We start from the raw sequence: 72089 nt of genomic DNA, 5'->3' as shown, positions 1-72089 counted from the left end.
AAAATGAGCTACTATTGACAACTTGGGAAATTGGTATGTGTACCTGCTATAAGTAGCTTTAAACATACTATTTAAACTGCTACCTTTAAAGGTCTTAGCTATCATTCTCACAAGGTAAGCACTTGTAATGCTTAAAAAGTGAGTAGGAGTCGGTCAGTGTGAGTAGTCAAGAGTTCTATCATACTACCCAGAGGCAGTTTCTCGCTCTAAAGACCTGCAAGTCTTGTGGTGTAAATCCCATATAAAGTGTATGATTTAAAAGTATGAATTTAATGTACTATATCTACTTATTCTTAAGAGAGAGAGAGAGATGAAATAAAAAGAATATAAAGGTTTCCAGGATGTCCATCAGCTCCAAGGTACTTGCAATGTTTTTAGGGTGAGTGATTTCTGTTTCAAGAAGGAAGTTGACCTATTCTTAACATTTAGTAAGTGCCAGATATTCTCATTATTTCTGCCAAGAAAGCTGCTGCAGTGTATGAACTCTTATAACAATTTTCCAGCCAACAGTAGATTGGTAGCACTTAACTTTTTTGTAGGCATTAACCTTTTCTGATTTGGTTCTGCACACTACTGCAAAAAAATAAAAAGGCAAATCAGAGGGAACAGGGTGGGGAGAATCAACCCTCAGACCTCTGTAGCAGCTTTGAAAAAAAATACTTTTTTTCTGGCTACTGTAGTACACAGAGAATGTGGCTTGTTATTTCTGAGTTGCAGCTCTTACAGAAATAGCCTATTTGTAATGTAATGTGTAACAGCATAGCAACTTGAAATGTAATGTGTAATAGCATAGACATCAAAAAAATCCCCTAAATGCTTTATTAAACCCATTCTCAATTAAATATCCATATTTTAAAATTTCTATTAACACCTCACTATTCATTTTCATTTCAGATCCATCCTTTATCTGTACAAGTTCAGAGATAGTTTATCTCTCTTTTGAGGCTGTGCTAGTATAACAGACAATGGAGTGCAGAAGCAAGGCAAACATTTGGCTCTGCAGACCTTTCTATCTTTTATTAGCTGAGGCTGACTTTTAAAAGCATATGCCTAAAACAAATAGTGTGCTAAGTATTCACTTGGATTGGTGTGAGTGAATTCCTGACTGAATTCCTGAATGCAGAAGAAGACCTAAGAGGGGATTAATTAAAAGAAAATGTTATGAATTTGATATTTAAGTCACTGAGTCACTGTAAAAATCAAAATTCAGAATATTATTTCTGTAGAGTCAGTTTTGTAGAGTTCAACTCTGATCAAGCTGTTATAAAAAGAAGCAAATAATAGAAGAGACTCAAACCTTTTTTTTGTTTTCATGGGATTCAGTAAGTGGTTTCTTTCTTGTTTACTTCACTCTGCATATTTAGTCATAAATTAATTTTAAAAAGATCTAAATTTAATTAGGATCAGAGATTTTATGTGACTAAATTAAGTAAATTGAACTGTGTTCTACTGTAAAAAAGAAAGGAAGTTTAATTAATTGTGTTTGAGTTGTATTTGGTTTATATTATCAGTGTTGATTCTATGTTGTTAAATTTTTTATAGTTCAGAATCATGTATTATTAACCACGTTGCAATCACTGTGAAGAGAAGAGTTACTGAAATGAAGATGCTGACTTTGGTGTCATAATTTTCATGTCTAGAAACACTAGTGCAAGCTTCAGTAGTATTTATAAATATAAATAGGTTGCAAACAAATGTAAGGCATCCTTTCAATGAATAATTCCCCTCTATTCTGTGCCTTGTAAGTGAAACTGTGTAGGTTATAGTCAGCAGAAGGTATAGCCTGATTATAACACAGATTTTCTGGGAATGACTGATATACAGCGTGACTTTGTTTTCAAGAATTGCACTTCTCTGTCCTCATCAATATTTTGGAGAGAAAAGAAGAAGTGAAGAACAAATTTTAAAGAGTTGTCCTTTCATATAGTGTGCAGGGGAGCTCTGTTTTGCCTAGCAGAACAAGATACATGTTTAAGTTATACCATAGTGTCTTCTAGAGTGTTTATTTCTTTTTGAAAGTTGCAGGCTTTTGACCTGACATCCTGATGCTGAGCTCATTGTTTTATATCAGACATGGAAAAGTCAAAACCAAAAAAAGGCTTGCTGGCTATTTTCTCTATCATTACAATTACTTGTATAATTTTTATTTTGTTATTTAAAGACAGTGACTATAGCAATTTCACATTATTTTTAATTAACGTGAATTTAGAGTTCTAAGTTAAACAATTCTATGTTACCTACGGGTTGAGGCCCTGCAAAATTAATGAGTGAAACTTGTGCTTTTGTTTTCTGCTCTGCAACAATAGTCCTGACTGTGAAGTGTACAGTATGTATCCCTTTTCAAATAGGTTCTCTTGGGGGACACTTTTCCTTGAAAACAGATAAATGCCATGGCTTGTCCTTCATGTGATCACCTTGCCTTCTGGAATACTGAGTGCATGCATGATTGAATATTAAAGTTTTCTAAGACTGTTTTATAAGATGCTTCCTTATTGCTGTCCCTTGTTATGAGACTCATGAGGAGATGCTTATGTGTCACAGTGCCAAAAGGTAGAGGGATCTGTTACCCAGCTGCTCTATTTTTGAACACCTGATTAGAAAATATTCATCCTCTTCTAATTATGTCTTTTATATTAGTACTGGACCATTTATAATTTTTTTTCATACTTCATCATAATATTTTGTCACTCATCGAAGAAGAAAATCATTAGGCAATACGCAGTACATGCTTTTGAGATGTCAGATATGGTAAAGTGTTAATTCAAAGAAGTGGCTTATTTCTTTATCTTTTATGATTGAAGTGTCTAATGTGAGGCTACCGTCCATGCAATTTGTTCCACTCTTGCCTTGCGAAAGTCTGTGGGTACAAAAAATGTAACAAATGTTAATTGCAATGCTTAAGACTGCTGACAGGTGTATGGATACTACAAAAAAGAGTACAGTATAAGGACTTCAGATTGGGACAGTTTTTTCAGGAGAAGATTTAACAAAACTGTTACAGGAAACTGACCCATGAGAATAAGAAAAATATGTAATTCATCATCAGAACAACTTTTTCCTTTAATTCTTCAAATGAGGAATCCCTGAAGGCAAGAGAAGAGTTTGGGATAAACTCTCCTGAATGATACCATGAGTTCTGTCAGCTGTGAAGAATTTTAAGGATGGATATCGCCTGTGGAACAGGATAATAAGTTGATTTAATAGTTCTGTTAATTTATTAATTACTATTTTCCCAATTTCTCCATGTTTCTCAGAAAATAATAACTTGTAATAGTGAATACTCAATAGAAGTATTCAGCAAAAGAAGGTACATTAATGCAATCAGATGGTGCTAGTGTAAATATTACTTTTAAATATTTTCAGAAATGTGTTGAAATTATAAAGCTGATCAAAATGAGAAAATCAGCTTTGCATTTTAGTAGCTGTTACTTTACAATACGGAATCACAGAGTTGTTTATGTTGGAAAGGAACCTTTAAGATCATCAAGTCCAGCCGTCAACCTGACACTACCTAGTCCAGCACTAAAGCACGTGCTTAAGCACCACATTCATGCATCTTTTGCACACCTCCAGGGATGGTGACTCAACCATTTCCCTGGGTAGCTTGAAAACTATTTTGGTGAAGAAATTTTTCCCAATACCCAGCCTAAACCTCCCCTGGTATCACTTAAACCCTTTTTCTCTTGTCATATTGCTTGTTGCTTTGGAGAAGAGGCTGTCCCCCATCTCACTCCAACATCCTTTCAGGTAGTTGTAGACAGTGAAAGGGTCCACTCTGAGCCTCCTTTTCTCCAGGCTAAACAACTCCAACTCCTTCAGCCACTCCTCATTACACTTGTGTTCCAGACCCTTCACCAGCTTCATTGCTCTTCTTTGATCAGAAAGTACTCAAACTGAAACCAACTGAAACTACTCATGAATGATGATGAGTTCTATACCAGCCATTACGTACATGAAAGAGATGCACAGATCACCCTGTAAAGCTTTCTAAATATTAATTCAAAATGTCAGTGATTAATCTGAAGTTATTGGAAGACTGAAATTATCAGAAAAATTGATTGGAAACATTGAATGGTTTAATCACATGGACAGGTTAGAAAGATTATATAGACTTAGGTATTTAAATCTGGGAAAGGAAAAAAAAGCAAATGAGTGCATGGAGAATATATGAATTGTAAGTGGCAAGGAGAAGGTAGCAAGGGAGTGATTAGTGACTCTGATAGCTCAAAGATTTTGAACAAGTGACTTCAAAATCAGATTATTATGTATCAGGCTTAAAACAGTAATAAGATGAAGTATTTTTTAACCTGATGTGTCATTTAAATTTTTTTGCCAAAGAATGTTGTGAAGATCAAAAATATATCCTGAAAAAGGGATTAAACAAGTCCATGGGCAGGATCCATCAGGCATTAAACAGCTATGAAATGTGATGCTTTGAATGAAGCCTTCAGCTCATGTCAGAAACTGAGGAAAAACATACCCTAGGAACACTCTACTTGCTGTTTCCTGCTCGTTCCTTATCAAGTGCTTAAAGATTTCTGGTACATAAGGAGAACATTTCTGTTAAAACTTCACATATAGGCAGTTGCTGAGTTGACTATACCTGCAGAGAAAAAGATAACTGAAAAGAGTGGCATGATGAGGAATAGAAGTGACAAGAATTTTGCCAATTTGATCCCATTCTGCAGGAGGTGGAACACAAAGTCACAGCTTTTATTCTGGGGCTTGCTGTTTACGACCTCTAAATGTATGTGCTAGACTCTTTTTCTGCTGATCAGGAGTACATAGAGCTACCTGAACAGATAGCATGGATTTTAGAAATTCTTTATTGAGATAGTATTTAAATAGATTAACATTATTTCCTTTATTGTAAGGGTGGTACTGCTTACAAGGCCTCTCACATCTTCCTAAGAACATTGGCTGTTGAGTGGCAAGCCCATGCCTCTTCTTCCAATTCATGTGACAATTTCATAGCAATCTATTTCATGGCTATGTCCATCAGTTTTGTCAAGCCAATCTAATTATCTGCTCTGCTAATGACTTTCTTTGTGGCAGCTAGGAAGAATAATACTGCATAATACCACTAAACTGGCTTTTGTCCATGAAAAATAACACCTTTTGAGGTAATTTCCAAGAAAATATGTAAGATTCTGGACAAATAATGAATAACTAGTTGCATTTCTTGGGTTTGCTATTCCCCTCAAGTCAATCATGATTTAGATATGACTCTGAGTTGAGCTCTGTGATTTTTTAGGGATCAAAGTATCACCTACTTGCAGCAAACCAATCATTTTAGCCTTATTCTTCTACAGAGCATGCCTTCTGAACGACTGTTTTACTCCAACCAGGTGTGAGAAAGCTTTTCTTCACCTATGAGAATCCAGCTACTGCATTTGAAAGGTTTTGGATGCATGCATTTTCTTGAGTCTCTTATGTGGTCTCTTGCTCATGTCTTTTTCAATAGATCCCTTCCCATTTATCTGGAAATTTATACGCTTGTGGATATACAGTGTTTGCAAAGGCATTGCTTCAAGTAATGGAATGATAGTCACAGGAATTTTAAAAGCTTGGTATTACAATTATGCCTGCAACTCAGAAGTTGAATTTTTCAGAATAACAGGCATTAAATATACAACAGGGGTTATAAACCGTTTCGTGGCTTTAATAACATGGTATCTCAGGCATTTGTTTTGTTCCACACACCTGCCCCACACTGCCTCGGTTTTACTATATAGGACTTCCCATTTCACATTTTGACAAAGATAAAATTAGCAGGAATTTACATTAAATTGAAAAATGAAGTGAAACTCACTCTCTTCTGATTGAGCATGTGTATCTGTGTTAACTTCCTTTGCTCCTCAAAATATCGGGCACAGGCAGGATCCTGGGATTGTTCTTTTAGGAAAGTCGAGAAATATTCCAGAGTTACAATTTTGCCTGGCTTCAAGGACCCAAAGTTACAAGAGGAAACATTTTCATGCCAAAGTCACTATATAGCTGCTTTTCAATTGATGTACAAAGTGAAAATTTGTTTTAGATCTCAGTCCTAAGAAGGCATATGCATTTAACTTTGAACTTGTGAACAGTATCCTTAGGTTCAGGCGAAGTAATTTTCATGTATTCCTTTCTGACAGCCACTGTGATATTAATAAATGTTCCTGTGCGTAGACTTAGAAGGAAGACATCAAAGAACTTGGACAACACAGTATGAATAGGCGAAGTATTTTTGGCAACCGTGTTGCCAGTATTCATTTCCAAAGCAGTAAAAATAGAGGTACGAATATGTTTAGAATCCTTGGCTTTGTATAATGTCTCTAAATCCAAGTATAGTGCCAAAATTAATTAATTTTGTTAAATCAAAAGGGGTTTTTTTCATTTAAACAAAATGAAAATTGCAATTATCTCATTATCAATAACACAAATTTTAAATACATCTAGCAATTGATTTCAGCTATCTGGTTTAGCAAATTAAAAGACTACCTCTGTGACACTTGTCCTTTTTTATCTGTGTATTAAAGGTGATCTGAGACTATGAAATGTAGTTTGACAAGAAATGATATTATGCTGACTATCCTGGGGCTCCAAAGGCAAATAAAGCAAACAGAAAGAAGTATATTTGCCGTATAAGTATAGCAGTAGATTTAGTTTAACGTTCCATTATTTCTCTAGCAGTTGGAGAAAGTCATCAGTCTGTGATGCATTGTGATGTAAAGCTACTGTGTTTCAGGGACTAATTTTAATTCATACTGAAATCTGTTAATTGCTTTCAAATTGGTAATCTAGTAATCAGTAGAGGGAAATCCTATATGGTTCATTGTAATTTCAAATCCCCTATAAGAAGATGGATTGTTCCTCTCTTGAAGACAGGATGCTTCAGCCAAATGAATCAGTTTGTACATAGGTTAATCAGATATTATGTGCTATACTTTACCCATTTAATATAAGATTTTTGGCATGCTGCTTATGTTCAAGATAAGGAAATGATTTATGGAGCTCTGTTTAGAGTTGTCATCATTTAAACCTGTAAGGCAGCTCAGTCCCATGTAGCCGCTCACTCGATACCCTCAGCCCAATGTGTGAGAGGTTAGCAAGGATAAAGTGAGAAAATGTGGAGGTTGAGGTAAAGACAGTTTGACAGGTAAAGCAAAAGCCACCCATACAAGCAAAGAAAAATTAGGAAATTTGTTCACTTCTTTCTATTGGCAGGCAGATGTTTAGCCATTTCCAGGAAGGCAGAGCTTCTTCACATGTAATGGTTACTCGGGAAGACAAATGACAAAACTCCAAACGACTCCCCGTCTTCCCCTGGTATTTTATTGTTAAGAACAATGACATATATTATGGCATTTAGGGTCAGCTGTCATGTCTGTGTTTCCTTCTAACTTCTTGTACACCCCCAGTCTGCTCACTCTCAGGGAAGAACGAAAAAACAAAAAGACTTCGATACTGTGTAAGCACTGTTCAGCGACAGGTAAAACACCCCTGTGTTATCAACACTGGTTTGGTAACAAATCCAAAATATAGCACCATATCAGCTGTTATCATAAAAATTAACTTCACCCCAGACCAAAACCAGTATTGAATTCAGTGGTTAGTGGTATATTCTCTTGCTGAAGGCACTGCAGTCCTTAGTAAGGGCTTACCATTCAATTATCATATAATCATAATGCTTGGTGCTAGGGGACATGGGTTAGTGGTGGACTTGGCAGTGCTAAGTTAGGACTTGGACTCAGAGATCTTTTCCAACCTAAAGGATCCCATGATTCTACAGCTCTATGTTTTGTTTTTAATTGTTTTTTACACCACACCTATGACAGCAATGAATGTAAATCTCTGTCCATGTGATTTTCAGGCAGGCAGCTACTTGCTTCTCAATAAACTATACCAGGAAGACCTACAAGTAACTCTGCATGAAAAATTGCACCCAGTACAGTATTTTTTCTCCTAGAGCTGTGTGTTTGTATGAGAAGAAATATTTAAAAAATTATCCTCATATACCCATAGAGAAGATAGTAAATGATCAAAAAGCTTAGAGCAGAAAACAGAAAAAAGTGAATAATTCTATTTCTCCTTGCTAAACAGTTAAAAAAAAGCCAGTAAGTATTATCTAAAGTCGACAGTGTTTAATAATAACCAGAGGTGTCCGAGAAAGAGACCAATAATTTTAATAAAAGGAGTTTGGAGGCTACTTTGCCTGCTATAGGTTTTGATTATTTTACAAGAAACACATTTTGTTAGGGCCACCTTAATCAAAATACACACTTCTAAAATGTGTGCAAAATACGTGTATGTGGATAATTACGCACATAAATATATATTTACATATTTAATTACATCTGTCAGTAACCATAATAGTTTTGGGTTAATGCTAATACTTGTATGAAACTTGTCTTTGACTCCATTTTAATATGGTTTGATGTTCCTCTAACTTTGAAGAGCTGCTGTTTCTGAGGGTTTTTTAACTTTAAAATACTTATCTAATATAGATAGAGTAGGTGAGAGGCTGAAAATCACATTTCTATAATTTTACTCTTTCCCATATCAAATTGTGAAAGCAGAGTGGGTTGCCTGCCAAAAAAAATATTTTATTTTTAAAATTTGAGAATTTTCTCCACTAAATAAAAAATTATGAGAAGACTTACAGTTTCTTATTTGGTTTATTCTTACAATAAGAAAGTGTAAGAGGACTACTTTGCCTTGTATTTGATAAATGAAAACTGTAGGTTTCTAGACTTGACTTACAATTAGCTCGTGCCAATTAACTTCATTCTGATCTCAGTCTCCCATTGTCTGGTCTTACATACCATGAGGGATGAACCCAGTCTATTCAGGCCCTGCTAAATATAAATGTGTATACAAGCACATTTGTTAACTTAAGTATGATGTGTGAATGCTAAGTGTGTTTGTGGAAATGTCAAAAATATTTTTAATTAGCAAATGTCATAAATGTTCGTACATTAGCAACATGTCCACATAGCCCAGCAGAAATAAAAGTATATGTGACCCTATAAGATAAAATACATGTGTATATCCAGTATAAGTCACACATATATATATGATATCTATTGATTGTTGGACAAGAATAAGTGGAAAGAGAAACCAGGATTTTATGGGGGTTAGTTTTTGCTATACCAAGTGACAAAACCATAACTTCAATATTTGTGTTCTCCACTGTACACTGGAGATAGTAGCAAAAAGTAAAAATACATTTTTATAAAGATACTTACAGAAACCTCACAATAGCACCTCACAGTCTCAGATGAGTTTGTCTTCTGATATTATTGTGAAGCAGGGAAGTCAATTTATCTTCTTTTCACAGACAGGGACCTGAGGCACAGAGAGGCTAAAGCCCAGATTCAGACAATCTGAATGCCAGTTAAATCTCAAAGTCTTCTTTTTCCAATTGGCTAGGTGCCTCTGGCACAGTGTCCAAGGTCATATAGGATGTCTGTAGCAAAACTGAAAACTGAATCTAATTTTTTCTCATCCCAAAGTCGGGCTCTAAATCACAGGATGACTGTTTTTTGGGGATGTCTTCATATCACCTAGAATCAAGGGATAGCCTCCATCTGTCTGGTCTACCTCTGTTACTCAGAATTACTTTCACATGTTGAAAGGTCCCAAATATGCAGGTATAGTTTAGTTTAGAAATTTTTAAGTCACGCAATTCAAGTGATATACACTCAGTACATGTGCAGTGAATTGATCGCAACTAACAGAATACAGTGACATTTACATTCCAATTACATGGAAAACTATGCTGTTTGCACTGAATATGCATTTTCCAAATGCTCCCCTCTATAGCATGCAGTGGATCAGTCTGAAGGAACCTTTAAATTAAACCTTACAAGCAGGAAAAATCTAAATAATATTTGAAGAAAATATTCATATCCATATTCTTCTTCCAATAAAAAATATCTTATCTGTATACAACTTGCATAATTTAATCCCCACAATAGCAGATTTTTGGGGACAAAGGAACAGCTAAGCAAAATGCCAGGATCCGGGTTAACCAACAACATGAGAAAAATTCCAGTGGTTTTTGGTTTTAATCAGAACAGGCTTGCTTGATTAGCCCCTCTGAAATCCACTCTGCTCATTCCTGAAAGTAAGACAAAGAAATGCAAGTAGAAACAATGACATTCACATCATATAGAAAAGAATGTAAACACCAGGTGAGGAGGGAATTTGAAGTCTTTAATGAACATATACTGTGACTGGATAAAATCTACTTTAAATTTTTTTTATTTTTTTTATTTCTTGTAAGTTCATGTTGCTGGGGTTACAGCTGTGCATAAAGAAACTTGTTTTCAAATAGCTATGCTTTACTTACAGTTACTAACAGATGTATGTAAGAGTGAACAGCGATTGATTGTCTGACTGTCAGGGTATATGAGATTATGAGAATCTCCATTATTGTAACTCAGAAATGGATCCAAGTGCTTCGTTCAGATCGTGTGATCCAGGTCTGATCCCAATGCAAAATGAAATATAGCCTGGATGCTGGAGGTGGGAAATTCTCTCTCTTGGAGCAAGCCTAGGAAAAATTGGGTTTGGGGTCCACTCCTCTCCATAATAGTTTTCCACTTAATTGACAGTCCCCTATATTGTGCTCCTCAATATCTCTGCCCTCTGAGAAGCTTTGTTAATGATCAGAATCTCAATATTTTATTTCAAGAGGTGTCAGAGGATTCAGTGTAGAGATTTATGAACCCTCTCCAAATTTACCTATGAAGTCTCAATTCTTGAAGATACTCTCCTCAGAGGTGGGGTTGTCATATATGTGTATCTTATAGCTGGATTTCACTGATGACTTTTCAGGCAGTAATTCTTACTATCAAAATTCATGGTGGCTAAGAACTTACTGTTAGCTAACTTTCTTTTCATCTGTAATGTAGTTATGGGTTTAGTTATTACAGATGTCACCAACAAATTATTCCTGCCTTGAATTTCTTTCAAAGAATCCCAGTCTGTGTGGTACTGGCTGCCTGTGGTTTATTTTCATGCAAGCAAGCATATGTCTCTCAGAAATTTTATGCACTTATAATAAATATAACAAATATTTTATAACAAGAAGCACATGCATATTTTAAACTATTAAAAAATCTGGTTTCGTTTATCATTAACAGCTATAGCTCAAGCAATGTCTGTGATGATATTGTAACAAGCAACAAGTTATCAGTCAAGCAAGGCAGACAACTAGAAGAATTTCTCTTGCAGTTCACTGCCCCAAGTTGAAGAACACAGCACAATAAAGCTTTTCTTAACTGTCTCCTACCTCAACACTAATCCTCCAGGCTACCTATCATCCTTATAGTCTTAGCTATAGTTCCCACAAATTTCTTTTACTTAGCTGAACATGAGTCCCTCACCTCTAAAACTGGCTTACATAAAGAGTAGAGAACTAGGTTAGATGTCTAACTTTGGAGCTATTCAAGTATACATTTCTTCACTTCAAATCTTAAGTTGATTCATATTCAGAAACATATTCAGAAACATCTAAAAAACTTCCTGGGATGTGTAAGTTGTTAGGGTTCTTTCTGTTTGCTTTGAAGTAGAAATGTTTTTAATGGGTTGGCTCATTCAAAGGACAGAAAGCAAAACCATTTGACTGATTTCTATTTCGTATGCTCCCAAACTTAGAATCTTGTCCTACACTACGCTTCTGATGATCATTTCAGATAAACTTGCTTTATTCTGTATATCCATGTCATCAAAGGAGAGGGTGCCTGCTTGAACGCTGAAGCAGGGAATGCCACTATGAGTATCAGGCTAAATTCAAAAGGTAAATATGGAGACATGGGTAAAAGAACAACTGGATGACATTTTAATATATACAATTAATAACCACATATAATATGTGCTTATATTTATCTTTTTTTTTCCTTTGGATAGTGGTTAGAAGAAGAGGGCTCTTCTTGCTGTTGTATCCTCTCGATCTTCACACAGATTTCCTATGGTCAACAATTAAAATTCCTTTTCCTATAGCCTTTCCAGTAAAAAAGGGAGTTGATTTTTTTTAATCTTTATTTATCTTAAGAAAAGACTAGATTTACTTGATAGATAGTCTTTCATGTCATATAGGAATTGTAAAAAAATCTAGATTTATTCATTTTACTAATAGTTTTAATATTGTATAATATACTATATACTATATACTATATACTATATACTATATACTATATACCATATACTATATAATATATAATTTTCATTTTATTATATCCCACTCTCCCATACATACATAGGAAAATCTGTTATGGGAGACCCAGGACCCCATCTCATCTATTCCCCATAGCCTAGCTGACTATGTAATTCTTCTCACTATTTTTATATATGTTTTATTTTTCTTAAAAAATAATTTGTCACCTTGCATAGAATTTCCATCCTGATCTCAATCAAACTTCTGAACTGAAATATTTTTATCCCAAAACTTTAATTTTATTAAAGTGGTGGGTTGGATAAAATACTTTTGCACAAAACTGTCTTATGTGGAGAAAAAAGAAAAACAAAAACTGTTGAAGAGAAAATATTCGGCAACATTTTAGAGCTTTTGAAGACTGATTTTCCAGTTTGTCATGCATTAATTTCTGTACTATAGTAGCTATATAGATAATATAATACAATATAATGTAAAATATATAAATACTGATAAAATGGAAAGTGCTGACCACATATTTGAGTTCTGGCCAGTACCTGCTTCTTTTAATATGAGACCTGAGGAAGCAATGGTCTCCTCAATATCAGGATACAAAGCCTTGTTACTGTTCTGGGAGGCCCTGTTCTGTTATATATCCCTGTGAAACTGGCGTAAAGTAAAAAGCCAAAGTAATTGTGAGATCATTCTCTTTCCTATCAAAAAACAATTGATAGGGATGACTTTTCTTCAATTCTTTTTACTCCCTAACCTGACATTTCTATACTGTGTAACTGTAGTCGCTCTTATGCCTAGCAGGCAATGACAATTAGCTGATAAAGCCAAAAATCTGGTAAATCCTGCTCCTTGCAAGTGGTGCTATGGATAATAAAAATATGATGCTGTTCTTTAATAAATAATGGTGATTTTTGACACATAAGCATGGCTCAAAATTTAATGTAGCACAAACCTGTGCAACTAGAAGCTAGAGTATGACTAATACTCTAAAGTGCCATTGATTTAATTAAAGTGGTTATCCAGAGAAAATTTCAACTAATTACAAACCATCAATCACAATAAAATATAATCTTTAACTTTTTAAAAGTTAGTAGATGATTCAACTTCTGCCTTTATTGCACTTACATAGACCAAATACAGCAGGAAATACCACTGTTAGCATTAAGAAATTTACTGAGTGATTGTTTTCCGAAGTGCTATGTATTTCACAGGTCTTTCAAAGGAACATCTTGCTTTTCAAAACTTGTTCTTCTCACAACTCTACATTACATCATCCAAAAGCTCAGGATCATCCAAATAGCTCCGGTAATACAAGGTAATTCATTGACTAATTGATATTCCCAAGAGATAAAATTAGATCATGTGTAACTGTGGTCTGCTACAGCTACCAGAATTACCTTATCTAATGTTACTATGTCACTCCCTCTGATGTATTTCTGTTTGTGATGCAGCCATAGCTAATGGCAGGATTTTTCCAGTTCAGCAAGAGGGAAAATGCCTTATGTCTTACAGCTTTTGCCATTTGAGTTTCTTGTTTATAGAGGATGGCAATACATGGAAACTGCTATTTGCTACAGTGATTGTCAGATGTATTCAGTTATCCCTTTGTATTTTCTGAGTTATATTGCCCTCTTTCTCACGTATTCCTTCCACTTCAACAGCCAAAATATGATCTGAATTACAAGAGACACCTCAGATAAGAATATACCAAATTTATATAATTTGACTCCTGGATCTTGCTCTTTTTATAATTCAAGTATTTATGGTCTAAGGGCAGCTATATACACCTTTAGGAACCTGAAAGATAAATGGTGGATACATAAATAAAACAAAATACGCTTAATGGGACAGAGTTATAAAATTGAATACTCAGTGAATCCGAAGTCCATTTCATAGGTTTTAGAAAGATGGGCATCTTACAATGGAAAATTTACATCTTGTAGATCTTTGATAATGGAGTCACACATCAATGACAGTGTATTAATGAACTGTGCTTTAAATGTTAATAGGTGACAACTCTATTCAAAGGGAAAAAAAAATCCTGAAGTCATTCTTTCTATTTTTATTGCTGTGTGCAATGACTGCTTATAATGTTGAAGACATGAACACTCAACTCCATTTTTAGCTATTAACCACATTTATTAAGAATCATTAACTTTGACTGATGGAATTTTATTTCAAGAACACGACAGTGCAGATAGTTTGGTTTGTCTTTAGCTTTTTTTAGCAGACTTTTGATAGATTTTCTTTTTTCCTCTCACCCTATTGCATCCTCTTGGAAACTCATAATGACAATGGTTTAAACTAATGTGAAAAGGGTTTCAGAAGAATTCCTTTGACTAAGTCTAGAAAGTAAGTTGTAGTATTTTCAGTGACTTTTAAAGGTACTTGGCACGTCGGCAACATGAAAGAATGTCTTTATTGGTGTTGTGGGGTTGACCTTGGCTAAAGGTACAAACTCCCATCCAGTCATTCATTCATTCAGGATGTGGTAGAAACTATGGTGAAAAAGCTCTTGGGCTAAGACAAAGAAAGGGAGTCAAAATTAATTTAATTTATTACCAGTTAAAATAGATTTGGGTAGTGAGAAATCAAGGCAAAACAAAAAAACACAAAACCAAAACAAAAAAACCCCAAACAAACAAAAAACCAAAAAAAACCCCCAAAAACTGAACCAAACCAAACCCAAAAACCCCAAACAAAAAAAAACAAACCCAAAAAATCCCCCAAAACAACATTAACAACAGCAACAACAACAAAAAAACCAACCCCCCCCCCAAAAAAGGCAAAAAAACCCCAAGACATATCTTTTCCCAGCCTCAACTCCAATTCACTCTGACTCCTCTTCCTTCTACTCCCACCAAGAAGTGTGGAAAGGACAGGGAATGGGAGTTACAATCAGTCAGTATATAACATTTCCTCTGTTCATCTTCTTCCTCACACTTATCCTATACTCCTGTGTGGGCCGCAGTTCCTTCAGAAACACCTCACTGCCCCCTCCATTGGCTGCAGAGGAATCTCTGCACCAGAGCCTGAAACATTGCTGTCCCATTCTTCTTCATCAATTTTGGTGTTCCCTCTGCTGTTTCTCACTCTTTCCTGCTCTCTCCACCCCTTTCCCCATAATTTTATGTCCTTTCTTACTTTCTGACTGACATCACTGCCTTGGCTGAGGGGCTCATCTGGGTGTGTTGGCACAGGCTGGAACTGATGTGTTGGCATGGCGAAGCTGCAGCTTCTTCTCACTGAGACAGCCCTGAAGACTCCGCTGCCAGCCACTTGCCATGTACTCCCAATATAATTTCTCTTTATATATTTTTGCTAAAAAAATGAATGCAGTTATTTAAGATGTTATTATTTCAACACATCAGAGAAGAGGCAGTCTAGGAGGTTCCTAGAGTGTGTGGAAAATAAATTCCTGACACAGCTGGTAAATTACCCTACCAAGAAGGAGGAGGTTTTAATCTCCTAAACTGGGCACTTCTTCCTCCACTAAGACTATAGGTGTATGAGGTATCTCCAGAGTGCCTCCATCTGCTTTAGTTAGGATGCAAATTCATCTCCGCTGACTTTAGTTGCCCAAAACCAGGGTTCATTTCTCTATGTTTCTACCTGCCTACTATACAATATATTATATGTGCAAAAAGTGTTTCTGGAGGATGGGACAGGATCATAAAATGAGATGGATCACTGTCTGGAGGTATTTCTCTCTTGCTTTATTAACTGTAGAAGATAAAGATGATGAATCTATCTACCACTGAATGTATATAGAATTAATAGGAAATAATGGATGCCTCTATTACATTAAGTTCCAGTTCACCTAGTTCCCTTTGGAAATACTCACGTTCTGTCTAGGGGGTCAATTGTTGGAGAACTCACACAAAAAGACAGGGAAGTGGAGTCCAAACACTCCTCAGCATGAGTGAAAAAAAGTTCGAATCCATCATTCTCTTATTTCAGGAAACACAATTAGGTAACCTAGGTACTTGTGTACTCCATCAGGCTGATTATTGCCTAGGAATGAAAGACTAAAAATTAATTTTAAATGTTTGAAAAGCACACACATGTATTATTCAGTTCTAGATCAAAACACATCTTTAAATGGATTTAAATGCTAAAAAACCATACCTCAAAACTGCCTTACATCGGACAGAATGTAGCTTGTATGTATGGGCTTTTTAAAATCATAGTTAAAATGCACTTAAGTTACATATGAAAACAGTCACAAATTAGTAAAGGGATGTTTTCTATACAAAGTATGTTGTAAACATACCTTTCTGTTTTGGATATCAGTCTGAAAGATACTACTGAAAATGCAGACTTACAAAGAATAAACATTCGTTTTACCCAATCCACAGGCTGTACAAAAGAATCATGAATTATTTTGCTATTGATGTGTTTCTAGTCTTTGATTTTCTGACTGAGCTATTGCAAATGACTTGTGTCATTATGTTCTTCCATCACATCATGTTAGGAGTCAGCATAACAGAACATGACTGATTCAATTGAAAACTTCAAAAAGATAATGTAGGCAAAAAATATGGTAAAAGCCACTGTGGTTTGGTTTAGAAACCTCTTCAGTCACAGAAGCTTCATACTATCTTTTGTTTTCTCGATCCATGTAACAACTCCATGGTGGATGATGATAAATTTTGTTTTCATCTATTGCATTTTTAGGCTCATGATTTTACCAAACTAGAAAAGGAAATCCTGGAAAATTGAATTTCTGTACTAAAATCTGTACCACTTTTTCTATTATCCTGTATGTGCTATTTATTTTTTGATACAAAATATATATAGACACACAGAGAAGAAGTAATGCTCTAGTCACATATAAATATTACTGTTAAGAAATGTTTAATTATGCAATTCAGTTATTTATCATAAATTCTGTAGATAAGTGGTTTGAATTGGGAAAAGAATCCTATTGACACAAATAGTTTTTCTAATAATTTCATATAGATTGAATATATTCTAAAACCGTTATGCCAGATTTTTGTAGCTGAGGGATGAAAAAATTATATATCAGAACTACAAAGACATTTCTGTCATTGTAGCAATTGGAAACACAGTGACAAAGTTAATTTGTTATGTACATTGCAATACATGATCAGATCCTCATTGTTGAATCACTTGGCAGAAATAAAATTTTTCCTAGGAAGCAGAGGCAGAAGTGATAACACCTAAAAGTCTTTTTACCTACTGAAGCCCCGTATTCCATGGCACTGACACCCATAATTCCCAGTTCATCTGCTGTTTAGCCTTGTAGCTGTCTAAAGACTTCTGCTGTTTAAAGACATGACAATTTTATTTAAGAGTACATTCAGGCGTACTGCTTAGATCAAATTGTCTTGACATCCACATTTTAAGTCTAATTGCATTTGTTGCAGTGTGTTTCAGTGTTGATCAAAGACAAAGTGAGAATTGTTCTATAGGTAGGTTGTACTTGCACCACCTGACAGGATATAGTGATTTTCTATAGGGTGCTATTATGTTTTCCATGATTTTTATCTCACAGGCAACAAGCATTCTTCATGCCTAATGTATACACTAACATAAACAGTTCCATAACCAAGGATTCCCAATCCTCTCCAAGAATTTAGGCCCATATTTACAAAGTATTCCAGGCTTTATCATTTCGAGTGTTGTAGCACTGTCCCCAGGAAGGGAATTCACAAGCCTGAACTAGTTACTTTCCTTTCCTATGCAACACAGAGGAAAATTCCCCATCTATAAAGCTTCATTCCCTAGGATTGAACAGTCTGTGTGTGGCAATGCTTAGACCAGCCAAGAGTGCCTGATAAACTTTCTTTACCTCTTGTAACTGTGACAAATGGTTGTACAAATCTGAGATTTCAGTACCAGCTCCCTTCCTGAGTGGAGGTTCTTGAGATAGACTGGGAAAGCATCTGGCTGTAGCACTGCCCTTTACACTTGCCCCCCCAAAGTCAGATAAATTCCTTCCTCACCAGGCGGGAGTTCAAACCCATATTTCTCTATCTTCCAGGATAGTGTGATGGTCTCCATCTAAGCTATTGAACTATCCGTGCTTATGGCCATTTTCTGAGATGCAAAAAGCAGCGAATTTTTATACTAAGGAAGATGTGTCCATGTCTTTTATTTTCTTGGCGGGATCTCAAATCAATATGAAACTACTGAAAAAAACAAAGTATTTCCTATTATATCAAACAGATACCTAAGCTTGGGCTGTGGGCATTCAGGTTGTTCAGCATCTAACTACTACAGTGATTATTTCTCACACAACATAGATACTTAAATTGTACTGAAGTGAAATGCTTTAAGCCTTTCCGGTTACAAACATTTCAATACCAGTTACAAACACTTCAATACTATTATTAGCACTGTTTGCCAGCACTAAGGACAGCTGAGAGTATTAAAATTTTTTCGCTTCCAAAACAACCAAACTGAATAAAAGTGCCACACAGTGAATGGAACTCCTAATGCCCTGGCCTGTGATAACCTTCAAGCCACACCAAGAAATTATTTGGAAAAATACCTGACATAGAACAACACCAAGCATTGGACTTTGGTGTAAATTTAAGAGTACCATCAATCCAAGTTTGAACTTTTAGGTATGCTCTCAGGTACCAGTGAACCTGGTCCCTGATTCAGTGCTTAATATGGGCATTGTCTTGTAAATTTGAGATAGGTTTTAGAGCCAGAAGCAAGCAAGATAGAGGAGTAACAAAAAGTGACACCAGAGCAGCATGAGAGAAAGAATAAAATCAGAGCTCCTGAGTTACCAGATGTGCCCTGAAACAAGTAGTACACTCTTTCTGATTAGTTGTCAGTGCCCGAGTGAAATTACCATGGTTACACAGCAACTTGAGGTATTTCATTGGGATTTTGGAGTAGCCAAAAACTTGCATGTTAGTGATACATGACATGACTGTAAAGTTAAATCCTTTTAAAACGTCAAATCTATTTTAGCTTGTGATGGAAGAAGTATTATATACTGCTTATAAATTATGTCTGATTTTCTTAGTGGGAAATCTATGTGGTAAGAGACAAATAATAATGGTTATTTATTCAGTGCCTTTAAATATGGAGCTATCTAAAATTAGTTCTTCAAAGAGTGTGAGCAAAATTAGATATTCTTTTTCTTTATACAAGTATAAATATAATAGAAACCGTTAAAGCAGGAATATATATGTATATATTAATATAGTGATCATATTAGTGGTGTTAATGATTGATGTGATCAAAGCTGTAGCTGTTCGAGGGGTTTCTGGGGGGTCACTGCCGGCCGCTCTGTGAAGGTTTTCAGGGCTTGGATCACCCCCCCGTCGCCCGTCCCTTGTGGCAGGGACGGGCGGTGGAGGTACTTAAGCCAGGAGACAGAGACCACGTAGCATGCAAGGAATCCAGCAGTGAAGAGAGCTTTATTCAAATTTCCCGCAGCTTATAAGGGCTGCTGGGCAAAGGAGGGGATTGGCCATTTGGCTAGCCAATGCAAGGAGACAATATAATAACTATGGCAACACAGAAACCAATGGTAGACAAGTGAGTTAACAACTTCAAAACCCCAGCACAAAGCTAAACATTACTTCTGGCAGTTGAAAAGGACTGTACTATAGCTTTCTATAATATTCACAGTTTGTGGAATTGTGGACAACAAATAAATACCCTGTAGTGAAGCCTTGCCTATACAGCAAATATTTAATTAATTTCTCCAGTTAAAGATTTATTTGACATTTCGATAAATCTGGAAATGTGTTGTAGCATTGGAAGAAAGGTGGTAGTAAAAGTGTTTTGAAATAATCTTTCTTCTATGGGACGGTACCCTAGCTGAAGCAGAAGAATAAAAACAAATGGATGTTGAAAAGTAGTTTGGAATGAACAGAAGATAATTTACTTTAGTTAAAATTTCTTGACTAAGATGAAAAAAATAATGAAGAGATCAATTACTGTCAAGTATCTTGACCATTGTAAAGCCTGTGAAATCCAATGTTGATTTTTAACCTTATACCCTTAAATCAATTTAATATTCTAAATGCTAACATGCAGCCTGACCTTCCCATTGACTTCAGCAAGTTTCAGAGACTATAAAACAAATTTACGAGTTTCCACTTGATTGATTCTGTGATATCTTTATGTTGGTTTAAGTATTTTGATGCCACTCATTCAGTAATAGTGCAGCAAGAGAATATAGCGTATAAAGCTTTCTGAGCTCTGAAAAGGTGACTTACTGCTAATCACGCCATACTTGATCTAATTCCTGTTATTTTTTTCTGCTACTGATGTTCATACTGGAGTGAGAATAAATGGGAAACAGTTAGTATTTCATATATTTTTTATGTTTGAGTCTAATTGATTGGTAAAATTATTTCTGGATTTACTTCAGCAGAAAACAGACAGAAAATATTCTGTATTAATAAAATCAAGGAAGCATCTTCACAAAGTAAAAATCTTACCAACTGTATATTTTCTTCATGTTGTTTTGAAGAATATCTGGCAGATATAACAGATGCTGTCTTGAAAGACATTACAAAAAACTGTCTCGACTGCTTTCACAACCAAACCTCAAAAAACTGATTTACATACTAAATAAATAAGCTATTTAACAATGTGTTATTTCAATATTAAAACAATCAATTAGTAAACACACGTCTTCAGGTTACAGTCCCTAAACCAATATCATGTAAAAGAATTTTTAAAAATGCTTTTCCAGAATACTGTCATTAGAGAGTCCAAAAAAAATTCAGTCCAACAAACTGAAAATCTCTCAGGACTTTATTGGTTGTTAAACACTGGAAGAAGTTGCCCAGATTTCCATCCTTGGAGGCATTCAAGTCTTTACTAGAAATGACCTTGGGCAACTTGACATAGTCACACCTGTTTTGAGCAAGGAGTAGGATCAGATGATCTCTGTTCCTTTCTAATTAAATTGTGGGTTATTTTATGTTTCTGGCATGACCTTAAAGATCTAGAATAGGATTGCAAAGTGTGAAGTACAAGAAGTTTTGTAGGAGAAGGGAAGGATACGAGAGGAAACACATGCCTTGAAGGGCCAAGAAAGTCTTAGGAACATTGCATATTCAAGGCAGTCCAGAAAGCCAAATAAAAAAAAAAAACCCTTGTGGGTTTGAGTCAAACATTGGCTTAGTTTATTTTAGTCTGTTATGTAGGCATTATTCTATAGCATTTGTCTTTGAAAGAGACTTTTTCTGTTTTAGTGTAAATGGTTGTTGTAGAATAGCAACATTGAGGTATTTATTGATTACAGCTTACAGAAACAAAAATTGTTGACATAGATTTCTGAACATGTTGTTGATATTAGTGTCACTGGTATATGGTTTTTAATATCTTTAGGTCTTTATTTATTAAATGGGATTCAACTTACATGTAACAGAAAAAAAAAGACTTTTTTTCTGTGATACTGAGGTAAAGAATTCCTTAAAATTGTAGTCTAGCAGATCCTGTAATGGCTCACTTCAAGTTATCAGTTGAGCAATATGAAGAATATTCAGGAATGTAATCTTAGATTTCATTATTAATGTTTGACACTGCATTCAAATTTACCTTTACTATTCCTAATATATTATTCCATTTGGGAATATACACATTTTTCTATGGTATTAATATCTCTTTTTTTGCATTTCTTCCTAACAGCATGGTTGATCACTAAGTAACAGAATGACTTGCCAGAAGTAAGTAATTGATAAAGAAACCCTTAATTTATGCCTTTCGCTTCCTTACAGATTTTTTAAAATTTAATTGGTTTGGTGGATGTCACACTCTTACACTTGCAATACTGCTAGTAACATTTATTAATGAAATAATGCTGAGCAAGAAATAGTTTAATGAACAGAGTTAAAAATATAAAAAAATGGTTACTTAAACTGAGAAATATTTCTTTGAGTTGGTTCATCCAAAGTAGTGACCTGTGGTGAGTCATTCAGTGTGGTTTTTTAGCTATTGGCACCACAGAATGATGAGCAATATCAGAGGAACCAGTATGCTGGCATGTGAGCACTGGTGGGATTCCTGAACCAAATGCTACTCCTAGTTTTTTCCTTCCTGCTACTCATAGAACCACAGAATGCCCTGAGTTGTAAGGAACCTTAGAGATCATCTTGTTCCAACCCCTCTGCCATGAACAGGGACACCTTCCACTAGGCCAGGTTGCTCAGAACCCCATCCAACCTGGCCTTGAACACCTCCAGAGGTGGGACATCCACTTCTCTGAACAACTTACTCCAGTGCCTCACCACTGTCACAGTAAAGAATTTCTTCCTAATATCTAATCAAAACCTACTCTCTTTAAATTTCCCCCATTTCAAATCATTCCCCTAGTCCTTTCACCACATGCCCTTGTAAAAATCCCTCTCCATTTTCTTGTAGGCTCCCTTCATGTACTGGAAGGCCAGTCTTAGGTAACCCCAAAGCCTTCTCTTCTCCAGGGTGATCAATCCCAATTCTCTCAGCCTTTCCTCCTAGGAGAGGTGTTCTATTCTCTAATCATCTTGGTGGCCCTCCTCTGCACTCACTCCACCAGGTCCGTGTCCTTCCTGTTTTGGATATCCCAGAGCTGAACGCAGTACTCTAGGTGAGGTCTCACCAGAGCAGAGTAGAGGAACAGAATGGTTTTGACTGCTGTGTAACTATATGACATGACTCACTAAGCCATTTCTGATGAATTGGAAAGTGGTCACTTTCTGAAGCCTTAAAAACAAAGCCAAGCAAAGACAACTACTTTTACATCTTAAAACCAGCCAGTCTTTTCTTATGCTTTCTAGTTAATTAAAAAGACTGATTAATCATAACACAGGAATGCCTATAATTATGACTTTAAAAGTTCTGACTTTCTAATAAAGTATTGAAGTAAGAAAACACTTTTCTGAGCTTTTCTTGCTTCTCTTTGCCTTAAACTTTTCTCATATATATAGAAGGAAGCTGTATCAATTCCAGGTGTCAGACAGCGCAAAAGGAACAAGGCATAATTTCTTGACCAAAGTATCTATTATTCTGAAATTCCTAGAGGAATCATAAGGAAAACTGAGACTACAGACTTCTAAACAAAAATACCTTCTTTCAGGGAGCAGGATCAATTGTTCTTCACATTGGCTGAAGACATCAATGCAGTGTCTCAGTTTAGTAATTTCACAGAAAATTTTGGAAGAGAGAGATTCCTGGATCTTAGTTATGGTCCCATGAAATTACCAAACATATCATTACGGTTTCAAACAGCATATCTTTAGGAACTTTCCTGGCAAGACAATCTTTAACCTTCATCAGTACAGGCCCTCTGCATTTCTATCTTTCTTTCACAGGCTTTTCATCTCTAATGAAGTTGAACACTTTCAATATGGGGAAAAATGACCTGTGAAACACTGAATTATACAGTGTTTGTAGCATTACAGAACAGTTTTTTTGTAGAAAGGAGGGGGATGTTGAGGTAATCCTCTGTTCGGTTCTATTAAACTTCTATTTTTCATGCACCTTAGCTTACCAAAGACTTTGTTGCTAAAAATATAGCTAATGCCAATCACCATGGTTTCACAAAAGAGAGGTCTTTAAGAAAAAATGTGTGAACTTTTTTAAACAAAATTGTAGGTCCACTTTGTAGACGCTGCTAGGATGATAGTGCATACTTCAGCTCTTTGTCGCATGGTATTTTGATTTGAGAGCTTGCATTGTAAGGAATGAAGTAATTACACATAAAAGAGAAAAATTATAAAGTAATAGTAAATGGCTAGACATTCTCTAGTGGGACACATTTCTAGCAGATCTTCCTTGGTTTGATTCTGTTTAAAATCCATGTCAAAACTCTTGCAGGGCCCCAAAAATAAAACAAAGGTTGGAAGACAAGTCTCATCATTTAAGGAGTTCAGTCTACCCAATTTATTAAAACAAAAGCTGAGATATGACTTGGCTGATATGTATACTCACAGTTAGAAGAAAGACCTGAGAGAGGGTAGCTTTTCAACTTTGAAGGGAATGAATAATAAGATTCAGTGAATGAATACCGAAGTTAGACAGATTCAGCATTGGAAGTAAATAGTGTGGTGTAATTAAAAAAATCTGCAAGCCTACGCACAAAGGAGGTGTGATGAGATGATCACAAATGGCACATTATGGTCTTGAAATCTATGCAAGTGTAGACTTCCTGATTAAACACAACATAAAAATTGGTATTTTCAGAATATATTGCATATGGTGTATTGATTTTTTATATAAAAACTACAATGTATTTCTTAATAGCAACTTTTATTTGAGATTAAAGAGAGGCAGTTATATAATGTCCTAGGATTGACTACACATATCAAATGTTCTATTTGTAATACTTACAAATATTTCTTAAATGCTTCCTCTCCACTTCCTTTTACCTGTTCCATAATAGTGGTGTTGACATTTCTGTGCTTCAGGTTACATATTGTCTTCTGACTTTATTTCTGAGATGATGCAGCTTTGCTACATGATATGGTTTGCATTATAGTAGTTGTCAAAGCTTAGGAAATACCACAGAACTTCAACTCTTTCTTAAATAGGAAGCGAGATGCAAGACGCAAGCCATGGGATATAGCCTTGTCTGCCACTCCACAAAATACTGTTAGTGTATTAATTTAAATAGCATAGTCACTCCACTCTGCTGTACTCTTTCTCAGGGGAATTTGTCTCCTAGTTAAATTTCCTGTTGTGTAAGTAGATGTCTTCCAATGGGAAGTGTGTGAGCGAGAGACACTCCATCAGACTTTCCTGAAACTCTCCCCAGAACACATTATAGTGGACTAGCTATTTTTAATTTGTGGCCTTTCCATTAACTAACATAGATTCCAGAGGAGAATCTATCATCTGAGCAGATCATCTACTGATCACAGACTTATTTTTGTCTTTTTCTGATCCCCTCCAGAATCAAGAAACCTCTCCTGTGTATATGTTTTTTAAACTCCACTGAATTTTGACTGCTTTGGCTCTGAACCATCTAATGCATGCCATGTGCAAGAATTTGTTTGGTTTTTCAATTAGTTTTTGAAAACTTGTAAGGTTTCTAATAAATTTAGAATACACAATAGAAAGCAAACGGCATTTCCAAAACTAGTGGATACCACTAGTTTCTCTGCTGTGTGTACTGCATGTACGCTGAATGACATATGATGCATTCAGGGAACTTTCTATAAGGGCACTAGGACTGGTATGTCAGGTTCATGAGCTTTGCAGAAAACACAGTAGTGCAAAGAGCTGTTCATTTTGATCTGAATTTACAGTGACAAACAAGCATTAAGTTAGACAGCCTGCTTTCATAGTGGCAGCATTACTTTTCTCAAAGATGGTAACCCTTCCTTTGGGGATAAAAGCATCAATTGCTGATGTATTTGATGTTTCCTGAGTGTTTCCTAACTACCGGAAAAGCAGCTTTCATTCTCATATATTCTAAGCCCATGCCCCACATCAACACACATTGCAATGTGTTACTGTTTTCACAAAAGTGCAGGATTTACAAAGGTACAGGAAGCACCATATTTGGAAGAACAGAGCATTTCTCTACCCTGTTGCTCAGAAAAACATCTGCCCTTCTCCACATCCTCCCTGAACTGCTGCAAATCTGACTCCCTGGTGCTAGGTTTTATGACTGGACCCTTGGACAAATGCCAGAGGTCCCTTCATACAACTGCAGTAGGCCAAGATCATCGTTCATTCCAGAGAAGAATTGAGTGTAGCCAGAACTAGGAGCCTGTAAGTAGGGAAAGAACATCAGGCAGCAGCACTTCTTGACTGGCAATTACAACCTGGACAACAGAGTTCCTGTACTAGAGTTGATGTGGCTATGAGTGTGCAACCATGAAACCACAAAAAAAGGTTCTGTAGTGAGCTGGTAACGTCCATGAAACCACATAAACATCTGTGATTTGACTTTAAAAATTTGTCAAGAAAAATTATGTTTCCTACAGAACTATAAACTCTTTTTCATACAAATGAGAAACAGAGTACCGTTGGAATATCATATGCAAATATTTTATTAACTTGGAAACATTTAAGTATAGTTCTTTCCTGGATGTTATATTTCAGTTCAACTCCATGTTTAGTACTCCAAGAGGGTTTGATTATGCAAGAAGACAGACATTCTCTCTTCCTGACTTTTTTCATCAGGAGTTAAAAGTACTTAGAACTTTTCACAACTGAGTGATTTAGAAACACTCAAGATTACCTAATATTGTTTCACTGTGCGTGGCATTAATTTTTATAGCCATAGAATTGAGTATTCTAAAATTTACTGATTCTCTTCACAGTGTGTACTAGAAACACCAGGAAGATAAGCACTACAGAGAGACAATATATTCTTAAACAAAAATTGTAGTATCACAGAAAGAAATGAATATAAATTCCCTTAATAGATGTAGATTGGAAATTAAGACAGTCATTAAACCATAGAGGTTATGGTGCAATTAAGTATGATCTGATGTACTAAAAAAAGTAACATATTTTTAGATTAAACCTTCATCTTTATAAAACTTATTATAATGTATAGGTACTTACAATAAATGAAATTGAAGTCAGTGACCCAGAAACCTCCTTGTCTGACTTCTTTTCAGTCCCACAGAAATTTCTGAAACATTCCCAGGAGAAACGTGGTATTGTGTTGCAAGTGATGCTGCTTATGTCAATAAAGAACAAGAAATTTTTATTACAAGAAAATTTTGAATAGTTGCATCCTTATTCAAATCTGTATTACATTTCTTTTGTTCTTTCTGTTTTATGCAATCTACAATAATTCAGTCATAAATATTATGTTTCAGATCATACTTAAAGGAATATGAAATGTTGAAGATCATAGTTTCCTTGTCTTTGTATGATTAGATTTGTTTTCTAATTTATCGAATTATTATGGCATATTGCATGCAAAAAAATATCCATTTTCTATATTTAAATAATTTATTCAAAATATATCATATTTCCATAAAATAAAATGAAAACAATGAATATTTCATAGCCTGGAAATCATAAATGAAGCATTTTGCTATGAGTTTATGCTCCTAAATACTGAAAATCTGATTAATTGCAGCTTAAGCTAGATGATTTGCTTATGTTGAGTAATATTATGTTTAGGTGTACTAAAGCAACTGTTTCTTTTGGTTTTTACTTTTCTGCTTATCTTTCTCCTTTTTGTGTCTTGTTTCAGAAGGAATATGATAGTGAAAACAATGCAGAACATCAAAAAAAAAGCTCTAGCAAAAGAAGTCCCAAGTGTAGGAAGGAATTATACAGCAAAATCAAAAATAGATGCTGACACTGTGAGACGAGGGTCTTTATCAGTCTACCAGTAATATTCTGGCTGGAGTCTTCCCTTAGGAAGGGAGACTTGTGTAGGAGACTTGAGCCTTGGTTTTCAGTGTACAGATGCATAATTTTTATTAGCATCTGATCTCATTAGATCTAGTTTATTGTATAAAACAGTCAAACAGTCATGGATTTGGAAAATGCCAGGCATTATGGCAAGATCTGCAAATTTTTCTGTTGAAGTGGACATAGCAGGGATTTGCTCTTGTGTTCACTACATGAATGTTTTAAAACTACTGGCTGTTTTGGGATGGAGTACTTCTTTTTTTTTACCCATGAAAATTTAAAGAAAAAATATTACTGCTTGGTTAGCAATTCTGGATATCTGAAATATTTTGGATTTAAGGAAAACTGTCACCCGATCAGCTCTAGAAATCCAAATATAAAATGAAAGTAATCTCCCCAAGGGAACTGCTCTGCAGAGTATCCAGCACAAATTTTCAGAACTTTAGGTAATGTAAAGTTGATATGTACATACACAAACCACAAATTTAACATAGATGTAAGTCTAAAACTCCATTTAGTTCTTTGGCCATTAACAAGGAGAAAATTTTTCTTCAGAAAACTGACTGCAAGAGGTCAAAGGTAAATAAGAATAATGATAGACATTAGGGGACTTCACAGTATTTTTTGTGTGGACACTTTCTCACACCATCTTCTTTAATTTCTCTTTAAAAAGCAACACTAAAAGAGGCCATTTTGGCTCCTCCATGTAAGCTACAGGAAGATGACAAAAGACATTACTGCTGGACAAAAAAGATTGATTCTGTTCAATTCAAAGTCTTATATTTCAAAATAAACTTGTTCACTATGGTTAAGAATGAAAACAAAATAATTTTAAGGTTTCTAGCAAATTGGAAAACAGATAAAAATAAGTAAAGTATAAAACCACTGAGAACATGAAAAAATAATTTTGAGAATAATGTTTCGAAGAGAAATTATAAAATTAGTTGAATATTTGAAACAAAATATGATTATCCCTAAAGTAGAAAATAAAAATATTAACTATGAATAATCTGATTTTTTAACTATTTCTAATACAGTAATTTAATATGTGTATGTTGAGAAATCCACCTTTTTCAGTGAATTTTTCTTTCTGGAACAGTTGTTACAGGAAGTTCTTTTATTGTTAGACACAGCAATGTCTGAAATTGCCTTACACAGGTGAATTCTGATATACAGCAACCCTACAAGTACAAAATTAGGTATGTGGTCTGATCACTTTTGTTTTGCAATAGCCAGGGGTGCAGAGTCAGGAATCTGACTTTGCTTTAATTTCTGGATTTCCTGATAAAACCTAAAATTGAAAATGTGTAAGAAATAAATCTGTACCACCAATATTTAAGAGAAATAATTTGTATTAAAAAATCTGAATTGACTGCATAAAATAAATCAGTCTGTGATATTGGAGTGTCCTCAAGCTGCTTGAAACTTAAAACCACTTTAGAAAAAAGGAAATTTTGGTGTGGGGAGGCATACACGTGACTCTTGTAGTATGGAACCTTTTTTGAGGAAAACATTTTACTTTTCAGTGTTATCAACATATTACTTTTAATTAAGACAGAAAAGTATAACTTTCAAATACACTGTTTTTCCTGATAAAGGAGCCTATTTCTTTTGCTTAGGGCTTACAGGCACTCAACATAAGTTGCAGGACTTGGTGATCTTGCAAGAAGACATGGTTACATGACTCAGCTCTTACTTCCAGTTATTGCTCTGTAGGAATGAGGCCTAAAGCTTTCTTTGGATGACTAACATTCAGTAATCCTTTCAGTATGATGCTACCACAACTACTGACAACCTAAAAGACTGAAATGGGATTTTATTAAGACATGAACTTGAAGCATTGCAAAAACATATCTTTCCTGTCAGCTTGGTTTCTGATTCCTGACAAGGAACTACAGAAACAAAAGATCATCTTTTCTACTTCATGATTTTAACATATAGAATTCCACCTATCTGTCCTAATAAAAGGATTATGCTTTCCTTTTTGTCTGGGATGTTGACAGCTGATTATTTGCTTTTAAGTTATGACAGCAAAGAGAAAACTCTAAAATTCTTTCTACTATTTCTTTTGAGAAGATTGTAGTTTTAATGCACTGTTCCTCTTTTCATGATCCAGTGAAGAGAATGCAAAAATTGGAATATATGAATTTAAAAATGTTATTTAAAAGAATAATGGTGTGGTGGGGGAAACAGTTTTCCCCCCTAGAGTTATAAAGTGGTAACCCCCAGGGAGTGGTGACACTTGAGATTTGAACCAATCTGCGCTCCTGCAAAATATAAACATACCACAAGCAGACTGGAAGAGAAGAGTAGTGGTTGTTGTTGAAGAAGAAGTAGCCATGTTGTAGAGTCAAGAGGAGGAGGGGCAGGAGCCCCTGGGGGCTCTACCCCCCTCCAGCCCCTTGGCAGGGGGGCTACAGGGACTTGGAACAGTGTAAGACTGAGCTAAGTGCCTGTAGCTGAGAAGTTGGGAGTTTTTTTCCTTCACTGTGGGCAGCGGCAGGAGAAGTGGCAGAACATCACAGACCGGAGAAAAAGTGGCGGCACAGAGCCAAGAGATAAGAGAAGCAGCAAAACAAACATGCAACAAAGCAGACAGAAAAACTTCTGCGAGCTGAGAGAGAGAGAGAGAGAAAGCAGCAGAGAGAACTAAGTTTTACGGAGAGAAAGTTGGGGTAAGAACTGCAAAACTCCCCCAAACTTTCTTTGAGATCCCTCCAAAAGTGGAGGGGGTGGACTCCTATTAATTGGAAGTCCTAAATGCAGTGGTCCTGAGAGCTCAGCCAGGACGAAATGTGTGAGAGAGGACCTTGGGCCCTCCCTTGCTGCAGCTTCAGAGAAGCTAGCAGCCATCTTGAGGCAGAGCACAGAAGCTCTGCAAGGGACTTGAATCCCCTGAAGATACCAGACCGTCACGAAGGCCTCTGCACTTCGTTGACATGACCGTGGTGGAGCAACCTTTGTCTGGGGTAACGCAGCCCACGGAAAGACCCTTCATTTGCGTCGGGGGGCCGAGAGAGGCTTGGAGGCCTCCCTCGTGTGTATTGGGAAAGATCCAACAACTGCTGCTGCATGAAAGACACAGAGAGCCTACTGCCCTAGTGGACTGCTGCTCAGAGACTGGAAGGGGTCTTTTTCTTCTTCCTTCCTGGACTTTTATTTGGAAGGGAGAAGAGATTTGGTCCATTGTAAATACTGTATGTCATGGTAGAGTTAGTTGAAATTGTATATGATGTATTATACTATTTATTTGTTGTACAGTCTTGTAATATATTCCTTTCCCCCCATTTTGAGTCTCGTGTGGTGTCTGGAAAACCCATCTCACACTGGGTTGAGATGTAGGAGGGGGGCTAGAACTAGGGAATTGGATTTTGGGGCTCTGAAACCATGACAAATGGCTAACAGTATTTTAGTTTAAAAAAGGTGTTCTTTGACCCCTGAAACAGCGCTTACTCACAACATATAAGTCAAAAGAATCATAGTCATGCTTGTGCATAACAATAAGACATGATAGAAATTTGACCATAATCTTTATTACTGCTATGGATTTTTAACTGCACTCTCTCAACATTGGACCAGAACTGAACTGAAATACTTTTAGTTTATCTCTAACTGCAACAAATAACTGATAAACCCAAATGTGGCTGCACATTTTGCGTGATTTTCCTTCCCTTTCCTTACATTTCCCATTTTCCACTTTTTAAATTTATAGAATCAGCTGTTCTTCAATTTGCCTTCTACCTTTCTTATTCAAAAATTGTTAAGCAGGTTTAAATTCATGTAAGAATATATCTTCACAGAATTTCCACCCAGTTTTGCAATGTACGATCACCTGCAATTGTCTTTGGTGACCTGGGACCATCTGGTTTTCTGTCTTTTGAAATTTCTTGTGTAACTATTTGGTGATTTAGTTGCAGTTTTATATTAGCAGTGACAACCTGCTTGTTCTGAGTTGCATTTCTCCACTAGACTGCAAAGGATTTATGGGGAAGTGAAGCATGGTTCTCCTGCCCTTTGGCATGTGTGTTCCTTGCTAGCTGGCACATGGAAAAATGTGCTGAAGTGATCCAGCATGGACAGAATAATTTACCTGTTTAATTTAATTTTTCTGTGGCATTAGTTGACATCGCCTCTATTACCACTTTCCTCTTCTGATTTTGCAGAGAGAAATTCTTGCCCGCATTCCTTCGACTGCTTTAAATCTGTCTCCCATGGTGTACCTTTCAGAAGTTAAAGAAATAATCAACTGCAAGTAAGAGCATAATCTTAAGTAAGTAGAAGCAAACTGTTCTCTTCTGACCCGGACCATGAGTTAAATGTGGAATTTTTGTTGTGTAATCTTCCCTCTGTGTGTCTAAGAGCAGGTGCTGATCATTACATTATCTTCAAGCTTGACTCATCCTCATGTGCCCTCCATGGGCCTGCTTCTATAGGCAGATGTGATAAATACAGCACTTCAGGCTTCTGAGACTTCTGTCTGATCCCATATAAACAATTTAGCTAACTGTCATACACAGCTTATCTCTGGTTCAGCATGTGGGAAACCTTTTTTGACTGTCTTGTTTTGAGACCTGGCAAAAACTAGAGTAAGAACTGTTTCTTCTAGTTGCGCTTATAAAACTGGTCAGTGCATTACTGTGTTTCCTGGAGCTTTCTGTCAAAGCTGTAAAGCTGTTCATGGTGATGGATTGTGCCTCCTGTTCCACAGATCTTTCTGCGTTGTAGTAAAGTCTTGCTCTACACTAACCTCAAACAACATTGCCAAGTAGTGTTGTCTTCACCCCACACCACTGAATTTCCAGTAGCATTTGCTTTCGTTCCTTGGTATACTCAGCAATGGCTTGTTTTCAGCCTGCTTGTGCCTGCAAGCAAGATTGAGAGTGTTATTTCAAGGATACAGGCATTGACCTTTTTCTTGTGGATGCATTTCCCTCCTGCACATGTAAAAGTTCTATGGCAAACGCAAGGATGCCCAGGCTTTTTCTGGTGCAGTTTCTAACACTAATACAGCACTTATCAATGTAATTTTGGCTTCTCTGTAATCTTGTTCTGGGAAGATGGCTAGGGTTAAAAATTAGAAGAGACTAAAAAATATAGGGTAAAATGCATCTGCATCTCCCTGGATGGAACACAGTAGACACACCCCACAAAGATTCCCAATACAAGGATATGCACCTGCTACTGGGGCTGGAACGGAGGGTGGAGTGGAGATGCCGCAGCCTCCCTCCATAGAAATCCCTGCAGGGAAAGGAACATGTAAGATGCTGCTATTAGGATTAGAGCTTCTGCTTGCTTTATAGTATAGTAGGTTGCTTTAAACACATTTTTGCAGTCAGACACTGTCACTGGCAACCCACAAACCTTATTAGCCTGTCACAATTTCTATCAATAGTGTTATTCCATAAATGGTTAGAGTGAGTCCTTTATAGGTGCTAACAGTTGCTGGCAGCAGATAGCACATTGGGAAGACTCACTGAGGGGTCTCCATGCTGTTGGCTTAGTCCCTCTGGAAAGGGCAGTCAAATCACGCTCCAATCTTGTGAATCTGTTCAGTGAAGAGTCCCCTTTTGGGATGCTGTTAGACCGGTCAGGCATAAGGCTTTCAGCTTCCCTAGGGCATTGACAAATAAATCACTGAGGGTTGAGAAAATCTCCCCACACTAAGGGTCAGGTGAACCACCCCCACTTGTAACACTTGTCATACTTAAGGACCTGGCTCCTAACCGGTAATTTTCTCATTATTTAAAAAATTAATGCTTTGTTTTGACTTTTTCTCTCTGCATAATTCTTTCTTAACCATTACAAAATTTTTGTCTCTATGATGGAAAGATATTGTAGCTTGGACTGATGACTTTAATATTATTTCTCTTAAGTTAAAAATACCATAAGGAAAAAAAAGTGTCTGTTTTTTCCTTATCCTTGTTCAATTTTGTTGGAATATTTCAAGGGGATGACAGCCTCCATAGGGACTCAAACAGTATGATGGCTACTAAAAGATTATGCAGAGACTGGCAACGGGCAGGATGATCCTCTATACAGACATGCAAAAACACAATGAATGATTTATTTCTTGGACAAATCAAGTAATACATCCTTAACATTGGCAATGTTTCCAATGCTTTGATGTTTTTGAGTTGGTAAGTTTTGAGAATCCTTGGTAGGTTTTCTTACTACTGTTGAAGTCCCAGTCTTCTGTGGCAGGTGCAATGGCCAGACAGTTATAACTGCATTAGCAGCAATTCTCGAGTAGGAGTAAGGGAAGTCCATTCTTCACCCCAGGATTCTTGCACATGTCAATTTCTTTGAATAATATTTTGTGTATGTATTTCCAACTGTTTATACTTACCCAACAAAGAAACTACATTCATTGACTTGACTGAACACACAATTATCTTCAAAAACTCCTTTGTTAAAATGTAATTAGTTTCTTAAAAGAGTATTGTGTATTTTGTGAATATATATAAAAGATTGAATTAAAGACTTCATGAGTTCATTAATTTGAGGACCTATCTGATCAGCTTTCATCCTGTAAGAGTCACTGGTAGGTTTGATTTATATCAGGAAAGTTTGAAACTGAAGTTTTCACAATGTGAGAAAACGTGGACAAACTTCATTAGCCTGTGTCATCCTTGTATTATGATAATTAGGCACCTCTGGAAGACAGAGGAGAACAAGCACAGCTTTGTTCTGAATTCTAGTATCAATTTTTGTGCTGTCTTTTGATAATCTGGTTTTAATATTTGCTTTTAGGCTTTTTATTCCAATTTTATTAGCTGTCTGCTTATTCTCTGCTTCCTCACTAAAACCAAGTTTCTGGAATTTTCTCTTGGCATAAGCCAATAGTAGAGACAATGTTGTTTCTACAGTACTGTAGGCTTGTATGACTGGTGACATTTATTCAACATATTAGCCCTTTTCTTTCCTTTTCCTGTAAGTTGCACCAGGAATGGGTTTTCAGTTTTCTGAGATGGGACAACGCAACCTCTGCACAATGTGTATTATTACTGCTTTCATACAGCAATTTACACACCCAAATCCACCTCTCCTTACTCTCAGAGGTGTCATATTAAAGCTTCTCTTCCTATTAAGATTATCAGATTTTGCTTTTCCTCCTCTTTTGAATTCTGTCTAGCTCAAGTGGCTTGCACAAGGGAGGGGAACAGACTCACACTGCAGTCTGGATTAGAAGGAGCTTATAATTCGTATACAACTGTCTCCTGTAATATGTTCCCACTGGCAAGGGGTACAGGATAGCTCTCTACCCTTCCTCCAAAGACTGCAGACAGAAGAAGGTTGCCCATGCCTACACATATCTATTCACGAGATCAAATATGTAGGTAGCCAGTTAAAAAATGTGAAAGATTTAACCCAGGAAAAGGGTAGTTGCTGTCCCAAAATTTCTGTGCACCATCTGAGAACCATCTTCAGTTATTCAGTCTACCATCTGCCATATTGTCATTTTTTTCAAGAGGACTTTGTTTCATTTTTTATAGCAAAATGGCACCAAATATAGAAAGGAATTATGTTTTTCTTGTGAAACAATAACATATATTTAGCACAGCATCTTTGTTTACCCTTATTTTCATTTTGAAAGAAGAGAACAACCATCCCCGCCTCTTGGATGTCAGGATGGAACCAGCTTTCAGAAACCACTCATTTTTTCTCCTTGAAACCTGACCAGGGAAATAGTAGTAGTTGATATCAAGATGTATTTTCACTGCTATTTTGAGCAGCATTTTTGTGCTGGAGATGTAAGTGGTCTCTGTTTGCATGCACAGCAAGCAGATATTTATTAAGAGTACTGTAGTGTTTTAAATACCTCACCTCCTTTTCAGGGCTCCAGCACTGGTTGTCATGGAAACAGAACTGAGAACCAGAAACTGGCAGCTGAAATTGCCTCATCTGCTAGTGGCTGTGTCCATGTCTAGTCCTGCTTCCATGGAAACACAAGTCAGAGCAGCAAATGCAAGGTAGTAGTTTCCAAAAGCTGCCTTAAAAATAACCCTGAGCTTAGTGTTATTTTGTTTGTGATCATCTCCCCACCAGGCTGCTTAAGTAGAGCTCTTCCAGTCTGCAGTATTTGTAAGTTTAACATAGATAAAAGGGAAAAAAGGCATAAAAAACAAAGATAAATGTCCTCTTTGATTTTCTTTATTGACGTAATAGTTTTTGGGAGAGAGACTGGTTAACAAACCTTGACCTGCATAGTTACATTAACAACTGACTGCCAGAATTATCTTTGATTAATTGTGTCCTTTCTTATATTTTTGTTTATACTGAGCATGTCAGAAGCTGAGGAATGGTTGGCATGGCTTAGTTGGTTAACTAGGCCTCATTAATTCTCTCTTCGTACTGTGCCATTCCATCTCACCAAAAGAAAAAAAACAATCAGATTCAGATAATATTTTTAGTTTTCAAAAGAACTAGCTGCAAAAAAGTCCAGATAATTTTCTATGGATTTTATAACTTTTTATTTTTCCTCAAAAGTCAGAATCTATCCTCTTTATGAATTTCTGGACTTTTCATCTGGCTGTAGATCTTCTGTTTTGCAGTTGACTTGATATACTTAGAAGTCAGTGGCTTTCTGAGTAAAGATGCTCAGTTTTGAAAATGTCAATGGGTTGCCACATGTTTAGTTCAAGTACCTGTTACCCTGTTGGCCTTCTTTCCTAGGTGTAATGTTCTGTTTCAGGCAGATGAGGGGCCATTTTTTATCCTCCATTGTCCCAGCAAGTCTTCTGTTTTTTGTGATTCTAGATGGCTGGAGAAAGGGTAGCAGAATGTTAGATTATACTTGAAATGAGTAACTTTGTCAGTGTTACTTTGCTGACATCAATATCTTGTAAGATATTGTGCTCCAGAATTCAGGTGCTGCATCTAATTTGCTATTAATCCTGAGGTAATATTTGTGTTTCAGTAGTTCTTGCTGAAAAAAGAATATCAAAAGATAGTATTTGTGAAAAAAATATGGTTGAGATAGTGAAATAAGTAGCTGTGTATCTGAGCTTAAGACTTTTTAATAAGATTCATACTTTGTATGGAAGGAAAGCCATCACATCCTGAAGTCTGGATGTCAGCTAATAAACAATAAACCTCATTTAAAGGTCTAGTCATTTTATTCTAAAGCTTTCTCTCAAAGGTCACTAACTAAAACTTCTTAGAGGAATATGGTCTACCACTGATTCACTATTTGACTTAATACCTGTTTCCCTATCTTGTAGGTCTCAGATGAATTCCTGAGTGTTTTGAAGCAGAGAAAATAGAAAAGAGAACTCTTTGTCTGTGGATTCCTCCTGGGCTTCTTCTTTCTTTTTTAACTGAAACAGATGTTACTATAATTCTGAAACTCTGAAAATGTAGCTCTGGTTTGCCCAATAGGATCTAAAGAAATTCCATTTCATAAAAAAGACAAAACCTCTTTTTTTCTACTTGATATACCTCTTGTTCCTCATCAGTAGTTTTATTTATTCTGGTCATTAAAATTACTGAGAACTGCCATTTCTATCTCCATTCTTCTTTTTTTTTCCCCAGAAAACTTGCACTGTATTTTTAATTAATTCATTAAATTCTTGAAAGAAATTTCAAAAATGAGTCTGTGGCCTAAACAACTAAATAATATCTGGAACATGAAATATTTGTGCAGTTTAGAATAACTGTCACAATATTAGCAATATCATCTTAATAACATATTAGATCCAGAGCTGATATCCTACTTTCGTTATAATGTCTACCAGTCTTTGGTATTTTTCACTAAACTTACTTTAATTAGTATTTAAAACTTCCCTTATTTATACTTCTATTAATGCAAATGAGCTCTTTTATAATTCTTACCTTTTCTCTCAGTATATTCAAACCACGTATAACTTATGAGATTGGAAAAGATATCAACCTGTTGTTTATGTGTGTGTGTTTCCTTACTTTGCCTCTTTTTCCTCAAACTGTAATTTCTTAGAAGCTCCTCCCAAACTCATCATTTTTTGAGATGCTTTGTTGCAGAGGTCATAGAATCACAGTCCTTTTCAGAAGTCCTTTTCTGTGCTCAGGTGAAAAATGGTGCTGGTCCATTGAAACTCTTCAGTCAGAAAGCTTTCAAATACAATGACTTTTGAGGTTCCTGTTTTCTTTGAGGAAGACATAAAATGAGGTCATCACATAGATGACTCATTTCTTGAAGCAGGTGGAAAACAGATAAGAAAATTGTAGCTCAACTTCTCTTCAAGCATTTTCAAGAATGAGTAAATCAGTGTGTTTCTCCATGCTCTGAAAAAGTTCCATCAGCCTTGGGATAAAGAGAGTATAAACACAATGATAGTTGTGAAAGGATTTGAAAGAAAGAAAATTGGGTTAACAATGCACTTACTAATTTAAATCTACCTTATGTAAATCTACCTTATGTTGGTTACCTCAGCCAAAGCATCTGTGTGCATATCAAAGGTTGGTGACCAGACCACTCTGCCTCATAGAGGCTTAGATTTTTGATAGATTCCCAATTACTGTTATAACTAATGCAAAATACCTTTAGATTTGAAGATAGAATCTGGTTCAACATTTCAATACAGTTGTTGCTGGGCAGGTTAGTTGAAAACTTTTTTTTGAAAGAAAAATATGGTCATATCAGTTTTAAATTTTCAACATGAATACAGCAATAAGGAATCAAGTCATCTGCATGTATTGGAAGCCCATTTCCAAATCTTCCAGTAGAAATTTGTTCCCTATTCAGACTTTGATATTGATGATTTTTCTGACTGCCCATCTTTGCAGTTCAAGGTACTTCTTTTAAGCCCAAAACATCACCAAAGGAATTTCTTGTATTTTATTACTTAATTATATTGACATTAATATAGAAAAACTGGATATTGCATGAATGATATTAACAATAAGAGTAGGTTGCTATTAGGGAAGTTTCTCAGTTTATCCTGCTCCAAGCCATCTGGAGTCATCTGAATGTGCCATTGGAATAATTAAGAAATATCAAGAACAAAATTGTTTTAAATGAATTTTAATGACAAAACTAATTAGCGGACCATTCTCATAACACACAACAATCACTGCATGTTACTAATGTGTCACAAGTGACAATTTTGCAGGATAAATGGCATATTTTACCAATTCATCTCTTAGCAGTATCTTTGTGGATTTTTATATTTTTTTTGATTCTATAAAATGTGAGTGTCTTTTGAGATTAGTGTGTCTGAAATGCATGCCAAATTTGCATATTTTTAAAATAAAAGAGCTAAACCTCATTCCCTTTCACGAGGGGTGAAGTGGTCTCAGTATTTCTTTGACTAATTTTGACATTTAGTAAATAAAAGCTGTAAAATCATAGAATCATATAAAAGTTTGGATTGGTTTGGATCCGGTGTCTCAGATCCCTGTACAACCTGACCTTGAACACTTTCAGGAAGGGGAAGTGTTCCACCACCTCTCTGCACAACATAGTCCAGTAATCTCACCACTCTCACTGTAAGAAACTTGTTCCTTCTATCTTATCTAAATCAACCCTCTTTTAGTTTAAAACCATTATGCCTTGTCATATTGCAACAGGTCCTGCTAAAAAGTCCCTTGCCTGCCTTTTTATAGGCCTTGCTTAGGTACTGAAAAGCCACTGTAAGGTCTTCCTAGAACCTTTACTTCCCTGATCTGAACAGCCCCAACTCTCTCAGACTGTCTTCATAGGAGAGGTGCTCCGTCCCTCTGATAATTTTCATGGCCCTTCTCTGTATCATTCCACATCTTTTTTAACGTTTCCAAAGTGGAAACTGTTTGATCCTTTCTAGTATGTGTTCCTTTACGTGCAGCCAATGACACCTCTATTATGGGTTCTTCTAAACCACTCCTGGTGCCAACTAGTTGAAGAAAATATTTTCAAAGAATGCAGTATGGATGCAGTACACTTTCAGTAGTCAGCAGGAAACATGTAAGTGATAAACAACAAAGTTGATGTTTTTTCCAGAAGGAAATTATTATGCATAATGAAAGCTGATTGGTTAACCTTCATTAGCCATGAAAATACATATAAGTCTTAATGCTGGTTTCATTTTTTAAGCATACCTATTACTGTTTAGATATAATAATAGATTCTCTATGTTTCTTTTTCCGCATGATTATTCTCTGCACAGAAGAATCTCCATTGCAATGGCTAGTTTCGCCGAGCACTTTAAAATGTCGTGGCTGAATTAGCAATCATTTTATCTTTCTTGGATGTGAGATCAAAGAGTATTTTGTGTGGAAAAGCCTATGTGTACATCTGATAGAATTCTTAACGCAGAGCATTATGCCAGCCATCTGACTGGAACAACACCGATTCTTTACTTGTAACAAAATCATAGCCCAGAGGATGGCTCTCTCAGAAAGACTATATGCGATTATTATGTCTTAGGGATTATTAAAGACCTCTGCACTTGATGGGAAGTTTGCAAGTTTCTGTGAGTAGAAAAGCTGGTGTAGACAGGGCCTCACCAGAGCAATTGTATTGACTTTGTCTCAGCATAAGCATTGGCACCAGAAAGAGCAAACCAACATAAGGCAGTGGTGTCATGCTTAAGACAATCAGGCACCTTATTTTTATTATGTTTGAGCTTCTTTGTATCTACAGGTTGAAAGAAAAAAATTATTGCCATCTTATGTATTTGTTTCTATACCACAAGTTAGTAACACTGCAACATTACCGTAAAGCAAAGGAGAGCTGAACAGATCTGTTCTATTTAGCAAGAAATTCAACCTGCTATGCTATTAGGCAGTTACCTCAAACATGATTTTCTTCTAATAATTCTATATATGCCCTGCTTCTGTAAAATATATGTAACCTGAGTCCCCTGGACTACACTACGTTTAGATGATTTAAACAACTACATTGAAAAAATGCTCTGAGCAGTTTACAGAATGCACGAAAAGTTGTCTTATACATTTGTTTATGTCTTACCAATTATTTTTTGTAGCCAATCTTACAAAGATTTTAGAGAGAAAACACATACTTCCTAATTTTACTGTGGCTCGAAAGCTGCATTTAAGATCAACCTTTTTGACTCTAATAATGAACTACTAATTTAAACAGCTTTTGACCTTCTCTTACAATCTTAATAAACTATTTAGAAATGCATCATTGATATAAAATTTGTTCTAATGTTCAGTGATAATTTGCATTTCAGGAAAATATTATTGTGTTTATTAATAATTTTACATTTAATTATTAAATGATCAACCTTTAAAACAAGTGGGGTTTTGAAATTTGACCCTTTATTCTTGCATCTCAGATCTACTTACCAAACATTACTTCTCCTTTTAAGTCACAAGACAAGCACAGCATATATCTATGGAAAAAATACAATATGCATGAGGAAAGTTGAAATATAAAAACTGCCTGTCAGAAAAGACTTTATATCCTGGAGAGAAGAAATTAAAACTGTTTTTTTCAACAGAAGCTGAATTTTTTGTTTATTTCTTTCCTATATTAGACAACTAAGGTATAATAATTTGCAATGAAACTCTGTAATCTTTTGAATTTAATATTTGAAGTCTGACAGACCTCTTATATGCTCATCAGTGAAGGCCAAAATAAAATATAAAAACCCCTAGCTTACCACCCACCGTAATTTTTACTTCAAATGTCATTGCAATATCTTTACTTTTTTGAAACATGGATAATCTACCACAGTTGTGTAGTAAATTGAACTTTCAAAGGTAAACTATTTTATACGGCTAACTCCCTTTCTCAGAAATACAATACTAAAAAGAACAGAAACTCCTTCCTTAAACTGAATGTTACGGTAACAAGTGCTTAAATGGTGTGCAGTGTCCTCTGTTGTTACTGAAACTTGGGAAAGGTGAATCCAAATTATATTAGATGCTGAAAAGGACCATGATTGTTATGAGAAATGGAGAACCTATTCTCCATTTCCAAAGAAGAGTTTTAAGATGTCTACATGGAGAAAACTAATGTACTGTTGAATTTTTCAGATATTCCAGGGATAAGCCTGTACAGAACAGCTTAACACTTACCAGCACATGCTCAGAAACATGTATGAGTTTAATGTATGTTTAAAGTGCTGGGATATTAGCTCTGATACAGAGCTGTAAAATAGAGACATACAGCTTCCAAAACTGATTTAGTCAGTGCCCACATGGCTTTCTGGAGACCTTCTTACCCACATATTCAGTTTCAGGGTTTATTATACCCAGAGCAGCCACAGCGGTACATATGCCCTAAAATCCAAGTTTAATTTATCTTGTGTAACACAGTTAAAGCTGGAATTTACTCTAAAGAGATGAGGAAAACAAATGTTATAGTTACAGCATTTAAAATTTATTTTTTCTGTGTAGTTAGATGGGTGCTAGGATCAGTTACTTTGGACATATTTGATTTTTGGGCACTTTGACATTTTTTGACTGAAGAATATAGGAATCTTAATGGAAGACCTGTTATTTTAATGAGAAGAAGTCTACCAATATTTTATGAAAAATTTAAAAAACCCCAAAGTTAGAAGAAGTACTGTATAATTTATAGATGTGGTTAAAAAATTAATTTTCTTGAGGAAAACCAATGTAGGTATCTACTATTCAGACATATCCTTGTTGACATAGCAAACATTATTTTATAGAATGGAAGAGATTGCCTCAGAGAATTATCAGATCAGATGTATTGGTGAGCAAGTAGCCATGATTCAGTCTTTACAAACATGATACTGCTTATGCAGTAATTAGTTTGGATTGACTATGGTAAAATGAGAATGCATTTAGGAAGAAAACAAAACATCTTTTTTTCATTTCTTTTTTTAGTTACTTTTAATGCAAAAGAAAGCAACTACCCTTTAATTCTACTGTGCCAAAAGACTTGCATTGATAGTCTTGAGAGAATTCCATGTAGAAGATATATACCATCAGAAAAATGTTAATTTATCTCTCACAAAAACAAAAGATTGATGTTTCTTTTCATTTTTCAAATTATGAATTCTTTACAACTATTTCTACAAATATTTCATGAGAGGGATTATTGTCCCATTGCTAGCTTGCAAGCACTTATTTTGACTACTCAAAATTGCAACTATTTGATTAACTTCTGTTCCTCTGATTGGATAAATCTCAAAAATAAGAGTAATTTTCAGTAATGGAAAAATAACCTATTTTTTTACTGACCCAAGGTGTAGTTAATCAAATTTTCTAAGAACATTCTTTCCAGTCACTATTGCAGGGTGACTTTTGTAGGCAAAAATAAACTCATTTAAAGATGCCTATAGATGTCCTGCCATCCTACACATCTTCAAAAACCCAAAACCTGTTGATTATGAACCACTCAAAAGCAGAACAGTTGGTGTGACTTTACAGTAACAGACATCCTGGGAGTGGGATATATGCTATTCTTCTTTGCTTAAACAAGCCTTCTACCCCTTCTATTCAGTTGTAGTGGTCCTGGCTACTCCTTAGCATCATGCTTATTTTTTTTACTACTACTTAGTTTTCTTCATAGTTGCTCATATGGTGCTGTGTTTTAGGTTTTTGACCAAGACAGTACTTTAACACACTAACCTTTTGCTGAACAGTGTTTTCACAGTACCAAGACACTTAGTCTGCCTCCTCTGTCCCAATGGATGTGGCAAGGGAAGTAACCAAGTGACTGTGGTGCTTATCTGCCCACTGGTGTTAACCCACAACATCAGTGTTTTCATCAGGCACTTTTTCTTGTTCCGGATGAATAACTTACATTCCATTTCCAATTACATTCTTGTCAAGAACAAGTGTTCCCAGATATACCAGACAGATCAGAATACATAGGATGTTGCTGATAACGTCTTTCAGAGACAAGTCAGATTCAGTGCATTTGAACTATGTAGGAGCTGTAATGTGTGTGTCTGTATACCTTTAAATAAATTTCCCACAAGAACTCGCTTACAGGCATTGCTGTTTGCCAACAACAGGGCAGCCTTCAAGCAAAATTTTGCCAAAAAGGTAAACTTAAAAAGTGCATATTCTCATCTGTCAGAGCATCCTCCTCCCTGCGCTTAAGCAGCATTGACTGTTTCTTTTAGTGATTTTATTTTTTATTGTGCTTATTCATATATCTTCCTTTGGGAAAAACATGGTCACATTGGAGCTGTTAGCCAAAATATTCTCAGAGGATCTTTTAAACCAGATTCTAACAGAAGTATGACTAATACAGTATCACCACAGTCAGAGACTTCTGTAATACATGTTTTCTGGTGAAGGGGAAAAAAAACTAGGAAAAAAAGCCCCTAGTCTCTTCTAATCATAAATACAGAAAAAAAAAAAAGAGAGAAGATTCGAGGAGGGCAATCTTATCCCACTAAAACTAGAAAAAATGAAACAAAAAATAACTAAGAAATTGGAAAAGCTGCAAGAATGTGTGAAACCCATAAGGAACTCATTCCTATCTAATTTGTCTGGGAAGCATTTGAGAGGAAAGTGTGGAAATTATCTAATTAAGCTCAAACAGAAAATCAGTCTGTAACTTACCATTACATAACAATAGTTTGCTCCTGTAAAAGACTGAGAAAGATAATTCTTTAGGATATATTCCCAGAGATTTAGAGTTGCCTGGGAAACTAGCTGCCATGTGTGGTTCTTCTCTTTTCTGAGCAAATGTTGAGTCACATGGATTTTCCATGTGTCAGGTTTTGCTGCTGACTGTTTAAAAGCAGAATGTATCTGCTCAGCAGTGCTGGATCCTATGGGCCTTTACAGTCAGCTTTGCATCTGTGGGACTTTCAATTTGTATTTGATGCTGCTTGCATACATATTCAGAATTAAATCTTACATAAACAGTTAAGAGTACAGACTACAGAATTTTTCATTAGTGTTTTGATGATTGTCTTCCATTCTCAATTGATTTGTTTTGTTATCTGTTCTGGGTGCATTCCTCCCATTGTGGGGTTCCATTTCCGAAGGCTTGAGGTGGATAGGGAAGGGGTTACTCCAGCTCCAGGGGTTTCTTCAGGGTCCTGGACGCACGGAGGGGTTAGGTGCTCACCCCTCCCCCCACCCACGTGTTCCCATGGCAGCCGGAGAGAGACAGCACACAGCACGTGGAGAGGAGGCGAGAGAGCGAGTTTATTGTGGTTAGGGGTTTATAAAGCTCTTGGGAGGGTCAAAAGGGACCATGTAAGGTAAGGGGTCTTACAAAACACCAATCAGGCAGGGAACAGCCAAATAAGGAAGGGGTTAACAAGAGACCAGTGAGAAGACTTCTTGATATCTTCTCAGGACATTCCTGAGACAGAGATAAGAACTGGCCGTGGGGGATTTTGGGAAGAAGAAACATGAGTTAGCAGAGACCACAAAAAAGCCATTTTAAAACATGCTTAAACCACAGTTTTCCCACATAATGCAGGTTTACTGCTACAATCTGTGATATTTCTACCAATATCTCATAAAAATCTCTGCAACCACTGATTGCTGAGAGGCTAAAACCCCACAAATTCAAGAAGCTGCTTGAGATTGAAATGCAAAAAAATGTATCTTCAGACTCTGCTCTTTTCTTGGCCTCTTGACCCTTTTGGGGTTGAGCACTGAATTTCATTTTGTATCTGAGCTAAATGTGAAAAAATGTTACTTCTTCAGAGAAAAACTATATTAAAGTTTCTACACATTTCTCTTAATTGAGTTGCAGACAAGTCAGGCACCTCCTGTGAAAATTTCACTTTTTTGCCTGTTACAGAATCAAAGAACGGGTAAGGTTGGAAGGAACCACAGTGGGTCATCTGGTTCAACCTCCCTGCTCTAACAGGGTGATCCTAGAGCATATTGCACAGGATTGTGTCCAGACAGTTCTTGAATATCTCCAACGAGGGAAATTGCACAATGTCTGTGGACAAACTGTTCCAGTGCATGGTCATCTGCACAGTAAAGATGTTCTTCCTCATATTCAGATGGAACTGCCTGTACATCAGTTTCTGCCTATTCCCTCTTCTCCTATTGCTTGGCAGCACTGAGAAGAGCCTGACTCCATCCTCTTGGCAACCTCCTTTCAGATACTTAAATACACTGATAAGGTCCTGTCTTAGTTGCTTCTTCTTGAGACTGAAGAGGCCCAGCTCCCTCAGCCTTTTCTTATAAGGATACTACAGTCTCTTCACCATCTTTGTTGCTCTCCATTGGACTCAGTCCAGGAGCTCCATGTTTTTCTTGTACTGAGAAGCCCACAACTGAACACAGCACTCCAGATGTGGCCTCACTAGGGCTGAGTAGAAGAGCAGGATCACCCTACTCAACCTGCTGATAATGCTCTTCCTAAGGCACCCCAGGATACCATTGGCCTTCCTGGCCACAAGGGCACATGCTGGCTCATGGAGCGCTTGTTGTCCACCAAGAACCCCAGGTCCTTCTCTACAGAGCTGCTTTCCAGCAGGTCAGTCCCCAGCCTGTACTGGTGCACAGGGTTATTCTTTCCTAGGTGAAGGACCCTGCACTTGCCTTTGCTGCATTGGTTCTTCTCTGCCCATCTCTCCAACCTGTTAAGGTCCTTCTGAAGGGCTGCACAGCCCTCTGGGGAGTTGACCACTCCTCCCATCTTTATGTCATCAGTGAACTTGCTGAGAAGGCATCTGCCCCTTCATCCAAGTCATTGATGGATAAGTTAAATAATACTGGGCCCAGTATTGAAACTTGGGGGACACCACTAATTACAGGCCTGCAACTAGATCCTTGTGCCACAGTACAATCCTCTTGGATCTGCCATTCAACCAGTTCTCAATTCACCTCACTGTCCACTCATACAATCCACACTTCCTGAGTTTGCCTGTGAGGATGTTGTGAGAGACAGTGTTGAAAGCCTTGCTGAAGTCGAGCCACTGCTCTCCCTCATCCACACAGGTAGTTGTTTCATCATAGAAGGCAAGAAGGTTGGTCAGGCATGATTTACCTTTAGTGAAATATCATAATAATCAGAATCACAGAACATTCTGGAAGGGACCCACAAGGATCATCAAGTCGAGCTCTTAAGTAAATGGCCCATACGAGGGACCAAACCCATGACCTTGGCCTTATTAGCACCATGCTTTAACCAACTGAGCTAATCTTAGGATTTGAATCCATGCTGACTACTCCTGATCCCCTTATTGTCACTTAAGCGGATAGATATGGCCTCCCGAATAAGACACTCCATCACCTTTCCAGGGATTGAGGTGAGGATGACGGGGTAGTAGTTCCCTTGGTCCTCCTTCTTGCCCTTTTTGAAGACTGGGGTGACATTTGCTTTATTCCGGTTCTCAGGCATCTCTCCTGATCATCACAACCTTTTAAAGATGACTGTGAGTGGCCTATCTATGGTGACTGCCAGGTCTCACAGCACTCATGGATGCATCCCATCAGGGCTCAGGGACTTGTGGATGTCAAACTTGCCTAAGTGTTCTCTAACCCAATCCTCCTTGACCTAAGTAAAGTCTTCTTCCCTTTGGTTCTGGATTGCCTACCTGAAGACAAGAGAGCAGTAACTTGCTAACTGATTGTTGTTCACTAGCCCAGCAAAAAGTTTTGTATGTGTCTACCTAATGCCACTACAATCGGCTTCAATAAATATTGGGAACAGCTTGTGTGGTTACCTGGGCATATGGTGTGGTATAAGATTTTTTAGGTTGGAGCAGATATCTGCACAGCAACAGCATATATCTGGTGAGATACCAGTATCCTAAATTTGTACTTGGAATCTAAGTGGAATACTGCAAAGCATTTAATGTCTAGGCTTAGATATCTGAATCATCCTCTAGATATTCAAGCTAATAGTCAACTTTTAATAATATACAACCAGATATTTAGTACTAGGATTCCACCTACAACAACAGCAACTGTGCTTATGGCAGAAATCTTCTTCCCATCTAAAAACAGCTTCTGAAAAAAACAAAAAATCCAAGGCATTTATATCAAGGCAAACGGAATTGTGTTGATTGCATTGCTTCTATTTATTTATTTTAAGAAACTTTAGCTAAGTCATAGTCCTCATCCAAAGCAAAAGCAACATCATTTCTGCAGCTTGTGTTTGGAAGCGATTCAGTTTGACAAGTTATACCTAACAAAAGTAACTGATATTTAAAAAAGACATTGACATGAAGAAATCTAATTGCAGAAGTAAAAAGAAAATATTGATTTGTGTTAAAATGAAAACAAACAAACAAATCCCTTCATTCTCTCATGTCACTGTTTCTGTTCCTCTTGTAGCAGTGGCAAAACAATAATATAGTATTTATTACTGCTACTGATAGCCTCTGCTATTCTATGTTCAATGAGAACTATGAATCCTTCAGCATCTATTTAACAATGAATGGAATGACTCATATGGAGTTGCCATTTCCCACATAGAGAATAAACACATCCATATTGCTGCAGATAGGTGAGATGAGTTCAGCCTGTCATAACTGCTTTGGTTATTATTATTATCACATTCTAGCCCTTATCTGAATAAACTTAAAACCCCCACCAGTGAAAAATGTAGTGGTACAACCGGACTTTATTTCCAGCTGTACTGCACCTTACAAGTTATGGCATAACATTTAGTCAATATGGTGAAAGATTAATAATCACAAACTGCAAGTGCAGAAAAGTTTCACTAAGAAAGGTTTTAAACTTACCTATATGACTATTTTCTCTTCTCAGTAAGCCTCTGTTCACTTTCCTTGTTAAGGGGAAATCTAAACTCAAACTGATGCTACACTTAAGGCTTACAAATAAGCGAAAAAATAAACATTTTTGAGCACTTGTCTCTGATTTGGGTGTCAGGCTATAAACCTGGATGAAATTTCAGGAGAGGATTGTAACCCCTCAAAAAGAGTGCTCACTATGATGAAGAAGTATTTATCTACAGTGGCATCAATATTCTAGTATAAATACAGTGCACTAATTGCACTCTTTTTGTGAGCAGTGAAAGGACTGGGAATGTTGAGTTTACATTCTCACCTTGCATTATGTCCCTGAAGTCTTAAGACACAAGTCAGCCATACACTCTGCTTTCTTACTCAGTTCAGGTTCACTGGGACTTAAATGTGTGCAGAAATAACCTTAATCACTTACCTAAATATAATTTTCAAATGTATTGAAAATCAAGTTTAGATTTTAAGATCCTTGTCATCATTCTGAACATTTGTAGAAATAGTACTTCACTATTGCCTAGCTATTGTTACCTATGGACAAAAAGAACAGCTTTCCTGTGGCTGCCATTTTGATGCCTGATATAAACACAGAGGGGCAAAGAGCATTTTTCAAGCCAGATGACCAAATTCTTGGAAACCAGAAAATCTTTTGGTTTAATTGTTTCTTCAGATGATATATGTCAATTACCTGACTTTAGGCAGTATATCTGCCTTTGAATTCCCTAATCAGAACTACCATTAGAGGAATAAAAAAAGTAGTTTGTTTAGGGTACTTGTTTTGTTGTTTGCATTTTTTTAACTTAACAAGACTTTCCCTTTCTTATGAATTCTTCCATATCTATTTTAAGATGTAATGACTCATAGTCTGGAGTTCCCATTTCTCAACTGGAGAATCTGGGTGTCAGTTGAGAATAAACACTTCCAGATTGCTGCAGATAGGTGAGATGAGTTCAGCCTGTCATAATTGAATGGATTCAACAAAGTGGAGCCATGAAACTATACAACAATGGGATCTTCCAAAGCTATCAAATGTTTCCTACCAAGTGCTATTACAGTCAGGTACATAAACCGTTATCCAAAGCAGGTCAGCATTTTCTTTTGGCTTTACAAAAAAAAGCTGTGGTACTGGTATGCTGATAGCTGCGAGCTGTGTCTAATCTTGCCCCCATCTAAATTATCTCCTATGGCTCCATATTAGCAGCATGTGTGAACATGTCTCTGTAAGCAGGCGGCAGGTTAGGAACAGACATGATACTTATCCCTTAAAACTACCCTAGCTTCTGCATATTTTCAGCTCCGAGGATATTCTGAGTCTGATGTAGTATGTTTTCCCCATAACATTTACCGGATCTCCTGTCTATGTCTACTCTGAACACATGTAAACCTTTTTACCAAAAAAACCACCAAAATTCCCAAAATCCAAGAAACCAAAATTCCCCTAGCAAACCATTCCACAGGTTTGCCACCCAGTGTGAAGCACCTCTCGTTCTCTCTGAGCTTGGCCTCTCTTGCCTTCATCTGGTGGTGGCTAGTTGTGTAAGAAGAAACAGTGAGTAGCAAATCCCTTCCCACGGTTTCTACATCAGGCATAATTTTTATCTTTTCCTTCAAAGCAGTTTCTTAGTCATTCTAAGAAAATTATTTCATATCATGATTGTTGGCCTTCTGTGAACCTTTGCCATATTTTCTGTGTCATTTTTGAGAAGATCAGAACCGTGCACATTAACTGGAAGTGCTTATGAGCTGTGATTTTGTACAGTGGCATAATGATGCTCTTTTTTACTTCTTTATTCATTTCCTCATAAAGTAAAATATATGATTCATTTTTCCACCAAGCACCAAGATGCTTTCATCTGTCACAAACAAAAAGGCTTACTCCAACGGCAACAGACAGCACAGACCCTATCATTTTATGTGTGAAGCTAGGTTTGTTTTGCCACAAATACAAAAAGAACAATCTCTTTTTTAGAATTTCATCTGCTATTTTATTACTCAGTCATTTTTTAAGATCAGGCTGCAATTCTTCACATGACCTTTGAATTCCTTTATTGTGTTCAAACATGGCCATGTCACTACTGAATACCTTTTCCAGGTACAAGTCCCAGTCATTGTCGAAAATCACTGGCAACTTTCCTGCATGTAATATTTAATTATTTGATTTTACCTTCCTTTATATCTTTTAACCACCTATTACCCATGCTAGGACCCACGTTTTCTGTTTATTTTCCCCGCAAGTGCTTTGCATGAGACCTTATGAAAAGCCTTTTGAAAACACAGGCATATTTGCTTAGTTAGTATACCGAGTATATTATCCTTATCCACAAGTGTTCTCTTAAAAGAACTTGGAAAGGTTTGTAATATAGGACTTCCATCTGTGAAAATCACATGGGTTCTTCTTAAGTAGCTTCTATTTATTCAGGTCTCAACTAATTCAGTGTTAACACACTCATTTACCTTCAGATTTACAAGACTGCACTTCTGTAGGTCCCTCCAAAATGTTCTTTTAAGGATTGTCACTATATTTACCACTCTCAAGTCTTCAGATACCACGAGTAGATGAGACACATAGTAGACCTACAGTTGTACTATCTCATAGTTGACTGTTCTTGAGGCTTGTGAGTGAATACCATCCTTCATTGGTCATTTGGTAATTTTATTCTACCTCTGTTTACTGTGATCACCTTCCACTGAGAGCATTTTTTTCAGTTGATCCTTCATTAACCAGGTTGATCCTTCATTAATCCCAAAATATAGAATAAGAATCGGCCCAAGTTTTCCTACACTGTTCGCTGATACAAAAAACTATTTGTCTCCTCTGAAGTACTGTTCTCTCTGAACATATTATTATTGTTGTAAATGAGTCCAAAGACTATCTCAGGGTCTTTTTGTTCTTGATTTTGATGGCTTAGATTAGATTACAGATTACATTAGATTCTGTACTTAACTAAGCAAAAAGCCACGCAAAAGTTGTTGGTTGGGGAAATTAACTTTAACTTGAAGGTTGGTATCTGGCAGTAATTGATCACCATAGTGCAGAGCACAATCTCTTCAGTAAGAAAACAAAAATCCTCTTTACAAATAACTAGAAAGTAATACTCCAGAAAATGGAACAGAAGCTACCTTGCAAATTAGTAAATATGTGAATTAGTAAAACTGTATTGTTTTAAAGAAATGTTGTAGAAATACCTCACCTAGCAGTAAAGCTTTAAGTTCATTTTCAGTAGGACAGGTTACTCAGATAGTTTTAGAGTATTCTGATGTCTTTGAGACAAGAGAGAGGAAAAAATTGTTGTGCACCCAGGAAGAAAAAAATGAGAAAAGTAACGAAACAAAGTGAATTTTACTAACTATTAAAAGAAACAAAGCTTGTCTTCTAAACTCAACACAATATGTTTTTCAGCATCACCATTGTTCAACTGTGCATTGTATTTGGCAAGATACTACTGTCAATTCCCATTCAGAACACATATCTTGTGTGTGCAAGATATAGTCTATGATGAATTATGAATCCATCTCTTTCCTTCAGGGTTTGTTTCTTGAATACTTTTTTCTTACTTTTAAATATTTATTGTAAATGGACTTGAAATAAAGTGTAGAAATGTCAACTGTAATCTACTTTTTGCATGCTGGGGAAGCCCTAAGAATATGTCATCTTTCATATTCCTCTTACATCCTTCCTGTTTGCCTTTGGAGTGTCTTGGAGCTGACAGAGGAATTTTCTCACCCTCCCAATAATTTTAAGTCAACACGGTTTGCTCTTTTACATCCCTGCCATTTCATACCATTGCTAAATAACGTATTGGCACAAGCTGGCAGCTTTGGGAATAGGAATGTTGAGACCAGTGCCAGAATTACCTCTGCTCTGTAACTGAATAACGTGTTATCAGGTACTCCACTTGAGAAGCTATGGCTGTCACCTTAAAGTATTTTCCATAAGAACTTCCCTACTGTCTTTAAGTGAAAGTTTATCTTTTCCCTCATGTTGTGGTCTAAACCCAGCCATCAATTAGGAACTAAACAGCCACTCACTCACTCCCTGCCCCAGCAGAATGGGGGAAGAGAATTGGGAAATGTCATAGGTTGAGATAAAAACAGTTTAACAATTGAAATTAAATAAAAATTATATAATAATAACCACCATAACAACAGCAAAACCAACTAGTAATTAAAAAGGGAAATAAGATAGAGAAATAAAACCCAAGACAGGCAAGTGATGCAAATGAAAGGAATTGCTCAACAACAACTCAGCCTAGCCAGTCCCTCAGCAGCATACCCCCCACCAGCATTCTCCCTAGTTTTGCTGTTGAGCATTATGCCACACGGTATGGAATATTCCTTTGGTCAGCCAAAACCAGGACCTTAAGAATCAGAAATGATGAGACTTGATGTTCTGGTCTCAGAAAAAGTTGGAAAAAAGCATCAGATAAAAAAGAATAAGCAACATTGGTCAATGTTCTGAATTAATTCTTACCATACTCTTAAGGCACTGCCTGTGTTTGAGCAGATCAGGATGTCTGACAGGGTAAAGTGGGCAAGTTGACTGGCATTTCTGAAGCTCTGAATCTATACCATTGCTCTGAAGTTGTCATAGAACTACTGCAGGCTTTCACTCAAGCAATGAGAACTTTGGATCTCAGTAATTGAGATGACTTCAAGGAGGATGTCTTGCAGACTGTTTCTTTCAGGAGCAAAAATCAGACAATTTCTTCATAAAATACAGTTTTTTCACAAGTCTAGTTTCCTCAAGATCAGGTGAAATCTACAGTCAGAAGAAACTTTCTGCTTATAATTAAAGTCTCTGCCTAGTGAGAGCTTTGGACAAAAGTTTCATTTGTAGTTTGGGGTTCATGGGGGAGGGAGGGGTATGTTTTGGTTGGTTGGGGTATTTTTAGGGTTATGGTGATGACTGAGGTTATACTTTCTTGGCTTTATTACTCTATGCACTTCCCTGGAGTTTCTGTTGCTTCTTTGAGACATGCATCAAGAATTAAATCTAATCCTTGCAATAAAACTCCTATGCACACTCTTTGTCTAAATCACTTGGTGTTCAAAAATTGCTGAGATGGAAACCACCCTGTATGACCACCTGCTATCATGGCTTCTCAGCTTGCAGATCTATAGTTATTTTATGGAAATTATAGAATACAACTTTGTCATATACATTGATTTTTCAAACATATAAACAAATAAAACATATAATTACTGGGGCATGGTCCCTCTCTTTTTCACTCGGAGGCCTAGGGATAATTACTCAGCATCACTTTGCCAAAAATCTGAACTGTTCCTTAAAACTACCTGATACCTTACTTGATACCTTACTTCGGCAAAGAGTTTTCCCAATCTGTAAGCTCAGTGTGTGAGAAAAATACAGTTTACTGACTGTTTTGTCCATGCCTCTAGATATAGTATAGAGTATAAAAATGCTTCTGAGTAAAAAGCGCTTCTGATTCATGTTCTTCCTCTTATATAAGGCTCATTCAAGATGTCACTTTTCTCTCACAGAAGTCAGAGAAAAAACAGTTACCAAATTCCCACTATTGTTTCATTTTTCTGCTCATGCACAGCAGCATGTCTTATTTTAGGCTCAGTGCCTAATGTCACTATAACTGCTCATTTGTATGACCCAGTTCAGATAAACTTCTGGCTCTATCATCAATCAAGATGGGAGAAATTAGGAGAATCTGTCAATGTACATAGCTCACACAACAGAGAGGGCTTCCCCTGATCACTGCAAGTGCCATACGCTGCAAGAACTATTGATCAGGAATGAGGAGAACTCTGGTATGGTCTGCAGAAGTTACTGGTAGAAGAAAAACACAACCAACATGGAGATTTGGAGACTAATTTTTACAGTCACTTTTCCAAGTAAAACTAGACTTTGAAGTCTACAATCCGCAGAATGCATGGACAGCTGAGTGCACTGCTTGTCAGCTTCTGTATGCGTGAGGTTTATATTCCTAAATTCATTCAGCTACCCACCAGCTGCGTAACACTCTGTAGCCTTAACCTGGAGATGTTTGTGAGGTGATGACAATAATATTAATAAAGGTATTTGAAAAATAAAAATATTCCTTCTCCTAAAAAGAAAAATAAAAATATTCCTTCTCTTAAAAAGAAAAATAGAAGTACTACAAATGGAAGAAAACAAGTTTACATCTTTAAAGACCTTTATTTTACAAAGGTATTCATATACCAGCATGAATCATGACATGTAACAACTGAGTTTTGTAAAGAAGTACAAATGAATTTAAGAAACAAGACAAACACAAGCAAAATACGAAGCCTTATGGAAAACATATGGATTATTTACTTTTCATGGCTATGCATTCCATGGCTGCCAGAGAAAACTCCCAAATGCTGTGAGGGAGACAAAAATAATAATTTAAGTTCAGCCTTTCAGAAAGGGTCTGAGAGATTCCCAATAAGGAAGTATACTCTCACGTGAAAATAAAAAGGCATGAAAGTTAAATAAAAGATAAGTTCTTGTAAACTGAAAAGGTCAAGAATTTAAAATAAGAGACTGTAGAGGAACCAAAAGCTGAGGAAGAAAGCTCCAAACACAAACTCAGCTGTCTACAGGAACCAATAACCCTAATAACTAACTATGTTGCATTCTGCACTTTAAATTTCACAAAGGTGACTGACTAGTTATCTGAATGAATGAAAATAATTCTCCTGCAACATGAAGGTTTGCATCTCTGGTAACAGAATGAAATGTTTTTGGAAGAGTTTGCAAAGATTATATAGAATCATCTTATAGCTTTGCGGTAGCATCTTAGTTGATTTTGCTGACTGGGTAAATAAGAGGAGGATGAATAGTTCTGGAAAAATCCTGCAGCTCCCAGCCTCTTCTCGAGGCTGAACAGAACAAGTGACCTCAGCCACTCCTCATATGGCTTCCCCTCAAGGCCCTTCACCATCTTCATTGCCCTCCTTTGGACACTCCCTAAGAGCTTTAGATCCTTCTTATATTGTGGTGCCAAAACTGCACACAATATTCAAGGTGAGGCTGCACCAGTGCAGAGCAGAGCAGGACAACCCCCTCCCTCAACCAGCTAGTGATGCTTTGCCTGATTCCCCCCTCAGGACACAGTTGGCCCTCCTGGCTGCCAGGGCACTTCTGACTCATATTCAACCTGCCATCGACCAGGACCCCCAGGTCCCTTTCCACAGCACTGCTTTCCAGCATCTCATTCCCCAGTCTGTATGCACATCCAGGTTTGCCCCATCCCGGGTCCAGAATCCGTCACTTTCCCATGTTGAACTTCATATGGTTGGTGATTGCCCAGTGCTCTCATTTGTTGAGGTCTCTCTGCAGGGCCTCCCTGCCTTCGAGGGAGTCAACAGCTCCTCCCAGTTTTTGTGTCATCTGCAAACTTGCTTAATATCCCTACCAGTCCTGTGTCCAAGTGATTTATGAAGACGTTGAAGAGCACAGGGCAAAAGATGGAGCCCTGTGGAACCCCACTAGTGACAGATCACCAGTCTGATGTTACCCCCATTCACTGTTACCCTCTGTGCTCAACCTGTGAGCCAATTGCTCACCCACCACATGATGTGTTTATCCAGCTGTGCTGGACAGTTTGTCCAGGAGGATCCTGTGAGAAACAGTATTGAAACTTTACTGAAATCCAAAAGGATTGCATCACTGGCTTCCCTTGATCAAACAGGTGGGTTACCTTGTCATAAAAGAAAGTCGGGTTGGATAAGCAGGACTTTCGTCACATGAAGACATAATGGCTGTGATCAATGACTGCATTGTCTTTCAGGTGTTTTTCAATACTTCCCAGAACAATCTTCTCCATAACTTTACTGGACACTGAAGTGAAATTGATAGGCCTATAGTTTCCAGCGTCCTCCTTCTTGTCCTTCCCGAAAACCAGGACAACATTCGCCAGCTTCCAGTCAGCTGGGACCTTCCTGGATTTCCAAGACCACTCAAAATCATTGAGAGAGGTTCTGCGATGACATCAGCCAGCTCTTTGAGGATTCTGGGATGGATCCCATCTGGCCCCATAGATTCGTAGGGATCCAGCTGGAGCAGAAGATCCTACACAATTTCAGGGTCAACTGGAATGTGATCATTCTCGCAGTCATGGTCCTCCAGCTCGGGGCACTGACACCCCCTTGATCTGTCATCTGTGTTGAAGACAGGGGCAAAGAAAATATTAAATATCTCTGCCTTGTCTCTGTCCATGTTTGTGAGGTGACCATCTTCATCCCATATTTCTATAATGCCTATTGTCATTAACACATTTGAAAAAACTCTTTTTATTGCCCCCCACATTTCTGGCCAGCTTCAACTCCAGTTCAACTTTGGCCACACAAAGATTCTCCCTACAGCAGGCAAGCATCTGTATTTTTCCCATGTCACTTGACCTTGCTTCCACTGAACACACACACTCCTTTTTTGCCTTATCTGTCATTTTGTTTATGCTTGAATGTCTGTGCAAGTTTCGAGCTGGCTTCCTGCCAAGTCTCCTAAACTTGACAACAGGGTCTACTTCCCAGAGAGGGAAGAAAAAAAAAAAAACAAAAAAACCAAACAGCCAAAGTTCTAGCAAAAATATATATTTTACATAAAAAATAGATATATACAGTGAGAGTATTATATATATGTATCTCTATAACCCCAGAAACCCTAAATAGCTTCCCAAAGGGAAGAGGGGAAGGGAGAAGGGAAACAGGATAAAATAGGATGAAAAGGGACAAAAACAAAACCCGGTAACCAGCAAACTGAAGAACTGGCAAGAGCTCACCACTTCCCTTGAGAGAAGCAGGACGTCTGGACGCGGCCCAGCACTCTCCCCTCACACGTGGCAGACAACAGCAGTCACTGTAGGCCTCAGCTCCAGATAAGCCAGACCAAGACAGGGACCACCGTTCTCCAACCTCGCCGGAAAGGAAGAAGAGCGAACTCTCTTATCTATGCCTTATTTATACCCCAGGTTACATAAAGGAATAGCATGGAATACTTCCTTTGTCACTTTCCTAGTTCCTTCCTGGTTACAAGCTGGTTTCCAGGAAGGCCTAGACTGAAACCATCACAATGTCCCTGGCTGTATACACACAGGTTTCCTCACAACAGTTTGTTTGTTCCAGTGTACAAAAGAGACCCAGGATCCTAATGATAAGCTTGTGCTGCTCTTTTATCTGAGTAATTATCTTCAAAAGGGAATAGGGACCTACATTTCCTACCTGATACGTGAGTCATATAGAGAATTCCACTCATGGTCCAGAAACCGGGCATCATGACTTCAACAACTTTCCTCAATCATATTGATTTCATACAAATAATTAGGGACTTTTTGTTAACTTCATCTTTACTGTTTAGAGCCCTATTTGTTAGTCAGAAATAAAGTTGCAGCTCACTAGCTCTTTCCAAGCACACAGTGTTGGAAGAGACTAGTAAATGACATTTCCATGGCAACACAGTTTCCAGACACTCTACTACAAACAAAGGTAAAATGTTTTGAACAGAGTTCATGCATGGTATTTAATAAGCCACATCACTTGCTGTCTCAAGCTATATGTCTGCAGAACTTAGCAATGTTTCCAGTTCAAAGACTCAGGACAATTATTAGAAAGACTTGCTTAAGCTTGTCCTGTGGCTGGAGAAATCAAGGAGAGCTGATGAGAATCACACCACCCTTCCTCACACTGAGGAGTTTTGCTTACTTCATGAGTCCAAGGCCTAATCAGTACTGCCTGTATGAGCTCAGAAGGAAACACATTTAATGCAGGAAGACAGACCTTTAGACCAACAAAACCAGACACTGGACCTTGCTAATCTGTCCTCCCCCACTTTTTGCAGCATTCACTTCGAAAAGTCACCCATATTCCTTTGTTCTAGCTCCTTCTTCACATCCTTATCCTCTTTTTTGTTCCTGTGACCATATTTTCTTTTCCTGCATTAGCAAATCCCTTCACTACAGAATTTCTAAGTGACATATCAAGACTCAAACAACAACTGGTGGCTTTAAAATAGCACTTTCAGATCTCCACTTCACTATGCTTTAACTCTCCTCCCAGGAATTTGCCTGTCCATTTAAATTCCAAACTCAGCAGGAGAAAGTCCTACTCTATAGTTGAAATATACCTGACACACTGGGGTCTTGATTTTGTATCAGTACTCAGTCATAAACACATTCGCAATGTATTCTTTGTCTTTTCTCAAATAGAGGAAGGATTGATAATACTGTCAATTCTTTCACCATCTCCCCCTCTACTTTCACCTGCCTTTGAAGGTGGAAAATAAATGAGGCAATGAAAAAAACTCACAGGTGCCAGGGACAGAAGAGACAAACCATGACCACAGATCCTCCCCAGCAGAGAGTATTAAATAATATGTCATTTAGGAACACGTCTAATCTAATTTTTGAAAAATAGGAAATGGTGCTGACTTTACTACTTATCTTGGTAAGTTAGTTCAATGTCTGATTAACCTCACAGCTAGGAACTCCATCTTAATTTCAAGATTGAAAATGACACACTTTAGCTTCTAGTCACTGGATCTTGTTATACCTTTTGTTATTAGCAAGAATGAAAAAAGTTTTGGTACTGCACACCTTTTCTGTATGTAGGAACACCTATAAGAGCAATCCTGAAACGTGTCTATCACAGTTGTTCAAGCACTCTTACAAAGCAAACAAATAGTAATCATCCTACACATAAATAATTCTTATATGAAATATTTCAATTTTTATGTCTCTATCTTGTTTCATCTTTTTTTTTTTTTTTTTTTTTTTTAGCAAAAGAGAAGACCATAAAGGTTGCTTAGATAATTTGTTCTGATCTTTCATAGGAAATTAAATTTCACAGAGAACAAACGATTGTATTTACAGCAAACTGTACCAGTCCTTAAGTGACCTAACTGTGGTTTGGCAGGGAACAGGAGTGACTAAAATGTCACTGTCTTAATTTCTGCAATGACAAAGAGCTGCTTTGATAATTCTGGCAGATGAACTATGTCCTATTCAATAGGAGAATGGATAGGAAAAACAAGTCAGCCTACTCTGTAGGAAAATGTCCCAGTCCTGAATGTGACACCTCTTAAACCCTCAGTGATGTCAGCAGGACACATACCTGGCCTCACTGCTTCATGTATCATCACCAGCTATGACCAAATCATTTTTGATGCCCAATAGAAATAAAAAAACCCAAAGGAACAACAGCATGTATGATCAGCTGTGCACTAGGGAAAAGAATTCTGCTTAATTATTGAAATGGATCAGCTGAGGTCCTGAAAGATGAAGTTCACTTACAGTGAATGCCTTAATCAGGAAATTCCAGGTTTGTTAGTGTATGGATGACAATACAGTAATTTTCTTCTTCCCGTGACCCAAGGAGGGAAAAAAAAAAGAGATTTTTTCAAAAACTCACAAATTTTGAGGTTTACTGCCATCTCCATGTTTATCCAGCTCCAACCACACACTAACATTTTTTTTGAAACTGTGTTAAAGCAGATCTTTGTTTACCAATGCCATACTCCACTTTTAAAAGCAATCACTTTAAGGTGGATAGTTCTTTCCATATCCCCATAATAATTGCCATCATTGCCAGGAAACAGATTCTGTTTTTAGAAATGCACTTATTTAAATTCACTGTCTAGTCATTTTTTAAATGCATTTGTAAACAAGACTGAAAATGCTTTTAGTAATTTGTGTCTCTACCATGTTTAAGTGCCTTTCAAAGCACAAAGATCAAGTAATGCCCCAAACCTCTTTTTTAATGTGATTTTTTTTTTTTTGACTCCTGGCTCATTTTTCAACTTTTCTTGAAATTTTTTCTCCTATATCTGTGTTTGAAATAGGCATACAAGTATATTTTACTAATGGTATGTAAAGTGAGGATCTGCCTATTCTGTTATCCTCTTCTATACCGAGTGATCATAGAAATGTTTTTGACATTATGAAGTTTGTCTTCTGCTAGTCATAAATGTTGATATCAAGTTTTCCTCAGATCTTTACTTTCAAAGACAGAATTCTCCTCCTGCTGATATCATCTTTATCATTGAAGTTCTGAATTATTACCTTGCCTCTGAATCTATGAAAACACTTTTTAGTGCCTTGAGATCATTTAGCAAGGTAATTTTGATCATTTTATAATAATCTCTTCCCTTAATCTTTATAAAAAATCAGCCTTTGAAATATTCAAGCTTAACCAGAAAATGCTTAAATTACCACATGATTCCCTGGAAAAAATACAGTCTATTTAAGAATGCATGCTGCATGTCTTTATGGCAAATGTTTGGAGAAATCCAAATGGTATGCTGGCATGCACATCTTTATCATTCAAATATGTAATCCCATGAAAATGGAAAAACCCTCTTGTATCAGACAGGTCCACACTTCCATCAAACTATCCTGTAACTTTTTGTCTACTGCTTCTTTATTTATGGAACTCCAGAGTAATTTTTTTTTCCACTCTTTTTGTGTCATTCTTTGTTTCCGTTTTAGTCTTTCAATCCTTTAGTATTTTTCCAAGGTTTGTCAAACTTTAACACAATTCTTGGTGTTGCTAATGCAACTAATTTATTTAATGTTATGACTTGAAAGAACTGTGGGCTCAATGATTTGAAAAATTTTTATTTTTAACATACTTTCCCTCACATCCTCCTTTGTCAAAATTGGTAAATTCTGTCCTCATCAGATAGAGTGAATGTCTTCCTACATTATTCTAAATATGGACAACTATCTATCAAACCTTTATACTTAGTTTAGTCACCTTTCGCAATTTATTTCAGCAGCATTTAGCTGTAGCTGCCTACCTGGCTGCAATATTCATGTTTTAAATTACTTAAAGCCTTCACCCTAGTTACTAATTACACATGTTGGCTCTTTTAGCTTCCCTTATCAGTCATATACATTTTAAACTGTAACTTGAAGAATTTGCCATTTCCTTAATTTTTGGTACATATTATTATTGTTATTGTTGTTATTATTACTTTAATACTTACATGAAAGTATGCACCGTTAGTCAGCATAAGTTTTTTAGTATTTTGGAATTGCGTTTTTGGGATCCATGAACAAGTCCTACTTTTTTTGAACTTTTCTACTCCAAAGTGATGTTACCAAACAGTAACATTTCTTTTAGACTTTAGAAAACCATTTTTTTCCTATTTTGAAACTGCTTCAAAGTATTAAAAATAAATAAAAAGACAGAAAAATTATTTTACTCAGTTCCAAAATCTTCTTGCAAAGTAATACAAGCTAAAGAATGACCATTAGTATCTTAGAAACTCTTGTTGTATATCTTAAAGTGAGATTCAGCATCAAAGGAGGGATTCAGTTTCAAATCAGAACTACATCTGAGTTGTCATCCAAGTTCTTGTGATAGCCAAACGAGATACAAGCAAAACAGTTAGGAGAGCACAGACAGCTATTCACTTAACCTAGAGAAGAATTCAGCTGTTCAGATACCATTTTAGAAAACTTACATTGTCCATTTTGGCCTCCCGTGGCTGGTCCAGGAAGTAATTATTTTCCTATTGGTCATGCATCACATATCACAAATGTCAGCCCTGTGCAAACATATAATATATTATAGGGCATTTCAAATGTTACATATGCTTAAACAACTGAGTCCTGTTCCCAAGGGGCTGCTCAGCTGAATAGCTCCCTATACTCTATACCTTCAAGCTCTAGGGTTATCTACAGGGTATGTGAGATATTTTTATGACACTGCCAGTTAAGATACAATCTCTGGGAGACATCTGCCCTTCTGGAGCTGCAACTGAAGGGCAAGACTTCTCCAGTTGTTGTAAAAAGCATGTAGGTGAACAGCTAAATTAAGCCTTTGATCTCAATTGACCATATGGACCACAGCAAAGGATTCCTACCCCATATATGGACAACTATGGATAGAGACACCTAAGTCTACATGACTCATTTGCAAATCGAATCTCACCATCAGTGACACTACAATTAGGAAAGTATTTTCCATATTGATTTTTTGTCTTTAAAAGTGCTAGAAAGATTTATACTGACTGGATAAGGTATCATGCACCATTTCCTCATTACAAACCCTGATAAACCTTTTTTACAATTGCTGTGTGATACAAAGAGATGTTTAAGGATAAGTCAGTATTTTTCTCTGATGAGAAATCACGGATACTCTAGCTACTATTTTACTGTTACAACACTTATTCATGAGTAGCTGAACTCCAGCAAATCGCAGTTTTTAGGTCTTCTTTTTTCCAGTTTGCTTTCTTTGTGGAACTGATCTTCCATTGCCTAGACAACCCTAACAAACACATCCAATCTAGTGCCTAATGCAGACCTGTTTAATTCTATATTTTGCTAAAATATACTCTTTTACACCTATTAATCACAATGATCTTTGAATGCTATTCCACCTGCATTTACACTTGGAATATATTAAAATTAAATGCTTTTTCAGTTGTAATGAATCTTTCAAATAAAATATCTGTGGAAAAAGGAGAGATACTTCCTCTCATAAAGTGATAATAATTGAGAAGTAGGTGTTTGCTTTGTGAGTTTTGCTCTGTGAAATGAATAGTCTTAAACAGTAGGCAGTCTTTTTTCCTGCTTCTGCAGAAAGATTTTCTGTGATCAGTGGCATTTTCTGGGTTTGTTAGTTTTTTGGTGGTGGGTGGTCTGTTGTCAGAACCTTTAGATTGTTGTCCTGGTTTCAGTTGGGATAGGGTTAATTTTCTTCTTAGTAGCTGGTACAGGGCTGTTTTTTGGGTTTAGTAAGAGAATAATAATGATAACACACTAATGTTGTAGCTTTTGCTAAGTAGTGTTTACGCTCAGACAAGGATGATTTAATTTCCCATGCTCTGTCCCTGCACAAGAAGTCGTGAGGAAGCACGGCCAGGACAGCTGACCCAAACTGGCCAAAGGGGTGTTCCATAACACAGAACACCACACTCAGCATATAAATGGGAGGAGATTGGCAGGGACATGCCAATCACTTCTCAGGGACAGCCTGGGCATCAATCACCAGGTGCTGAGCAATTACATTGTGTATTACTTGAATTTCCTGGTTTTATTACATCCTCTCTCCTTTTCATCATCATAATCATCATCATTATTAGTAGCAGTATTAACTTCATTTCAATCAATAAACAGTTCTTATTGCAAACAGTGAATTTTACTTTTTTTCATTTGTTCTCCCCCATTCCGTCGGGGAACAGTGAGCTAGTGGCTGCATGTTCCTTAGTTGTGGTTTAACCCCAGTTGTTTTCAGTATTCAGGATCAAAAATGAAAAAATCTCTGGCTAAGTCTAGTAAAGAAAGGTTTCATCTATTTACTTCTTGTAATATTTACATATTGGGAAAGTAAATACTGTAGAATTGCTTATATGAACTAAGCTCTGTGAGAATGGAGATCTGCTTTGCAGAGGTGCCTAACTCACTGATGCCAATACAGCTGTTTAAAAGTGAATTAATTATATCAGTCCTTCGCCATTTTTTTATTCATTAAATAATTGGAAGGAAACTTGCTCTCCCCATCTTTATGTTTCCCTTGAGCATGGCAAAAGTTGGAAAAAGTGTTTGTATGTAATAGTTCAGGAAGTTTTCATCAGACTATATGATTTGCAACATCAGCTGTAAAGAAGGCTAGCAGGAAACAACAGATGTTCATGACAACATGGGAATGGCAAAGCAGGATCTACTACTTGAAGAAAACTCCCTCTATGCAACATTTTGAGTTGAGGAAAGATAATTCTAAGTGCTGTTCTCCTCAAGGGTCATCAAATGTTCTTCCAGCAACCCTCTACAATTTGGTTCTGTTTTCATGCACAGTATAGCTCAGCACACATTGTTTCACAGAAGTTAATTTAAATGAAGAAGACATATTTTCTTGTGATCCTAAATAAAAAGAGGAAAATAAACACACAAATAGCAAGACAGAGAGTTAGCCAGATAGATAAGTATGCAGAGAACATAGAGAACAGTTCTGCTCAGTGCCTGGGACTGATAACCATCTGAAACATACCATTGCAATCCAGGGAACTCCTTATTCCATTGTGCAAGCCTTTAGGCTTGCAAACCACACTAACTTAAAAGATCTCAGCTTCAGAATGGAGTCTGGAGGGCACAGATTCCTCTTCAAGGTAGCTTATAAATGTCACCATGTGAGGAAAAAAATCTCTAGTTCTTGGAGACATGTTGTACCTACTTAAGTATTTCTTACGTGTTTCCTAGATGGTCTCCTTGGAAACTGAAGTTTCAGCTTGTCTGCTTATCCCTTTTGTCCAAGCTCAGGTACAAGAAATCATTAGCAAGTTGAGATGCTGGTAACTGACAGCTTCTTCAAATCATTAACATGCTAACAAGCATGATGTAGAAAAATGTATAAAATTTTCTGCTTGTTCTGCTATTTGTTCTGCTGGAGAAATGATTTGGTGAAAGTAGCAACATCAGCCTTTGAATTTGTTACCATTCACATATAAGAAAAGACATATGCATATAAATGCAGAATTGAAGAAGCTGGTCTTACATGTTACATCAGGAAGAATAAAGTAACGAGGAATTTTTCTAACTGTTAAATCTCAGACTAATTTATTAATTAATTGAAAGTTTCAGGACGTTTTGCATTTCATTAAATTATGCTACCTGCATGTTCATCAACATATTAGCATGCAATAAATTAAGCATTATATATTAGATAGGTTGTGTTCAGAGCAGTTGAAAGGATACCAAAAGAATATTTTTCATAATGCTCTTATTGCTAGCATCCATGGATAGATGAGAAGAGCAAAGCTGCAAAACTGCTTTGTGTTTTTTGCTAAGTTCCCTTGCCACCATGTTTTCCCTAAATGCCCTAAAATTTAGAGAAAATAATTACATAATAATAACAGAAAACAAGATTTTCATGATGTCCAATTTAATCTCAAAAATAAGGAGATGACCATATACTATTGAATCCCATTTATTATTCTAAACCAGCCATTTATTACCACTGGATTAACTATAAACACTTTACTCTCTTTAATACAGAAATTGGTAAGTAGTGAATGTAAAATCTTTCTGTAAAAGTGATATATTGCACTTAACATTGCTGATCCTCTGGGTGTTTATGAACTTAGTTTATAATGTTTTAGTTGTTACCAATTGAGGGACAATATTTTAAACTTCTATATCATACATTCTTTCTTCATTGCAATAGAGTGTAATTGCATTGGGCACTAGACCCTGTTGCTTTGTCCTGGTTTTAGTGAGGATAGAGTTAATTCCATATGATGTCATGCTCAGCATACAGAGCTGGGGGAAGAAGAAGGAATGGGGAGTTGTTCAAAGTGTTGGCATTTGTCTTCCCAAGTCACAGTTATGCGCGATGGAACTTGGCTTTTCCTGAAGATGGCTGAACATCTGCCTGCCCATGGGAAGTGGTGAATGAATTCCTTGTTTTGCTTTGCCTGTATGCATGGTTTTTGCTTTCCCTATTAAACTGTCTTTATGTCAACCCACGAGTTTTCTCCCTTTCACCCTTTCCATTCTGTCCCCCATCACTAGGATAGGGTGAGTGAGCAGCTCTGTGGGACTTAGTTGCTGGCTGGGGTTAAACCATGATATTGGGTGATCTAGTTTAGCTGATGTTATAAAACTTGTTTCTTGGGGTGGGGTGGAACAGAGAAAAGATAATAATATAGGCTAGTACATTTTACATTTACTTTTTTTGCTATTGCTGTTATTATTACCCCAAGGATTTAGAAAGATTATATTCATAACATAAGATATCCAGCTCTCAGCCAGCCATAAGAATGATCTGTCCAGTGCACAGCTGAGAAATTGAAGGAAATGGAACAAGATGTTAATTGATCTGACAGAAGAATTCTTGCACTGGGATTTATATTCTTGGTCCAGACACCAACAAGGAATTCCAGGACAAGTCCACATGGCATGATATGAATTGTCTAAGTCATGTTCTTTGTAGGAGTAAAGAGCTGTTCTTCCAACTCAATAGACACTGTGTTATCCTGGAATCAAATAGTCAAACATCAAAGATAATGACAGAACACAACCTGATAGACCACCATGTACGATAAATAAATATGGATGTCTACACGAAGATGTAGCTCAACCTTTGAATAGCACTGTGCAAGATGTAAAGATTTTACTAAATATAGTTCCAAGGGATTTGAAAAGAGACAGTGACAAATTATTTACTGTGCTCTCTTATTAAATACTTGAAAATAGACATCCACGTTCTGTTTTCAACTCATGTAGCAACAGTAATAAAGGTGTTTAAACGTTGCTTTTCATATAATTCACATGCCTTAACCACGACAGGCTGCCCTCTTTTTCCGTCTTCACACAACTTCCGAGACCATAAATCAGCTTTATAGCAAATGTGCATTTTTTCTTATATAAATAAAAATAGGTAATGGTTTTCACCTGAAATCTTGCATATACAGTCCAATACCTCAAGTAGCTAAAGGTTTAAAAGCCATATATGATAGTACAGTGTTAATTGTTCAATGTCTTCACTATTTCTCTAAGAAATAGACTAAAAAATTAATCAGTGACAGTACTAAAGTCATCAGCAACACAAAAGTCAATTTTTCGTAAGTTAATAATAAAAGTAAGGGTATTTGGTGTTTTCCAATAAAATCCCTAGCTGCTTAGAAGCCTATTACAGCATGAGATTTCCAGATTTTCTTTTTTTATCTCTGAGATCAATAAGGGAAAATTCATAATATGAACTCAACAGAATTAATTACAATAAGATCGGTGACACCTCTGCCATTCCACCCCCCTGATTACTATTTAATCAGCTGAATTTTAATACAGTCTCCAGAAGTCTAACTTGTGATTTTTTAATGCTGGGCAATGCAGAATTACATTTAATACTTTCATTATTGCAATTCTTTCTCACAGAAAATATTACACCTTAAAAAAAAAAAAAGGAGATGGGCAATGTACCTTTTTTCTTATCCTTGCTTGGGGATGGTGTAACTCTGGTTACCCTGAAAACTAGTGGAACCAGGAGTTTATATAGTACAGCACTGCAGAATGTATACTGTACTCTAGTTGCAACTCTTCAGTATGGCCAGGCACATGCTTTTGCAGCAAATCTCCCAAATGTCCCTACTTACAGCAAAGATAGTTTGCTCATATTGTGGAGTGGTCTCATGGCACTGGACTTCTTTAATATGAACCTAAACATGCTCAAGGAATGTATCTAATACTCTCCAGCTGCAGTCACTCTGCCTAAGGGACCGAACTAGGGCTAGTCTGAAACAAAAGCCATATGGAATGTGCATGAGGGTACAACATCTGCAGCATCAATTCTTTTGTCTGCATATCCATCCACCTTGATGTGTCTGAACTGTTATTCCCTCTCTCACTGCTCTAAAGGTCACTTCCTTTAACAGCTATCACTTCAACATTAATGGACATATGCCTGCAAATCGTTCCCCACAACAGTCTGAAAACTTCTAAAACTACATTCATTTTGAGGAATTAACTTTCTCCGACATACCACACCCCTCCAACTATTTATCTGGGAAATATCTACAAAAATGTAGCCTTAAAAACAAAGAGAGACAAACTGGTTTGGCAGAAAGACAAAAGATATGCATATAAAAGCAAGAAATTAGTGGCTCTACTGAAGGTATTGAGCTTGATTCTTTACTGGCTAGCATGTTGTGAAGTTACTTATAGCTATGCAAGTAGGTATAAGATGTTACTAAATCCAAATTAGAATGTCTATATGCAATTTGAACCCACTTGGTAAATGACTCCACAAAATGCTCAACAATGGAAAATGAAACTGACTATAATTTCCCTTGCTGTCATTAGACTATTTCAGACCTTCATTACTCTGGAAAACATGCAGTTCTTTTTCATAAATGTAAACCACAGAAAAATAAGCAAATATCAAATGAACAAAGTAAAAGGCTTTATACTAAAAATTATTTGGGGAGAATAAGTAAAATCTCACTGGTGATCCAAAAGCGTATTAGAACTGATTACATTTTTTTTTTCTATAGATTCATAAGCTCTTTTTTTTTTTAATTTTTAATAATGCCTCAGTAATTTTTGCTTCTTTATCTATCTGGACATATTTCTAATCTATGTAAATATGGTTACTTTTCAAATTTGCATAAGTATGTAATTTCCCAGTTCAAAGTTCCAGGAGAGTAAACAGGACGCACAAGCATGTTATTAGTATTTTAATCCTAAAATAAAAGAAAACTTTTTTAAGAGAAATAATGGGCTTCTGAAGTGTTTTCATTTCTTTTTTTAACAATAGATCTTGTACAACCCTGGAGAATAAGAACTCAAACTCATCTTCAAACGCTTGTATCTTGCAAACTCATCTTGCAAACTCATCATGCAAACACTCACAATTTAAATGGATGTTAGAAATTTTTATTTTCAAAACCATTTCTGAAAAACTTTTAGAAATCAATTATTATTACCAGCCTGTAGGTTAGATCTTAAATGCTAGCAATGGAGATTTAAAGATATGATTCCTTCTTGAATCTCTTCAAACAGAGTTCAAAGAGTTTGTGCCCTTAGCTATCAACAATTCCTTAAAAGAACTTTACTGGAAATCTCCATTTATTTTGCACAAATGCTGACAGATTTAATTTTGTAAATTAATCCATGTTGTTTTCAGGTAAAGAGCTGTACATATCCTTTTCAGATACAGAATTTTGTTCTGAGTTTTATAATTAAATTCTTGACCAAACATTTTAAAGAGAAAAGAACAAAAACAAACAAACAAACACCAACATGAAAGATCATTTCCTCTGTTTATTTCTAGAGTACTTGTTTGTCTGGATCAGCACATACATTTATTACTTTATATGTTGAACACAATCAGTTCAGATAGATTGTGTCTTTCATTTTAAGAAAAGGATAACAACTTTTGAAGTCTGGCTTAGTTGGCTTCTGTTTATTTCACAACAGTGAAACATTTCTGCTTGGTTTTTGGAAGGTCTTCATGTCAAAACAAATCAGTCCAAATTCCAAATAACTATGTAAGAGGCCCAGTTCCTGCAGGTTACATACAAGGAAAAGGGCTCAGGGAGTCTGTAGGCCTCTCTGGCTTTGATTCTACTTCAAGTCCCCAGAGATGAGACTGAAGGCATGGCTGTGCAGAAAGGTACAGTCAAAATTCCCAAAGGATGCGAAATAGCCATTCTGGCATCTTCAATCTTAACTGCAAGGAGGAGTTCTTACCTCCACATATTTGCTTGTCATTCTTGAGATAAACAGGAGAGAAAATTAGCCAGTATTTTACATACATGTGTGTTGGGTTTGCTTGGCAAGATTTTGGCAGTGCGAGGGCCTAAAGGGGTGGCTTCTGTGAGAAGTTGACAGAAGCGTCCTTCATGTCCGGCAGAGCCAATATCAGACAGCTCCAAGGTGGACCAACCACTGGCCAAAGCCAAGCTACAGTGGTAGCACCTCTGGGATAATGTATTTAACAAGGGAAAGAAAAAAAAACCAAAATGGTGCAATGGCAACTGCAGCCAAGAAAGTGGAATGAGAAAAAGTGAGAGAAGCAGCTGTGCAGACACCAAGGTCAATACAGAAGGAGGTGCTCCAGCTGCAGGAGCAGAGAGTCTCCTGCAGCCCATGGTGAAGACTGAAGCCCATAATGGTAAGGCAGGTTGGGCTAAACTTGTCCAGACTACCTCTAGAATGTGGAGGATTAACTCAATTTAAAATTAGACTTAGAAGTCTAAATGCAACAATAGAGATAGGATTTTTATTGTTACTGCCATGCCACCTCAGCCATCTAACAATCTAGCAGCAACTTTTGTGCAAACATCCCTAAAAACTTTGCAGCATTTAGTTAACCATCACAAGAAATAATAGATTTTTCATATTTGAAGACAACATGCTGACAGAAGATGGAATGATGGCATTTTTTTGGAAAAAACAGACATTAACTAAATAGATTGCCACTAATTAGATGAAAGAGTAGGATCTGTATCACTGAGGAGCACAGCGTGCATTGTTTAACGCAGATTACGGCAGATCACAAGCTTCCTGGATCATTTGTTCTTGTCAAAATTTGTCACTCAATCTATCAGATATGTGGTGTCCTTCCCTATGGCACACCCTGGCTGCTGAACTTCCATTTATAGATTTACAAAAACTAAACATTTCAAACTGCTATTGCCCAGTCATCACCCAAAATCTTGTATCTTACCTTCTAACAGACATTCTTTGCAGCACTCCCAAATTAACTTCCCAGGGTACAACCAGATAACTTCAGGAATGTCTACCCATCACCCTATCAATCCATGTGTCCTGCATACAGAGTTACCTCCACAGGACGAGGGGGACCCTTTTCCAGTCCAGTGCCATGCAGTTGGCTCTCTAGTTACTTTACTTCAGCTGGGATTTCCAAGTAAAAGAATGGGCATCCCTGATCCAGTGTGACTCCATCTGTATGACCTGCACTGTATAACCTGTATAGCAGTGCAAATAGATGGGAGCAGTTTTGTAAAGTAAAATAACTTGTGCTGAAAACCTGACATCCACAGTATATATGCATTAATTTTTGTTGTTTTATTTTGTTTTGTGGGGTAGCTCTAGCCTGGCTCCAGGGACCAAATGTCCATTTGCAGTCAGAGTGCATTGGATGAGATCCTGGAGCATATCTACTATGTAGATTTTGCAGAGAGGAATCCAGCTCAGGCACCCTGAGGCAGCTCGACTCTATGAGCTAAAGTATAAGTGGGCTCAGCTGGGACATTTGTTTTAAAAGCTTACTAAACATTGAACCTTACCAGAACACATGTAGATCTGCCCTCTCAAATCTACTGAAAACATGACAACAAAGGCAGAAGAGCTAAGCTTGTTGCAGGATCCTGAAAGATCACAGATTAAGACTAGACAGGAATCCAGTAGGAGGAAATAGTTTCAAGCTGGTGTGGGTAGACCTAGCAGGTCTATTTTAAAGGACAGGCTTTCTTCCCAGGAAAAGAGGAATCTATGCTGTTGCAAGGTTTAATCCAACCCTAAACAAAATCTCACTGCAGGTATCTCTCTTCACCAGAGAATTTAACACAAATCCTATACCTCTAGCTGTTCTCCCTACATATGTGCCAGTCACTTCATTCAGTATAAGACATGTACATAACATATTTTTCTCATAATTGTTGACTTTTACTGGAGTATTTATGGTTCTGCAGAATGCAACCTGTAGTATCTTGAACCCTAAACCAGATTTTAAACCCTAGAATCACTGTACACCAGTTACCTAATTCCACTTCAAACTAAATGTTATGCTACATAACCCTGCAGTAAGCAGGTTTTGTTCTCTGACTGTCAGATTTGCACTATGCAGCAATAAATCAAAGTATCAAGTCTGTGATGACATTTTAATCCTTTAATCTCTGAACCTGTACCTGGTACATGTATAAACCTTACTTTACTGTGGTCCTTAGAAATTATTCCATAGCCTTTTTACTCAAAACTTTTTAGTATTTTCTTATTTTGTAATGCTTAAGAAAACACTGACATTAATTAAAAAATTTAACACAGCTGATCTATTAGTAATCGCATCCACTTCTCCACTTAAAGACTCCCTGTGGATCACTAAATGAAGCAGTTTCTTCACCTGAAAGACTCCTTTTTATATCTCTTAAATTATTATGTTCACACTGCAGAGATCTGAAGACTCAAGCCATGTTCATGCCACAGCCAGGAAGGAATGTATGAGCACCTAGTCATATTCAAGCTGTTGGCCCAGTCAGTGAGCTAGATTTGGACAGACCTCTGACTTCTGTTTCTACAGAAAGACCATTTCACATCTTTCTTCCTCTAAAATTTCTAACTTTCAACTTATGTATTTGTGAGGGCATGCTAATATTTTTCCCATTCAGAACTGATTTAGCAACACTGCTGTATTTTATAAATGTCTACCATTGAGTACGAAATCATTATCACTTAAAATCTAGCTTCAAAGAAAATTTTGTACTTCATACTCTTGGGTAAACTGATCTGGCAACTTCAGAGAAAGGTGAATACTTTTGTTATGCTCCTTTGGAAAGCATATATATAAGAAAGTGAGTTATTGAAGATCCAGCATGGGCAATT

At 36.7% G+C, this 72089-nt stretch overlaps 1 long non-coding RNA gene across 1 annotated transcript; it reads left to right on the top strand.

The window, feature by feature from the left end:
* Positions 1 to 35341: 35341 nt before the first annotated feature.
* On the top strand, positions 35342 to 36750 carry LOC113964414. Its single transcript, XR_003533186.1, has 2 exons — positions 35342 to 35430; positions 36682 to 36750. It is a non-coding gene; the product is annotated as an uncharacterized LOC113964414 (long non-coding RNA).
* Positions 36751 to 72089: the final 35339 nt, after the last annotated feature.

This window comes from Neopelma chrysocephalum, unplaced genomic scaffold, assembly GCF_003984885.1.
Source record: "Neopelma chrysocephalum unplaced genomic scaffold, ASM398488v2 Primary Assembly neopelma1_42, whole genome shotgun sequence".
In the NCBI taxonomy this organism is placed as follows: Eukaryota; Metazoa; Chordata; class Aves; order Passeriformes; family Pipridae; genus Neopelma; species Neopelma chrysocephalum.
Note: the sequence above shows the minus strand (reverse complement) of the source record. Positions and strands in the feature narration are given on the sequence as shown.